Raw genomic sequence first — 72,089 nt, forward strand, 5'->3', positions numbered from 1 at the left:
TACCAGAGTGGTGTGGGGAGGGAGGGTTTACTCTCCCAGGGTGGTGTGTGGAAGGAGGGTTTACTCTATACCAGAGTGGTGTGGGGAAGGAGGGTTTACTCTATACCAGAGTGCTGTGGGGAAGGAGGGGTTACTCTATACCAGAGTGGTGTGGGGAAGGAGGGATTACTCTTTTCCAGAGTAGTGTGAGGAAGGAGGGGTTACTCTATACCAGAGTGGTGTGGGGAAGGAGGGTTTACTCTATACTAGAGTAGTGTGGGTAAGGAGGGATTACTCTTTTCCAGAGTGGTGTGGGGAAGGAGGGTTTACTCTATACCAGAGTGGTGTGGGGAAGGAGGGTTTACTCTATACCAGAGTGCTGTGGGGAAGGAGGGATTACTCTTTTCCAGAGTGGTGTGGGGAAGGAGGGTTTACTCTATACCAGAGTGGTGTGGGGAAGGAGGGTTTACTCTATACCAGAGTGATGTGGGGAAGGAGGGTTTACTCTGTACCAGGGTGGTGTGGGGAAGGAGGGTTTACTCTATACCAGAGTGGTGTGGGGAAGGAGGGTTTACTCTATACCAGAGTGGTGCGGGGAAGGAGGGTTTACTCCATACCAGAGTGGTGTGGGGAAGGAGGGTTTATTCTTTTCGAGAGTGGTGTGTGGAAGGAGGGTTTACTCTATACCACAGTGGTGTGGGGAAGGAGGGTTTACTCTATACCAGAGTGGTGTGGGGAAGGAGGGTTTACTATATACCAGAGTGGTGTGGGGAAGGAGAGATTACTCTTTTCCAGAGTGGTGTGGGGAAGGAGGGATTACTCTTTTCCAGAGTGGTGTGGAGAAGGAGGGTTTACTCTATACCAGGGTGCTGTGGGGAAGGAGGGTTCACTCTTGACCAGAGTGGTGTGGGGAAGGAAGGTTTACTCTATACCAGAGTGGTGTGGGGAAGGAGGGTTTACTCTATACCAGAGTGGTGTGGGGAAGGAGGGTTTACTCAACACCAGGGTGGTGTGGGGAAGGAGGGTTTACTCTGTACCAGAGTGGTGTGGGGAAGGAGGGTTTACTATCTACCAGAGTGGTGTGGGGAAGGAGGGGTTAATATATACCAGAGTGGTGTGGGGAAGGAGGGTTTACTCTATACCAGAGTGGTGAGGGGAAGGAGTGTTTACTCTTTACCAGAGTGGTGTGTGGAAAGAGGGATTACTCTATACCAGAGTGGTGTGGGGAAGGAGGGCTTCCGATTTTCCAGAGTGGTGTGGGGAAGGAGGGTTTACTCTATACCAGGTTGGTGTGGGGTAGGAGGGTTTACTCTATTCCAGAGTGGTGTCAGAAGGAGGTTTTACTCGATACCAGAGTGGTGTGGGGAAGGAGGGTTTACTCTACACCAGGGTGGTGTGGAGAAGGAGGGTTTACTCTCTACCAGCGTGGTGTTGGGAAGGAGGGTTTACTCTATACCAGAGTGCTGTGGGGAAAGAGGGTTTACTCTGTACCAGAGTGGTGTGGGGAAAGAGGGTTTACTCTGTACCAGAGTGGTGTGGGGAAAGAGTGATTACTCTATACCAGAGTGGTGAGGTGAAGGAGGGTTTATTCTATACCAGAGTGGTGTGTGGAAGGAGGGTTTACTCTATACCAGAGTGGTGTGGGGAAGGAGGGTTTACTCTTTTCCAGGGTGGTGTGGAGAAGGAGGATTTACTCTATACCAGAGTGGTGTGGGGAAGGAGGGTTTACTCTTTTCCAGGGTGGTGTGGAGAAGGAGGATTTACTCTATACCAGAGTGGTGTGGGGAAGGAGGGTTTACTCTATACCAGAGTGGTGTGGGGAAGGAGGGTTTACTCCATACCAGAGTGGTGTGGGGAAGGAGGGTTTACTCTATGCCAGAGTGGTGTGGGGAAGGAGGGTTTACTCCATACCAGAGTGGTCTGGGGAAGGAGGGTTTACTCTGTAACAGAGTGTTGTGGGGAAGGAGGGTTTACTCTATACCAGAGTGGTGTGGGGAAGGAGGGTTTACTCCATACCAGAGTGGTGTGGGGAAGGAGGGTTTACTCCATACCAGAGTGGTGTGGGGAAGGAGGGTTTACTCTGTACCAGAGTGGTGTGGGGAAGGAGGGTTTAATCTACACCAGGGTGGTGTGGGGAAGGAGGGTTTACTCTTTACCAGAGTGGTGTGGGGAAGGAGGGTTTAATCTACACCAGGGTGGTGTGGGGAAGGAAGGTTTACTCTTTTCCAGAGTATTGTGGGGAAGGAGGCTTTCCTCTATATCAGAGTGGTGTGGGGAAGGAGGGTTTACTCTTTTCCAGAGTATTGTGGGGAAGGAGGCTTTCCTCTATATCAGAGTGGTGTGGGGAAGGAGGGTTTACTCTATACCAGAGTGGTGTGGGGAAGGAGGGTTTACTCTATACCAGAGTGGTGAGGGGAAGGAGGTTTTTCTCTGTACCAGAGTGGTGTGGGGAAGGAGGGTTTACTCTTTTCCAGAGTATTGTGGGGAAGGAGGGTTTACTCTATACCAGAGTGGTGTGGGGAAGGAGGGTTTACTCTATACCAGAGTGGTGTGGGGAAGGAGGGTCTCCTCTATACCAGAGTGGTGTGGGGAAGGAGGGTTTACTCTATACCAGAGTGGTGTGGGGAAGGAGGGTTTACTCTACACCAGGGTGGTGTGGGGAAGGAGGGTTTAATCTACACCAGGGTGGTGTCGGGAAGGAGGGTTTACTCTATACCAGAGTGGTGAGGGGAAGGAGGGTTTATTCTATACCAGAGTGGTGTGTGGAAGGAGGGTTTACTCTATACCAGAGTGGTGTGGGGAAGGAGGGTTTACTCTATACCAGAGTGGTGTGGGGAAGGAGGGTTTACTCTTTACCAGAGTGGTGTGGGGAAGGAGGGTTTACTCTATACCAGAGTGGTGTGGGGAAAGAGGGTTTACTCTATACCAGAGTGGTGTGGGGAAGGAGGGTTTACTCTATACCAGAGTGGTGTGGGGAAGGAGGGTTTACTCTATACCAGAGTGGTGTGGGAAAGGAGGGTTTACTCTATTCCAGAGTGGTGTGGGGAAGGAGGGTTTACTCTATACCAGAGTGGTGTGGGGAAGGAGGGTTTACTCTGTACCAGAGTGGTGTGGGGAAGGAGGGTTTACTCTATACCAGAGTGGTGTGGGGAAGGAGGGGTTACTCTATACCAGAGTGGTGTGGGGAAGGAGGGTTTACGATATACCAGAGTGGTGTGGGGAAGGAGGGATTACTCTATACCAGAGTGGTGTGGGGGAGGAGGGTTTACTCTATACCAGAGTGGTGTGGGGAAGGAGGGTTGACGATATACCAGAGTGGTGTGGGGAAGGAGGGATTACTCTACACCAGAGTGGTGTGGGGGAGGAGGGTTTACTCTATACCAGAGTGGTGTGGGGAAGGAGGGTTTCCTCTGTACCAGGTTGGTGTGGGGTCGGAGGGTTTACTCTATTCCAGAGTGGTGTCAGAAGGAGGTTTTACTCGATACCAGAGTGGTGTGGGGAAGGAGGATTTACTCTGTACCAGGGTGGTGTGGAGAAGGAGGGTTTACTCTCTACCAGCGTGGTGTGGGGAAGGAGGGTTTACTCTATACCAGAGTGGTGTGGGGAAGGAGGGTTTACTCTATACCAGAGTGGTGTGGGGAAGGAGGATTTACTCTGTACCAGAGTGGTTTTGGGAAGGAGGGTTTACTCTTTCCCAGAGTGCTGTGGGGAAGGAGGATTTACTCTATCCCAGAGTGGTGTCGGGAGGGAGGGTTTACTATTTCCCAGAGTGGTGTGGGGAAGGAGGGTTTACTATTTACCAGAGTGGTGTGGGGAAGGAGGATTTACTCTGTACCAGAGTGGTGTGGGGAAGGAGGGTTTACTCTATACCAGAGTAGTGTGGGGAAGGAGGGTTTACTCTATACCAGAGTAGTGTGGGGAAGGAGGGTTCACTCTATACCAGAGTGGTGTGGGGAAGGAGGTTTTACTCTTTTCCAGGGTGGTGTGGAGAAGGAGGGTTTACTCTATACCAGAGTAGTGTGGGGAAGGAGGGTTCACTCTATACCAGAGTGGTGTGGGGAAGGAGGGTTTACTCTATTCCAGAGTGGTGTGGGGAAGGAGGGTTCACTCTATACCAGAGTGGTGTGGGGAAGGAGGGTTTACTCTTTTCCAGGGTGGTGTGGAGAAGGAGGGTTTACTCTATACCAGAGTAGTGTGGGGAAGGAGGGTTTACTCTATACCAGAGTGGTGTGGGGAAGGAGGGGTTACTCTATACCAGAGTGGTGTGGGGAAGGAGGGATTACTCTTTTCCAGAGTCGTGTGAGGAAGGAGGGGTTACTCTATACCAGAGTGGTGAGGGGAAGGAGGGTTTACTCTATACCAGAGTGGTGTGGGGAAGGAGGGTTTACTCTATACTAGAGTAGTGTGGGTAAGGAGGGATTACTCTTTTCCAGAGTGGTGTGGGGAAGGAGGGTTTACTCTATACCAGAGTGGTGTGGGGAAGGAGGGTTTACTCTATACCAGAGTGCTGTGGGGAAGGAGGGATTACTCTTTTCCAGAGTAGTGTGAGGAAGGAGGGGTTACTCTATACCAGAGTGGTGTGGGGAAGGAGGGTTTACTCTATACTAGAGTAGTGTGGGGAAGGAGGGTTTACTCTATACCAGAGTGGTGTGGGGAAGGAGGGTTTACTCTACACCAGGGTGGTGTGGGGAAGGAGGGTTTACTCTATACCAGAGTGGTGAGGGGAAGGAGGCTTTATTCTATACCAGAGTGGTGTGTGGAAGGAGGGTTTACTCTTTTCCAGAGTATTGTGGGGAAGGAGGGTTTACGATATACCAGAGTGGTGTGGGGAAGGAGGGTTTACTCTTTTCCAGAGTATTGTGGGGAAGGAGGGTTTACGATATACCAGAGTGGTGTGGGGAAGGAGGGTTTACTCTTTACCAGAGTGGTGTGGGGAAGGAGGGTTTACTCTATACCAGAGTGGTGTGGGGAAAGAGGGTTTACTCTATACCAGAGTGGTGTGGGGAAGGAGAGTTTACTCTATACCAGAGTGGTGTGGGGAAGGAGGGTTTACTCTATACCAGAGTGGTGTGGGGAAGGAGGGTTTACTCTATACCAGAGTGGTGTGGGGAAGGAGGGTTTACTCTATACCAGAGTGGTGTGGGGAAGGAGGGTTTACTCTGTACCAGAGTGGTGTGGGGAAGGAGGGTTTACTCTATACCAGAGTGGTGTGGGGAAGGAGGGTTTACGATATACCAGAGTGGTGTGGGGAAGGAGGGATTACTCTATACCAGAGTGGTGTGGGGGAGGAGGGTTTACTCTGTACCAGAGTGGTGTGGGGAAGGAGGGTTGACGATATACCAGAGTGGTGTGGGGAAGGAGGGATTACTCTACACCAGAGTGGTGTGGGGGAGGAGGGTTTACTCTATACCAGAGTGGTGTGGGGAAGGAGGGCTTCCGATTTTCCAGAGTGGTGTGGGGAAGGAGGGTTTACTCTGTACCAGGTTGGTGTGGGGTAGGAGGGTTTACTCTATTCCAGAGTGGTGTCAGAAGGAGGTTTTACTCGATACCAGAGTGGTATGGGGAAGGAGGGTTTACTCTCTACCAGCGTGGTGTGGGGAAGGAGGGTTTACTCTATACCAGAGTGGTGTGGGGAAGGAGGATTTACTCTATACCAGAGTGGTGTGGGGAAGGAGGATTTACTCTGTACCAGAGTGGTTTTGGGAAGGAGGGTTTCCTCTTTCCCAGAGTGCTGTGGGGAAGGAGGATTTACTCTATACCAGAGTGGTGTCGGGAGGGAGGGTTTATTATTTCCCAGAGTGGTGTGTGGAAGGAGGGTTTACTATTTACCAGAGTGGTGTGGGGAAGGAGGATTTACTCTATACCAGAGTGGTGTCGGGAGGGAGGGTTTACTATTTCCCAGAGTGGTGTGTGGAAGGAGGGTTTACTATTTACCAGAGTGGTGTGGGGAAGGAGGATTTACTCTGTACCAGAGTGGTGTGGGGAGGGAGGGTTTACTCTCCCAGGGTGGTGTGGGGAAGGAGGGTTTACTATTTACCAGAGTGGTGTGGGGAAGGAGGGATTACTCTTTTCCAGGGTGGTGTGGAGAAGGAGGGTTTACTCTATACCAGAGTAGTGTGGGGAAGGAGGGTTCACTCTATACCAGAGTGGTGTGGGGAAGGAGGGTTTACTCTTTTCCAGGGTGGTGTGGAGAAGGAGGGTTTACTCTATACCAGAGTAGTGTGGGGAAGGAGGGTTTACTCTATACCAGAGTGGTGTGGGGAAGGAGGGGTTACTCTATACCAGAGTGGTGTGGGGAAGGAGGGATTACTCTTTTCCAGAGTAGTGTGAGGAAGGAGGGGTTACTCTATACCAGAGTGGTGTGGGGAAGGAGGGTTTACTCTATACTAGAGTAGTGTGGGTAAGGAGGGATTACTCTTTTCCAGAGTGGTGTGGGGAAGGAGGGTTTACTCTATACCAGAGTGGTGTGGGGAAGGAGGGTTTACTCTATACCAGAGTGCTGTGGGGAAGGAGGGATTACTCTTTTCCAGAGTAGTGTGAGGAAGGAGGGGTTACTCTATACCAGAGTGGTGTGGGGAAGGAGGGTTTACTCTATACTAGAGTAGTGTGGGTAAGGAGGGATTACTCTTTTCCAGAGTGGTGTGGGGAAGGAGGGTTTACTCTATACCAGAGTGGTATGGGGAAGGAGGGTTTACTGTATATCAGCGTGCTGTGGGGAAGGAGGGATTGCTCTATACCAGAGTGGTGTGAGGAAGGAGGGATTGCTCTGTACCAGAGTGGTGTGGGGAAGGAGGGATTACTCATTTCCAGGGTGGTGTGCGGAAGGAGGGTTTACTCTGTCCCAGGGTGGTGTGGGGAAGGAGGGTTTACTCTTTACCAGAGTGGTGAAGGAAAGGAGGGTTTACTCTATACAAGACTGGTGAGGGGAAGGAGGTTTTACTCTGTACCAGTTTGGTGTGCGGAAGTAGGGTTTACTATATACCAGAGTGGTGTGGGGAAGGAGGGTTTACTATATACCAGAGTGGTGTGGGGAAGGAGGTTTTACTATGTATCAGGCTGATATATTGCCTAACAAACCCTGTGTACATTCTAGTGAATAACACACCCTGTATATATAATAGAGAATAACACACCCTGTATATATAATAGAGAATAACACACCCTGTATATTTTATAAGGAATAACACACCCTGTGTACATTTTGGTGAATAACATACCCTGTATGTATTATCGGGAATAATACACCCAGTATATATTGTAGAGAATAACACACCCTGTATATTATAGAGAATAACGCAACCTATATATATTATAGTGACTAACACACCCTGTATACATTGTAGAGAATAACACACCCTGTATGTTATAGAGAATAGCACACCCTGTATATTATCGAGAATAACGCAACCTGTATATTATTGAGAATAACACACCCTGTATATATATCATAGGGAGTAACACACCCTGTATATATTATAGTGACTAACACACCCGGTATACATTATAGTGAATAACACACCCTGTGTCTATTATAGTGAACATCACCCTGCATATATTATTGAGAATAACACACCCTGTATATATATCATAGGGAGTAACACACCCTGTATATATTATGGTGACTAACACACCCTGTATACATTATGGTGAATAACACACCCTGTGTCTATTATAGTGAACATCACCCTGCATATATTATAGTGAATAACACACCCTGTATATATTGTGGGGAATAACACACCCTGTATATATTATAGGGACTCACACAGCCTGTATATATTATAGGGAATAACACATCCTGTGTATATTGTCGAGAATAACATACCGTGTATATATTATAGGGAATAACACATCCTGTATATATTATAGAGAATAACACATCATGCATACATTGTGGGGAATAGCACACCCTGTATATATTATAGGGATTAACATATCCTGTATATATTATAGAGAATAACACACCCTGTATGTATTATAGGGAATAACATAACCTGTATATATTATAGGGAATAACACACCCTGTATATATTATAGGGAGTAACACACCCTGTATATATTATAGGGAATAACACACCCTGTATACATTATAGGGAATAACACACCCTGTATATATTATAGGGAGTAACACACCCTGTATATATTATAGGGACTAACACACCCTGTATACATTATAGGGAATAACACACCCTGTACATATTATAGGGAGTAACACACCCTGTATATATTATAGGGAATAACACACCCTGTATATATTATAGGGAGTAACACACCCTGTATATACTATAGGGAATAACACATCCTGCATATATTATAGGGAAAACATATCCTGTATACAATATAGAGAATAACACACCCTGTATATATTATAGGGAATAACACACCCTGTATATAATATAGAGAATAACACACCCTGTATATATTATAGGGAATAACACATCCTGCATACATTATAGGGAAAACATATCCTGTATATGTTATTGGGCATAACACATCCTGTATATATTATAGGGAATTACACACCATGTGATTATTATAGGGAATAACACACCCTGTATATACGATAGGGAATAACACATCCTGTATATACTACAGGGAATAACACATCCTGTATATATTATAGAGAGTAACACACGTTGTATCTATTACGTTCGATGTATTGACTTCGATCGAGTGCAGCGATGTGAGGGAGGGGCTGTGTGTGTCGTGAGGGAGGTGCTGTCTCTGTCTGTGAGGGAGTGGCTGTCTTTGTCTGTCTGTGAGGGAGGGGCTGTGCGAGTCTGTGAGGGAGAGGCTGTCTCTGTGTCTGTGTGGGAGGGGCTGTTTCTGTCTTTGTCTCTGTCCCTGTGGGAGGGGCTCTCTCTCTCTCTGTCACTGTGGGAGGGGCTCTCTCTGTCCCTGTGGGAGGGGCTCTCTCTGTCCCTGTGGGAGGGGCTCTCTCTGTCCCTGTGGGAGGGGCTCTCTCTGTCTCTGTCCCTGTGGGAGGGGCTCTCTCTGTCTCTGTCCCTGTGGGAGGGGCTCTCTCTCTCTCTCTGTCCCTGTGGGAGGGGCTCTCTCTCTCTCTCTGTCCCTGTGGGAGGGGCTCTCTCTCTCTCTCTGTCCCTGTGGGAGGGACTCTCTCTCTCTCTCTGTCCCTGTGGGAGGGGCTCTCTCTCTCTCTCTGTCCCTGTGGGAGGGGCTCTCTCTCTCTCTGTCCCTGTGGGAGGGGCTCTCTCTCTCTCTGTCCCTGTGGGAGGGGCTCTCTCTCTCTCTGTCCCTGTGGGAGGGGCTCTCTCTCTCTCTGTCCCTGTGGGAGGGGCTCTCTCTCTCTCTGTCCCTGTGGGAGGGGCTCTCTCTCTCTCTGTCCCTGTGGGAGGGGCTCTCTCTCTCTCTGTCCCTGTGGGAGGGGCTCTCTCTCTCTCTCTCTGTCCCTGTGGGAGGGGCTCTCTCTCTCTCTGTCCCTGTGGGAGGGACTCTCTCTCTCTCTCTGTCCCTGTGGGAGGGGCTCTCTCTCTCTGTCCCTGTGGGAGGGGCTCTCTCTGTCTCTGTCCCTGTGGGAGGGGCTCTCTCTCTCTCTGTCCCTGTGGGAGGGGCTCTCTCTCTCTCTGTCCCTGTGGGAGGGGCTCTCTCTCTCTCTGTCCCTGTGGGAGGGGCTCTCTCTCTCTCTGTCCCTGTGGGAGGGGCTCTCACTCTCTCTGTCCCTGTGGGAGGGGCTCTCTCTCTCTCTGTCCCTGTGGGAGGGGCTCTCACTCTCTCTGTCCCTGTGGGAGGGGCTCTCTCTCTCTCTGTCCCTGTTAGAGGGGCTCTCTCTCTCTCTGTCCCTGTGGGAGGGGCTCTCCCTCTCTGTCCCTGTGGGAGGGGCTCTCTCTCTCTCTGTCCCTGTGGGAGGGGCTCTCTCTCTCTCTCTGTCCCTGTGGGAGGGGCTCTCTCTCTCTCTGTCCCTGTGGGAGGGGCTCTCTCTCTCTCTCTGTCCCTGTGGGAGGGGCTCTCTCTCTCTCTCTGTCCCTGTGGGAGGGGCTCTCTCTCTCTCTGTCCCTGTGGGAGGGGCTCTCTCTCTCTCTCTGTCCCTGTGGAAGGGGCTCTCTCTCTCTCTCTGTCCCTGTGGGAGGGGCTCTCTCTCTCTCTCTGTCCCTGTGGGAGGGGCTCTCTCTCTCTCTCTGTCCCTGTGGGAGGGGCTCTCTCTCTCTCTGTCCCTGTGGGAGGGGCTCTCTCTCTCTCTGTCCCTGTTAGAGGGGCTCTCTCTCTCTGTCCCTGTGGGAGGGGCTCTCTCTCTCTCTGTCCCTGTTAGAGGGGCTCTCTCTCTCTCTGTCTCTGTCCCTGTGGGAGGGGCTCTCTCTGTCTCTGTCCCTGTGGGAGGGGCTCTCTCTGTCTCTGTCCCTGTTAGAGCGGCTCTCTCTCTCTCTGTCTCTGTCCCTGTGGGAGGGGCTCTCTCTCTCTCTGTCTCTGTCCCTGAGGGAGGGGCTCTCTCTCTCTCTGTCCCTGTGGGAGGGGCTCTCTCTCTCTCTGTCCCTGTGGGAGGGGCTCTCTCTCTCTCTGTCCCTGTGGGAGGGGCTCTCTCTGTCTCTGTCCCTGTGGGAGGGGCTCTCTCTCTCTCTCTGTCCCTGTGGGAGGGGCTCTCTCTCTCTCTGTCCCTGTGGGAGGGGCTCTCTCTCTCTCTCTGTCCCTGTGGGAGGGGCTCTCTCTCTCTCTCTGTCCCTGTGGGAGGGGCTCTCTCTCTCTGTCCCTGTGGGAGGGGCTCTCTCTCTCTCTCTGTCCCTGTGGGAGGGGCTCTCTCTCTCTCTCTGTCCCTGTGGGAGGGGCTCTCTCTCTCTCTCTCTGTCCCTGTGGGAGGGGCTCTCTCTCTCTCTCTGTCCCTGTGGGAGGGGCTCTCTCTCTCTCTGTGTCCCTGTGGGAGGGGCTCTCTCTCTCTCTCTCTGTCCCTGTGGGAGGGGCTCTCTCTCTCTCTGTCCCTGTGGGAGGGGCTCTCTCTCTCTCTGTCCCTGTGGGAGGGGCTCTCTCTCTCTCACTCTGTCCCTGTGGGAGGGGCTCTCTCTCTCTCTCTGTCCCTGTGGGAGGGGCTCTCTCTCTCTCTCTGTCCCTGTGGGAGGGGCTCTCTCTCTCTCTCTGTCCCTGTTGGAGGGGCTCTCTCTCTCTCTGTCCCTGTGGGAGGGGCTCTCTCTCTCTCTCTCTGTCCCTGTGGGAGGGGCTCTCTCTCTCTGTCCCTGTGGGAGGGGCTCTCTCTCTCTCTCTGTCCCTGTGGGAGGGGCTCTCTCTCTCTCTCTGTCCCTGTGGGAGGGGCTCTCTCTGTCTCTGTCCCTGTGGGAGGGGCTCTCTCTCTCTCTCTGTCCCTGTGGGAGGGGCTCTCTCTCTCTCTCTCTGTCCCTGTGGGAGGGGCTCTCTCTCTCTCTGTCCCTGTGGGAGGGGCTCTCTCTGTCTCTGTCCCTGTGGGAGGGGCTCTCTCTGTCTCTGTCCCTGTGGGAGGGGCTCTCTCTCTCTCTGTGTCCCTGTGGGAGGGGCTCTCTCTCTCTCTGTCCCTGTGGGAGGGGCTCTCTCTCTCTCTGTGTCCCTGTGGGAGGGGCTCTCTCTCTCTGTGTCCCTGTGGGAGGGGCTCTCTCTCTCTCTGTGTCCCTGTGGGAGGGGCTCTCTCTCTCTCTGTCCCTGTGGGAGGGGCTCTCTCTCTCTCTGTCCCTGTGGGAGGGGCTCTCTCTCTCTCTGTCCCTGTGGGAGGGGCTCTCTCTCTCTCTGTCCCTGTGGGAGGGGCTCTCTCTCTCTCTGTCCCTGTGGGAGGGGCTCTCTCTCTCTCTGTCCCTGTGGGAGGGGCTCTCTCTCTCTCTGTCCCTGTGGGAGGGGCTCTCTCTCTCTCTCTGTCCCTGTGGGAGGGGCTCTCTCTCTCTCTCTGTCCCTGTGGGAGGGGCTCTCTCTCTCTGTCCCTGTGGGAGGGGCTCTCTCTCTCTGTCCCTGTGGGAGGGGCTCTCTCTCTCTGTCCCTGTGGGAGGGGCTCTCTCTCTCTCTCTGTCCCTGTGGGAGGGGCTCTCTCTCTCTCTCTCTGTCCCTGTGGGAGGGGCTCTCTCTCTCTCTCTGTCCCTGTGGGAGGGGCTCTCTCTCTCTCTGTGTCCCTGTGGGAGGGGCTCTCTCTCTCTCTCTCTGTCCCTGTGGGAGGGGCTCTCTCTCTCTCTGTCCCTGTGGGAGGGGCTCTCTCTCTCTCTCTCTGTCCCTGTGGGAGGGGCTCTCTCTCTCTCTCTGTCCCTGTGGGAGGGGCTCTCTCTCTCTCTCTGTCCCTGTGGGAGGGGCTCTCTCTCTCTCTCTGTCCCTGTGGGAGGGGCTCTCTCTCTCTCTGTCCCTGTGGGAGGGGCTCTCTCTCTCTCTCTCTGTCCCTGTGGGAGGGGCTCTCTCTCTCTGTCCCTGTGGGAGGGGCTCTCTCTCTCTCTCTGTCCCTGTGGGAGGGGCTCTCTCTCTCTCTCTCTGTCCCTGTGGGAGGGGCTCTCTCTGTCTCTGTCCCTGTGGGAGGGGCTCTCTCTCTCTCTCTGTCCCTGTGGGAGGGGCTCTCTCTCTCTCTCTCTGTCCCTGTGGGAGGGGCTCTCTCTCTCTCTGTCCCTGTGGGAGGGGCTCTCTCTGTCTCTGTCCCTGTGGGAGGGGCTCTCTCTGTCTCTGTCCCTGTGGGAGGGGCTCTCTCTCTCTCTGTGTCCCTGTGGGAGGGGCTCTCTCTCTCTCTGTCCCTGTGGGAGGGGCTCTCTCTCTCTCTGTGTCCCTGTGGGAGGGGCTCTCTCTCTCTCTGTCCCTGTGGGAGGGGCTCTCTCTCTCTCTGTGTCCCTGTGGGAGGGGCTCTCTCTCTCTCTGTCCCTGTGGGAGGGGCTCTCTCTCTCTCTGTCCCTGTGGGAGGGGCTCTCTCTCTCTCTGTCCCTGTGGGAGGGGCTCTCTCTCTCTCTGTCCCTGTGGGAGGGGCTCTCTCTCTCTCTGTCCCTGTGGGAGGGGCTCTCTCTCTCTCTGTCCCTGTGGGAGGGGCTCTCTCTCTCTCTGTCCCTGTGGGAGGGGCTCTCTCTCTGTCTCTGTCCCTGTGGGAGGGGCTCTCTCTCTCTCTGTCCCTGTGGGAGGGGCTCTCTCTCTCTCTCTGTCCCTGTGGGAGGGGCTCTCTCTCTCTCTGTCCCTGTGGGAGGGGCTCTCTCTGTCTCTGTCCCTGTGGGAGGGGCTCTCTCTCTCTCTGTCCCTGTGGGAGGGGCTCTCTCTCTCTCTGTGTCCCTGTGGGAGGGGCTCTCTCTCTCTCTGTCCCTGTGGGAGGGGCTCTCTCTCTCTCTGTGTCCCTGTGGGAGGGGCTCTCTCTCTCTCTGTCCCTGTGGGAGGGGCTCTCTCTCTCTCTGTGTCCCTGTGGGAGGGGCTCTCTCTCTCTCTGTCCCTGTGGGAGGGGCTCTCTCTCTCTCTGTCCCTGTGGGAGGGGCTCTCTCTCTCTCTGTCCCTGTGGGAGGGGCTCTCTCTCTCTCTGTCCCTGTGGGAGGGGCTCTCTCTCTCTCTGTCCCTGTGGGAGGGGCTCTCTCTCTCTCTCTCTGTCCCTGTGGGAGGGGCTCTCTCTCTCTCTGTCCCTGTGGGAGGGGCTCTCTCTGTCTCTGTCCCTGTGGGAGGGGCTCTCTCTCTCTCTCTCTGTCCCTGTGGGAGGGGCTCTCTCTCTCTCTGTCCCTATGGGAGGGGCTCTCTCTCTCTCTCTCTGTCCCTGTGGGAGGGGCTCTCTCTCTCTCTGTCCCTGTGGGAGGGGCTCTCTCTCTCTCTGTCCCTGTGGGAGGGGCTCTCTCTCTCTCTGTCCCTGTGGGAGGGGCTCTCTCTCTCTCTCTCTGTCCCTGTGGGAGGGGCTCTCTCTGTCTCTGTCCCTGTGGGAGGGGCTCTCTCTCTCTCTCTCTGTCCCTGTGGGAGGGGCTCTCTCTCTCTCTGTCCCTGTGGGAGGGGCTCTCTCTCTCTCTCTCTGTCCCTGTGGGAGGGGCTCTCTCTCTCTCTGTCCCTGTGGGAGGGGCTCTCTCTCTCTCTGTCCCTGTGGGAGGGGCTCTCTCTCTCTCTCTGTCCCTGTGGGAGGGGCTCTCTCTCTCTCTGTCCCTGTGGGAGGGGCTCTCTCTCTCTCTCTCTGTCCCTGTGGGAGGGGCTCTCTCTGTCTCTGTCCCTGTGGGAGGGGCTCTCTCTCTCTGTCTCTGTCCCTGTGGGAGGGGCTCTCTCTCTCTCTCTCTGTCCCTGTGGGAGGGGCTCTCTCTCTCTCTCTCTGTCCCTGTGGGAGGGGCTCTCTCTCTCTCTGTCCCTGTGGGAGGGGCTCTCTCTCTCTCTCTCTGTCCCTGTGGGAGGGGCTCTCTCTCTCTCTGTCCCTGTGGGAGGGGCTCTCTCTCTCTCTGTCCCTGTGGGAGGGGCTCTCTCTCTCTGTGTCCCTGTGGGAGGGGCTCTCTCTCTGTCTCTGTCCCTGTGGGAGGGGCTCTCTCTCTCTCTGTCCCTGTGGGAGGGGCTCTCTCTCTCTCTCTGTCCCTGTGGGAGGGGCTCTCTCTCTCTCTCTGTCCCTGTGGGAGGGGCTCTCTCTCTCTCTCTCTGTCCCTGTGGGAGGGGCTCTCTCTCTCTCTGTCCCTGTGGGAGGGGCTCTCTCTCTCTCTGTCCCTGTGGGAGGGGCTCTCTCTCTCTCTGTGTCCCTGTGGGAGGGGCTCTCTCTCTCTCTCTCTGTCCCTGTGGGAGGGGCTCTCTCTCTCTCTGTCCCTGTGGGAGGGGCTCTCTCTCTCTCTGTCCCTGTGGGAGGGGCTCTCTCTCTCTCTGTCCCTGTGGGAGGGGCTCTCTCTCTCTCTCTCTGTCCCTGTGGGAGGGGCTCTCTCTCTCTCTCTCTATCCCCACAGCCCGGATCAGTTCTCTTGTTCCTGTTGCAGATTCTCCGCGATCCGCGGCTCAGACTTCGCCCCGCGTTCAGCAGGACCGGCCCCCGACTCTCTGTGAGAAGTCAGTAAACACTTTCATTTTAATCTTTATCTTTCCGCCTCAGTTTATCTGGTTGCATTTTTAAAATCTATTTCTTTAAAAGTTCTCCCTGTCCCGAGACAGAGACGAGCCCGAGTTTCACCCATTCGCGTGTGATGCTCTGTCCAGTGTCCGTCCCGAAACTACTCTCACTCACAACTCCGTCACTCTCAGCCCGGACCCGGTCACTCTCACTCACAACTCGGTCACTCTCAGCCCGGACCCGGTCACTCTCACTCACAACTCCGTCACTCTCAGCCCGGACCCGGTCACTCTCACTCACAACTCCGTCACTCTCAGCCCGGACCCGGTCACTCTCACTCACAACTCGGTCGCTCTCAGCCCGGACCCGGTCACTCTCACTCACAACTCGGTCGCTCTCAGCCCGGACCCGGTCACTCTCACTCACAACTCGGTCACTCTCAGCCCGGACCCGGTCACTCTCACTCACAACTCGGTCTCTCTCAGCCCGGACCCGGTCACTCTCACTCACAACTCGGTCACTCTCAGCCCGGACCCGGTCACTCTCACTCACAGCTCCGTCGCTCTCAGCCCGGACCCGGTCACTCTCACTCACAACTCGGTCGCTCTCAGCCCGGACCCGGTCACTCTCACTCACAGCTCCGTCACTCTCAGCCCGGACCCGGTCACTCTCACTCACAACTCGGTCACTCTCAGCCCGGACCCGGTCACTCTCACTCACAACTCGGTCACTCTCAGCCTGGACCCGGTCACTCTCACTCACAACTCGGTCACTCTCACTCACAACTCGGTCGCTCTCAGTCACAACTCGGTCACTCTCACTCACAACTCGGTCGCTCTCAGCCCGGACCCGGTCACTCTCACTCACAACTCGGTCGCTCTCAGCCCGGACCCGGTCACTCTCACTCACAACTCGGTCACTTTCAGCCCGGACCCGGTCACTCTCAGCCCGGACCCGGTCACTCTCAGCCCGGACCCGGTCACTCTCACTCACAACTCAGTCACTCTCACTCACAACTCGGTCACTCTCACTCACAACTCGGTCACTCTCAGCCCGGACCCGGTCACTCTCACTCACAACTCGGTCGCTCTCAGCCCGGACCCGGTCACTCTCACTCACAACTCGGTCGCTCTCAGCCCGGACCCGGTCACTCTCACTCACAACTCGGTCGCTCTCAGCCCGGACCCGGTCACTCTCACTCACAACTCGGTCGCTCTCAGCCCGGACCCGGTCACTCTCACTCACAACTCGGTCACTCTCAGCCCGGACTCGGTCACTCTCAGCCCGGACCCGGTCACTCTCACTCACAACTCGGTCGCTCTCAGCCCGGACCCGGTCACTCTCACTCACAACTCGGTCGCTCTCAGCCCGGACCCGGTCACTCTCACTCACAACTCGGTCGCTCTCAGCCCGGACCCGGTCACTCTCACTCACAACTCGGTCGCTCTCAGCCCGGACCCGGTCACTCTCACTCACAACTCGGTCGCTCTCAGCCCGGACCCGGTCACTCTCACTCACAACTCGGTCGCTCTCAGCCCGGACCCGGTCACTCTCACTCACAACTCGGTCGCTCTCAGCCCGGACCCGGTCACTCTCACTCACAACTCGGTCGCTCTCAGCCCGGACCCGGTCACTCTCACTCACAACTCGGTCGCTCTCAGCCCGGACCCGGTCACTCTCACTCACAACTCGGTCACTCTCAGCCCGGACCCGGTCACTCTCACTCACAGCTCCGTCACTCTCAGCCCGGACCCGGTCACTCTCACTCACAACTCGGTCGCTCTCAGCCCGGACCCGGTCACTCTCACTCACAGCTCCGTCACTCTCAGCCCGGACCCGGTCACTCTCACTCACAACTCGGTCACTCTCAGCCCGGACCCGGTCACTCTCACTCACAACTCGGTCACTCTCAGCCCGGACCCGGTCACTCTCACTCACAACTCGGTCACTCTCACTCACAACTCGGTCGCTCTCAGTCACAACTCGGTCACTCTCACTCACAACTCGGTCGCTCTCAGCCCGGACCCGGTCACTCTCACTCACAACTCGGTCGCTCTCAGCCCGGACCCGGTCACTCTCACTCACAACTCGGTCACTTTCAGCCCGGACCCGGTCACTCTCAGCCCGGACCCGGTCACTCTCAGCCCGGACCCGGTCACTCTCACTCACAACTCAGTCACTCTCACTCACAACTCGGTCACTCTCAGCCCGGACCCGGTCACTCTCACTCACAACTCGGTCGCTCTCAGCCCGGACCCGGTCACTCTCACTCACAACTCGGTCGCTCTCAGCCCGGACCCGGTCACTCTCACTCACAACTCGGTCGCTCTCAGCCCGGACCCGGTCACTCTCACTCACAACTCGGTCGCTCTCAGCCCGGACCCGGTCACTCTCACTCACAACTCGGTCGCTCTCAGCCCGGACCCGGTCACTCTCACTCACAACTCGGTCGCTCTCAGCCCGGACCCGGTCACTCTCACTCACAACTCGGTCGCTCTCAGCCCGGACCCGGTCACTCTCACTCACAACTCGGTCACTCTCAGCCCAGACTCGGTCACTCTCAGCCCGGACTCGGTCACTCTCAGCCCGGACTCGATCGCCCTCAGCCCGGACTCGATCGCCCTCAGCCCGCTCTCGGTGACCCTCAATCACTGTTGTAATGTAGTGAATTTGGCAGGGAGTTGTTGGATCATGGAATGCTTTTCCCCAGGGAGCGGTTGATGCAAAGACCATTGCATCGTTCCAGGGGAAATTGGATAAATATTCGAAGCAGAGGAAGATACAGGGCTATTGGGAGAGAGAGCAGGGCATTGGGATTGTTCTTGCAAAGAACTGGCACAGGCACGATGGGCTGAATGACCTCCTCCTACACTGTAAGATTCAATAATTCGATAATTACCAGCCTGTGCCTGGGCAGCACCAGATTAAATGGAATTTTGCTTTTGAAAATGTGATTTCCCATTTTTTTTAAATGAGTGGGAGATTTGTTTTGTGTGGTTTTAAGAGGGTTTGATTCCAGATGTGAATGGGATTATTGCTCCCTCTCTGCCCCCAGCAAAGTATTTCTAGGTCTGGGATCGCACGGCTAAGATATAGAGTAACGTTCCCTGTGCACTGATTGCGGTGGGGAGCTCCCTCTGCTGAATCTGTATGATGTTCCCATCTCCTACACCAGCCCTCTCCATCATCACAGACAAGCACAGCTGAGGAAGGCCATTCAGCCCATCTAACTCATTCCTTTCAAACCATCCAACAATCCCTTGTCCCATAAGAACATAAGAAATAAGAAATACGGCCCCTCCAGCCTGCTCCGCCATTTAATCAGATCATGGCTGACCTTCGACCTCCACTCCACTTACCCGTCTGCGCCCCCTACCAGTCTGCAGCCCCCTTGCCCGTCTACGCCCCTTGCCCATCTGCGCCCCCTCGCCCGTCTGCAGCCCCCTCATCCGTCTACGCCCCTTACCAGTCTGCACCCCCTCGCCCGTCTGCGCTCACTCGCCCGTCTGCAGCCCCCTCGCCCGTCTGCAGCCCCCTCGCCCGTCTGCAGCCCCCTCGCCCGTCTACGCCCACTCGCCCGTCTGCAGTCCCCTCGCCCGTCTGCGCCCACTCGCCCGTCTGCAGCCCCCTCACCCGTCTGCAGCCCCCTCACCCGTCTGCAGCCCCCTCACCCATCTGCAGCCCCCTCACCCATCTGCAGCCCCCTCACCCATCTGCAGCCCCCTCACCCGTCTGCAGCCCCCTCACCCGTCTGCAGCCCCCTCACCCGTCTGCAGCCCCCTCGCCCGTCTGCAGCCCCCTCGCCCGTCTGCAGCCCCCTCGCCCGTCTGCAGCCCCCTCGCCCGTCTACACCCCCTCGCCCGTCTGCAGCCCCCTCGCCCGTCTGCAGCCCCCTCGCCCGTCTGCAGCCCCCTCGCCCGTCTGCAGCCCCCTCGCCCGTCTGCAGCCCCCTCGCCCGTCTGCAGCCCCCTCGCCCGTCTGCAGCCCCCTCGCCCGTCTGCAGCCCCCTCGCCCGTCTGCAGCCCCCTCGCCCGTCTACACCCCCTCGCCTTTTCAAGCTCCCTTGCACTTTGACCTCCAGTTCCTTGCCCAATCTGTTAAAGCCCCAATATAAATAGTAACTGTTGTTGTTGTTGAACTGGATTCACGTGAAGCAGAGAAAAGAGGCTGAAGAGGAGAATCTGGTGGGAGTGTTCACAGATTCACGGACTCACAGTATATCTGCTGGCTGGTGAATTGATAATTAAGGATTAGTACTAGAAGCATAAAGGAAGAGAATCATTAGGTGCAGAAGATGATTAGAATATGGAGGGGGGAGGGAGGTGCTGTGTAAAGTGCAGGAACTGATATTAGAACATAGGATGACTCAAGGGAGAAGGAAGGGCCATTTAACCCATGGGCACTGGTCCCTCTAATACCTCGACTGTCCCGAATGATTTTGCCTCCACTCTTCCCAACTGGCAGATTATGAAGAACATTTCTTCCTGATCCCTGCTTTTGAAAGAACGTTTCATTCATTGAAAGCTGTGATTTATTTTTCAATGCCTTGGGGCCCGCCTTCCCTGGGCTGTTTCACATGAAGTGAGGTCTCCCCGTCACATCTCCTTCGTCTACCGGGAGACGATTGGCTGATACGTGGAGCACTCACTGTTCTGAATCCCTCTCACAACTGCCCTCAAAACACACAGAGCTGTGGGATTGCAGGAGGTGAATGACTGACTGGAATCTCAAAACTCAAGACCCCTCCCTGCTCCTCCCACAATGAACTGGAGTGCTGCACACCTTTCACAAGGGGAGAGCAGGAAACGCAGTGTCAGCAGATTGTGTGTCCCAAGCACAATAGGAGCACTGTGCAGGGCAATCGGGCCCTGAGAGACGGAGAACATCCCAAAATACTGACTCAGCTCCTGGAGGGAAAGGAGCACAGTGGAAGAGGAAGAATGTCACAGAAACCAATGACGTGAGTCAAGGAACAGAGAGACTTCAGCAGCTGTAAGTCAGGCGGGGAGCAGACAGCAGAATAAATAACCACAGGCACGGGAAGTACGCAGGAGGAGGACAACACAGGGCTCAGGTATATCAGGAAGAGCTATCGAACAAGCAGCATTATATCGTTACAGTCTGAGTGAGGAATACAAGTCCCCACAGAGAAACAACAGTGGATTTAACAACATCTGATTGATTGACAATCACTGACCGACTGATATCACACTCCCTGTTACACTGGGATTGTTACTGATATCACACTCCCTGTTACAGTGGGATTGTTACTGATATCACACTCGCTGTTACAGTGCGATTGTTACTGATATCACACGCCCTGTTACAGTGGGATTGTCACTGATATCACACTCCCTGTTACAGTGGGATTGTCACTGAAATCACATTCCCTGTTACAGTGGGATTGTTACTGATATCACACGCCCTGTTACAGTGGGATTGTCACTGATATCACACGCCCTGTTACAGTGGGATTGTTACTGATATCACACGCCCTGTTACAGTGGGATTGTCACTGATATCACACTCCCTGTTACAGTGGGATTGTCACTGAAATCACATTCCCTGTTACAGTGGGATTGTCACTGATATCACACTCCCTGTTACAGTGGGATTGTCACTGATATCACACTCCCTGTTACAGTGGGATTGTCACTGATATCACACGCCCTGTTACAGTGGGATTGTTACTGATATCACACGCCCTGTTACAGTGGGATTGTTACTGATATCACACTCCCTGTTACAGTGGGATTGTCACTGAAATCACATTCCCTGTTACAGTGGGATTGTCACTGATATCACACTTCCTGTTACACTGGGATTGTCACTGATATCACACTCCCTGTTACACTGGGATTGTTACTGATATCACACTCCCTGTTACAGTGGGATTGTCACTCATATCACACTCCCTGTTACAGTGGGATTGTTACTGATATCACACTCCCTGTTACAGTGGGATTGTCACTGATATCACACTCCCTGTTACAGTGGGATTGTTACTGATATCACACTCCCTGTTACAGTGGGATTGTCACTGATATCACACTCCCTGTTACAGTGGGATTATTATTGATATCACACTCCCTGTTACACTGGGATTGTCACTGATATCACACTCCCTGTTACAGTGGGATTGTCACTGATATCACATTCGCTGTTACAGTGGGATTGTCACTGATATCACACTTCCTGTTACACTGGGATTGTCACTGATATCACACTCCCTGTTACACTGGGATTGTCACTGATATCACACTCCCTGTTACAGTGGGATTGTCACTGATATCACACTCCCTGTTACAGTGGGATTGTCACTGATATCACACTCCCTGTTACAGTGGGATTGTTACTGATATCACACTCCCTGTTACAGTGAGATTGTCACTGATATCACACTCCCTGTTACAGTGAGATTGTCACTGATATCACACGCCCTGTTACAGTGGGATTGTTACTGATATCACACTCCCTGTTACAGTGGGATTGTCACTGATATCACACTCCCTGTTACACTGGGATTGTTACTGATATCACACTCCCTGTTACAGTGAGATTGTCACTGATATCACACTCCCTGTTACAGTGGGATTGTTACTGATATCACACTCCCTGTTACAGTGAGATTGTCACTGATATCACACTCCCTGTTACAGTGGGATTGTTACTGATATCACACTCCCTGTTACAGTGAGATTGTCACTGATATCACACTCCCTGTTACAGTGGGATTGTCACTGATATCACACTCCCTGTTACAGTGAGATTGTCACTGATATCACACGCCCTGTTACAGTGGGATTGTCACTGATATCACACTCCCTGTTACAGTGAGATTGTCACTGATATCACACTCCCTGTTACAGTGGGATTGTTACTGATATCACACTCCCTGTTACAGTGGGATTGTTACTGATATCACACTCAACGTTATAGTGGGATTGTCACTGATATCACACTCCCTGTTACAGTGGGATTGTCACTGATATCACACTCCCTGTTACAGTGGGATTGTCACTGATATCACACTCCCTGTTACAGTGGGATTATCACGGATATCACACTCCCCGTTACAGTGGGATTGTCACTGATATCACACTCCCCGTTACAGTGGGATTGTTACCGATATCACACTCCCTGTTACAGTGGGATTGTCACTGATATCACACTCCATGTTACAGTGGGATTGTCACTGATATCACACTCCCTGTTACACTGGGATTGTCACCGATATCACACTCCCTGTTACAGTGGGATTGTCACTGATATCACACTCCCTGTTATAGTGGGATTGTCACTGATATCACACTCCCTGTTATAGTGGGATTGTTACCGATATCACACTCCCTGTTACAGTGGGATTGTCACTGATATCACACTCCCTGTTACAGTGGGATTGTCACTGATATCACGTTCCCTGTTACAGTGGGGTTGTCACTGATATCACACTCCTTGTTACAGTGGGATTGTCACTGATATCACACTCCCTGTTACAGTGGGATTGTCACTGATATCACACTCCCTGTTACAGTGGGATTGTCACTGATATCACACTCCCTGTTACAGTGGGATTGTCACTGATATCACACTCCCTGTTGCAGTGGGATTGTTGCTGATATCTCACTCCCTGTTACAGTGGGATTGTTGCTGATTATTACTGTGGGAGGAATCAATCACAATAGTCCAAAGTGCTTCGAGGAAATTCAGGTTAATTTGTAACCAGAGACCATCCTGCAACTATAACTTGTAATCCGGGCTCGGAAAATCACGATGTGGAATCTGTATGGGTGGAGCTAAGAAACACCAAGGGGCAGAAAACGTTGCTGGGGGTTGTCTATAGGCCCCCAAACAGTAGTGGAGATGTAAGGGAGGGCATTAAACAGGAGATTAGAGACGCATGCAAGAAGGGTACAACTATAATCATGGGTGACTTTAATTTACATATAGATTGGTCAAACCAAATTAGCAATAATACTGTGGGGGAGGAATTCCTGGAGTGTGTACGTGATGGTTTTCTAGACCAATACGTTGAGGAACCAACTAGAGAACACGCGATCCGAGACTGGGTATAGTGCAATGAGAAAGGATTAATTAACAATCTTGTTGTGTGGGGTCCCTTAGGGAAGAGCGACCATAACATGATAGAATTCCTCATTAAGGTGGAGAGTGAAGTAATTGAATCCGAAACTAGGGTCCTGAATCTAAATAAAGGAAATTACGAAAGTATGAGGTGCGAGTTGGCTATGATAGATTGGGGAACTTTACTAAAGGGGATGACGGTGGATAGGCAATGGCTAATATTTAAAGAACGTGTGCAGGAATCACAACAATTATTCATTCCTGTCTGGCACAAAAATGAAACAGGAAAGGTGGCTCAACCGTGGCTTACAAAATAAATTAGGGATAGTATTAGATCCAAAGTGGAGACTTATGAAATTGCCAGAAAAAGCGGCAAGCCTGAGGATTGGGAGCAGTTTAGAATTCAGCAAAGGAGGTCAAAGAGATTGATTAAGAGGGGAAAAATAGAGTATGAGAGTAAACTAGCAGGGAACATAAAAACTGATAGTAAAAGCTTCTATAAATATGTCAAGAGAAAAAGATTAGTTCAGACAAATGTGGGTCCCTTAAAGTCAGAAATGGGGGAAATTATAATGGGGAACAAAGAAATGGCAGAACAATTAAACACATACTTTGGTTTTGTCTTCACAAAGGAGGACACAAATAACCTCCCAGAAATGTTAGGGAACCAAGGGTCTAGTGAGAGGGAGGAACTGAAGGAAACCAGTATTAGTAAAAAATAGTGCCAGGGAAATTAATGGGGCTTAAGGCTGAGAAATCCCCAGGGCCTGATAATCTACATCCCAGAGTACTAAAGGAAGTGGCCCTGGAAATAGTGGATGCATTGGTGATCATCTTCCAAAATTCTATCGAATCTGGAACAGTTCGTACAGATTGGAGGGTGGCAAATGTAACCCCACTATTTAAAAAAGGAGGGAGAGAAAAAACACGGAAATACAGACCAGTTAGCCTAACATTAGTAGTGGGGAAAATGCTAGAGTCTATTATAAAAGATGTGATAACAGAACACTTGGAGGGCATTAACGGGATTGGACAAAGTCAGCGTCAGCGTGGGTTTATGAAAGGGAAATCATGCTTAACAAATCTACTGGAGTTTTTTGAGGATGTAACTAGTAGAGTAGATAGGGGAGAACCAGTGGATGTGGTGTACTTGGATTTTCAGAAGGCTTTTGATAAGGTCCCACACAAGAGGTTAGTGTGCAAAATTAAAGTACAGGGGATTGGGGGGAATATACTGGCATGGATTGAGAATTGGTTGACAGACAGGAAACGGAGAGTAGGAATAAACGGGTCTTTTTCCGGGTGGCAGGCAGTGACTAGTGGGGTACTGCAGGGATCAGTGCTTGGGCCCCAGCTATTCACAATATATATCAATGATTTGGATGAGGGAACTGAATGTAACATTTCCAAGTTTGCAGACGACACAAAGCTGGGGTGGAATGTGAGCTGTGAGGAGGATGCAAAGAGGCTCCAATGTGATTTAGACAAGTTAGTTGAGTAGGCAAGAACATGGCAGATGCAGTATAACATGGATAAATGTGAGGTTATCCACTTTGGTTGTAAAAACAGAAAGACAGATGATTATCTGAATGGTGATAGATGGGGAAAAGGGGAGGTGCAACGAGACCTGGATGTCCTTGTACACCAGTCGCTGAAAGCGAGCATTCAGGTGCAGCAAGCAGTTAGGAAGGCGAATGGTATGTTGGCCTTCATTGCAAGGGGATTTGAGTACAGGAGCAGGGATGTCTTACTACAGTTATACAGGGCCTTGGTGAGACCACATTGGGAGTATTGTGTGCAGTTTTGGTCTCCTTATCTGAGGAAGGATGTCCTTGCCATGGAGGGAGTGCAACGAAGGTTTACCAGACTGATTCCTGGGATGGCAAGACTGACGTATGAGGAGAGATTGGGTCGACTAGGCCTATATTCACTAGAGTTTAGAAGAATGAGAGGTGATCTCTTCAAAACATATAAAATTCTAACAGGACTAGACAGACTAGATGCAGGGAGGATGTTCCCGATGGCTGGGGAGTCCAGAACCAGGGGTCACAGTCTCAGGATACAGGGTATGTCATTTAGAACCGAGATGAGGAGAAATTTGTTCACTCAGAGGGTGGTGAACCTGTGGAATTCTCTACCACAGAAGGCAGTGGAGGCCAAGTCATTAAATATATTCAAGAAGGAGATAGATATATTTCTTAATGCTAAAGGGATCAAGGGATATGGGGAAAAAGCGGGAACAGGGTGCTGAGTTAGACGATCAGCAATGATCATTTTGAATGGCGGAGCAGGCCCGAAGGGCCGAATGGCCTACTCTTGCTGCTATTATCTATGTTTAAAGCTGCACCTTTTCTTTTATAATTAAATCTCATTTTGTCAATGATTTTAAATAAATGCAAAGGTTGTTGCTCGGTGAATTGAAAGCAGATATCAGTGTCCTTGGAAGGGGTTATCTTTTTTACTGCAGGAACAAAACGACGGGGCCGGATATCAGATGCAGGCAGCGTTCTCAACACACGTCAATGTTGCTTTCACGGAAATTCTTTAAAGAGGAACATTCATACCGTGAGACAGCATTTCCCTTCGTTCATTTGAATTTTTAGTTGGTCCAGTATTTCCAGATCGTTGTGATCAACTTTTTGTGGAGTTCTCCCTCAGTTTCTAATTGTTTCTTAAGTTTTATAATTTCCTGTCCCTGCCATAACACAACCTCAGCTTTCGAATTCATTATTCTCCACATTCTTTTTGTTGTTATGATCTGAACCAACTCTCCGAGCTGTTGGAGGTTTCCGATCGATGAGACACCACATATACTTCCTTTATCTGTTCCATTTATCAGTCATGTTTTTTAGCCAATTAAACACAAAGTAAAACGGGGTGTGCTGTCAGAGCTACCAGCTTTCACATTTTAGTACAACCAAGATTAATCCCAAAATGCTCAAAATCAATGCCCTGTACTGGATAACAAGATATCGTTCTTCGATTTACAGTTACACAAATTAACTCCTTACACATTAATTCACACTCACCGATACTCAACACAACTTCAAACAGATTAATTCACACTCACCAATACTCAACACAACTTCAAACAGATTGGGCTCCATTTTAGCACCCGCTATCGGGTGCGTTCCTGGCGGGGGGGCTCCAAAAATCGGGGAATCCTGGAGCGGGTTCGGAGCCCGGCTCCAACCCGCCCACTTCCAGATTCCCCACAGATGCACCGACGTGCGCGCGCAGCCCCCACATGTGGGACTCCCGCAGGCAATTAAAGCCAGCGGGGTGCCACTTAAAAGTATTTACTGAGGTATTTCAGGTCATTAACTGACCTGATTAAGTGAATATGTCTGGAGGGGTCGGATTTTATAGACAATTGGGACTGTTTCCCATACTGGGGGAAACACTCCCAGTTCAAATGGAGGTGTTGCAGCCACCAGCCTGTGGCAGCTGCAAAGGTCCATTTGACAGGTTGGGAGGAGGGGGGAGGGGGGAGGGGGGAGACCCTCACTCATTGCAGGAGGCCACTCTGTCACTTGGGACAAAGTTTGGCCTCCACCACCCTCCTCCTGACAAGAAAATTCACCAACTTGCACACTTACCCCGGGGTCCAGAGACATGTACCTACCTTGCGGACCCCCTCAGATGTACATCTTCCAGATGGGGGCCGCCGTAGCTGCAGTCATGACCTCCTCGGAGGGCGAACAGCCTCGCCGTCCACCTCTGACACGTGGAGCTCCACAACACAGTGCTGTGACACATCCACCTGCACAGCAGGAGGGAGGGCAACCGCAGAGAGAGATGCGTCACAGAGGGCACTACCCTCGCCACAGGGTCTACAGACCGAGGCTCAGCTTCCTGGACCTCTCTGAGCAGCAGTGCACACGGAGGCTCAGAGTCACTCGACATGTAGTCGTGGACATCTGCAGCCTCCTTCATGCCAAGCTGCTCCTGGCTGGCCCGAGCACCATCTTCTTACCTGTCACTGTCAAAGTCACCACTGCCCTCAACAACTTCTCCTCCGCATCCTTCCAGGGTGCCACCGGGGACATCGCCGACGTCTCCACAAAAGAGCCCTGCAAATACACCTACACCACTCTGCAAGGAGGCAATGGGTGGCATCAGGTGTGGGTCTTCATTGTGATCCTCATGAAAGGGCATTATTGCACAAACCAGACAAGATTCGCAAAGACGTGGCAGTCGTGGTGCCAATATAATATGTAATGTGAGTTGGTCAGAAATTCAATATAAGTAAAAACCATGACAAACCCTCAAACACCCTTGTGCATCCCCTTCATGCTCACGAGACGTTTGCCTCACGCTGCCTACTGCACATATGTGATGCATGGCCTGTGGCTGCAGCACAGGTAGTGGCAGGTTGAGTGAGGCTGACCGTGAAAGAGATGCACGAGAGGGTGAGTATGAGAGAGAGCCATGAGATTGTATGAGGATTGGGTTGAGTGGTAGTGGTGGGATGAGTACTGGCGAGGTGAGTAAGTGCAGGTACGATGAGGATGAGGTTTGAGTGGGTGTGAGGGGTGATGTGACAGAGTAGTGTTGGCAGTGCAGAAGGAGATGTGGGGTGGGGGCGGTGATGTGCCAGACGGAGTGTAGGGAAATTAGTAAGTATACTCACTTTGGCTGACCTACTTAGGTCATTGTAGCGCCTCCTGCACTGTATGCAGTGGGCGATATGTTGGTGGTGCAGGTGACCTCCTCTGCCCCCTCGAGCCAGGCCTTCCTGGTGGCAGAGGCAGGCCGCTTCCTCCCGGCCGCCGGGGGGAAGATCTCTGTCCTCCCCCTCCTCCTCACCCATCCAATGATACCTGGAGTGAGGCATCATTAAACTGGGAGCAGCCTTCCCCCTGGGCTGCTCCATGCTGTCATTTTTCCTATTTGTTGCAGCATCTGTCAGTGGAGGACTGCCCCTTTAAATAGAGCTCCTCCAGCTGACAGATCTTACTGCGCATGCGCAGTCAGCCCGACGCGCAGATCAGCAGTGGGGAACCCGGAAGACCAGGTAAATGGATCCAATTGGGCTGCGATCGTGCACGGGGCAGACTGATTTCACCGGGCGCGTTACCCACGCACCCAATGGACCCCCCGCCGCGAACCCGCAGCCCTGGCAATATCGAGCATTAATTCACACTCACCAATACTCAACACAACTTCAAACAGATTGGGCTCCATTTTAGCACCCGCTATCGGGTGCGTTCCTGGCGGGGGGGCTCCGAAAATCGGGGAATCCCAGAGCGGGTTCGGAGCCCGGCTCCAACCCGCCCACTTCCAGGTTCCCCACAGATGCACCGATGTGCGCGCGCAGCCCCCGCATGTGGGACTCCCGCAGGCAATTAAAGCCGGCGGGGTGCCACTTAAAAGTATTTACTGAGGTATTTCAGGTCATTAACTGACCTGATTAAGTGAATATGTCTGGAGGGGTCGGATTTTATAGACAATTGGGACTGTTTCCCATACTGGGGGAAACACTCCCAGTTCAAATGGAGGTGTTGCAGCCACCAGCCTGTGGCAGTTGCAAAGGTCCATTTGACAGGTTGGGGGGGGAGGGGGGAGGGGGGAGACCCTCACTCATTGCAGGAGGCCACTCTGTCACTTGGGACAAAGTTTGGCCTCCACCACCCTCCTCCTGACAATCAAAGTCACCAACTTGCACACTTACCCTGGGGTCCAGAGACATGTACCTACCTTGAGGACCCCCTCAGATGTACATCTTCCGGATGGGGGCCGCCGTAGCTGCAGTCATGACCTCCTCGGAGGGCGAACAGCATCACCAGCCTTGCCGTCCACCTCTGACACGTGGAGCTCCACAACACAGTGCTGTGACACATCCACCTGCACAGCAGGAGGGAGGGCAACCGCAGAGAGAGACGCGTTGCAGAGGGCACTACCCTCGCCACAGGGTCTACAGACCGAGGCTCAGCTCCCCGGACACCTCTGAGGAGCAGTGCACACGGAGGCTCAGAGTCACCCGACAAGTAGTCGTGGACATCTGCAGCCTCCTTCATGCCGAGCTGCTCCCGGCTGGCCCGAGCACCATCTTCTTACCTGTCATTGTCAAAGTCACCACTGCCCTCAACAACTTCTCCTCCGCATCCTTCCAGGGTGCCACCGGGGACATCACCGACGTCTCTCAGTCGTCTGCACAAAAGAGCCCTGCAAATACACCTACACCCACTCTGCAGTGACACAATGGGTGGCATCAGTTGTGGGTCTTCATTGTGATCCTCAGGAACGGGCATTATTGCACAAACCAGACAAGATTCGCAAAGACGTGGCAGTAGTGGTGCCAATATAATATGTGATGTGAGTTGGTCAGAAATTCAATATCAGTAAAAACCATGACAAACCCTCAAACACCCTTGTGCATCCCCTTCATGCTCACGACACGTTTGCCTTACGCTGCCTACTGCACATATGTGATGCATGCCCTGTGGCTGCAGCACAGGTAGTGGCAGGTTGAGTGAGGCTGATCGTGAAAGAGATGCACGAGAGGGCGAGTATGAGATAGAGCCATGAGATTGTATGAGGATTGGGTTTAGTGGTAGTGGCGGGATGAGTACTGGCGAGGTGAGTAAGTGCAGGTAAGATGAGGATGAGCTTTGAGTGGGTGTGAGGAGTGATGTGACAGAGTAGTGTTGGCAGTGCAGAAGGAGATGTGGGGTGGGGGCGGTGATGTGTCAGACGGAGTGTAGGGGAATGAGTAAGTGTACTCACTTTGGCTGACCTACTTAGGTCATTGTAGCGCCTCCTGCATTGTATGCAGTGGGCGATATGTTGGTGGTGCAGGTGACCCCCTCTGCCCCCTCGAGCCAGGCCTTCCTGGTGACAGAGGCAGGCCGCTTCCTCCCGCCCGCCGGGGGGAAGATCTCTGTCCTCCCCCTCCTCCTCACCCCATCCAATGATACCTGGAGTGAGGCATCATTAAACCTGGGAGCAGCCTTCCCCCTGGGCTGCTCCATGCTGTCATTTTTCCTATTTCTTGCAGCATCTGTCAGTGGAGGACTGCCCCTTTAAATAGAGCTCCTCCAGCTGACAGACCTTACTGCGCATGCGCAGCCCGCCCGACGAGCAGATCAGCAGTGGGGAACCCGGAAGACCAGGTAAGTGGATCCAATTAGGCTGCGATCGTGCGCGGGGCAGACTGATTTCACCGGGCGCGTTACCCACGCACCCAATAGACCCCCCGCCGCGAACCCGCAGCCCTGGCAATATCGAGCATTAATTCACACTCACCAATACTCAACACAACTTCAAACAGATTGGGCTCCATTTTAGCACCCGCTATCGGGTGCGTTCCTGGTGGGGGGCTCCGAAAATCGGGGAATCCCGGAGCGGGTTCGGAGCCCGGCTCCAACCCGCCCACTTCCAGGTTCCCCACAGATGCACCGACGTGCGCGCGCAGCCCCCGCATGTGGGAATCCCGCAGGCAATTAAAGCCAGCGGGGTGCCACTTAAAAGTATTTACTGAGGTATTTCAGGTCATTAACAGACCTGATTAAGTGAATATGTCTGGAGGGGTCGGATTTTATAGACAATTGGGACTGTTTCCCATACTGGGGGAAACACTCCCAGTTCAAATGGAGGTGTTGCAGCCACCAGCCTGTGGCAGCTGCAAAGGTCCATTTGACAGGTTGGGGGGGGAGGGGGGAGGGGGGAGACCCTCACTCATTGCAGGAGGCCACTCTGTCACTTGGGACAAAGTTTGGCCTCCACCACCCTCCTCCTGACAAGAAAATTCACCAACTTGCACACTTACCCCGGGGTCCAGAGACATGTATCTACCTTGCGGACCCCCTCAGATGTACATCTTCCAGATGGGGGCCGCCGTAGCTGCAGTCATGACCTCCTCGGAGGGCGAACAGCATCACCAGCCTTGCCGTCCACCTCTGACACGTGGAGCTCCACAACACAGTGCTGTGACACATCCACCTGCACAGCAGGAGGGAGGGCAACCGCAGAGAGAGATGCGTCACAGAAGGCACTACCCTCGCCACAGGGTCTACAGACCGAGGCTCAGCTTCCTGGACCTCTCTGAGGAGCAGTGCACACGGAGGCTCAGAGTCACTCGACATGTAGTCGTGGACATCTGCAGCCTCCTTCATGCCGAGCTGCTCCCGGCTGGCCCGAGCACCATCTTCTTACCTGTCGTTGTCAAAGTCACCACTGCCCTCAACAACTTCTCCTCCGCATCCTTCCAGGGTGCCACCGGGGACATCGCCAACGTCTCTCAGTCGTCTGCACAAAAGAGCCCTGCAAATACACCTACACCCACTCTGCAGTGACACAATGGGTGGCATCAGTTGTGGGTCTTCATTGTGATCCTCAGGAAAGGGCATTATTGCACAAACCAGACAAGATTCGCAAAGACGTGGCAGTAGTGGTGCCAATATAATATGTAATGTGAGTTGGTCAGAAATTCAATATAAGTAAAAACCATGACAAACCCTCAAACACCCTTGTGCATCCCCTTCATGCTCACAACACGTTTGCCTCACGCTTCCGACTGCACATATGTGATGCATGGCCTGTGGCTGCAGCACAGGTAGTGGCAGGTTGAGTGAGGCTGACTGTGAAAGAGATGCACGAGAGGGTGAGTATGAGATAGAGCCATGAGATTGTATGAGGATTGGGTTTAGTGGTAGTGGCGGGATGAGTACTGGCGAGGTGAGTAAGTGCAGGTAAGATGAGGATGAGGTTTGAGTGGGTGTGAGGGGTGATGTGACAGAGTAGTGTTGGCAGTGCAGAAGGAGATGTGGGGTGGGGGCGGTGATGTGGCAGACGGAGTGTAGGGGAATGAGTAAGTGTACTCACTTTGGCTGACCTACTGAGGTCATTGCAGCGCCTCCTGCACTGTATGCAGGTGGGCGATATGTTGGTGGTGCTGGTGACCTCCTCTGCCACTTCGAGCCAGGCCTTCTTGGTGGCAGAGGCAGGCCGCTTCCTCCCGCCCGCTGTGGGGGAAGATCTCTGTCCTCCCCCTCCTCCTCACCCCATCTAATGATACCTGGAGTGAGGCATCATTAAACTGGGAGCAGCCTTCCCCCTGGGCTGCTCCATGTTGTAATTTTTCCTATTTGTTGCAGCATCAGTCAGTGGAGGACTGCCCCTTTAAATAGAGCTCCTCCAGCTGACAGATCTTACTGCGCATGCGCAGTCCGCCCGACACGCAGATCAGCAGTGGGGAACCCGGAAGACCAGGTAAGTGGATCCAATTAGGCTGCGATCGCGCGCGGGGCAGACTGATTTCACCGGGCGCGTTACCCACGCGCCCAATAGACCCCCCGCCGCGAACCCGCAGCCCTGGCAATATCGAGCATTAATTCACACTCACCGATACTCAACACAACTTAAACTTCAAATCACTCGACATTTACTTCAAATCATTAAACATTTGATAAATTGAAAATGCCAATTTTTCTGTGAGATCCCATGTCTGGAATTTGACGCGCTCACATTTTGTAAGAACCAGAATTTAATTGGTCAGTTAACCCCAATAACTCCAATTCAGCAATATCAGAATTAAACACAAGATAAACCAGAAACATTACACAAAAGAGGAAAACACATAACAAGCAGTGAGCAAGGAGTGTCGTCCACAACACCAACCGAAAGCATCACAATGAGGACAGGCTTTTTAAAGCGACAGTACACTGAAAACAAAAGAACACATTCTGGATCTTATTATCTCTCCCTTTTTAAATCATTAATCCCTCATCTCTGCACTCCATTTTCAATCTCCAATTTTTCCTACTTAACTTAATTCTAAACTGATTTAAAATCTCGTGGGAAAGCCCTTTTATCAGGCTTGTTTTTACTCCGATGTGTAAAAGCTTTCTCCTTCTCCTCCGTTGCTGGAAGGAAGCGCTATAGTAAATCGTACGAAGTTCTCTGGCCAGAGCCTGCACAATGTCTGGCTGTATCGGCTGTGATTCTACCACGGTGGCCTCCTGCCCTCCCTTGGCTCCCATTGTCCTTCTGCTTGTTATCACATTTAGGAGCATCGGCTCTTTTCCCTTAAACCCCTGATCGGCATTGGGGTAGAGATAGGGGGTCTTTGGTCCCTGCCAATCAAGAGTGCCTTCTGTCATCCCCTGTCCCCTGGTCGGCATTGGGGTAGAGATAGGGGGTCTTTGGCCCCTCCCAGGTAAGAACGCCTTCTGTCATCCCCTATCCCCTGGTTATGGCGGACACAATGGCTTCCTGCCCTCCAGCTCGGCTATCCTGAGGTGACGTGTGGAATGATTGGCCTCTCTTTCTGGCTTAGCTATTCTCACAAAACCCCTCGTGCATCTTCTAATTCCTGGGTCAAAACCCCAATTACTCCCTCCATCTCTTGGATCCTCTCCTTCATCTCCTGTGAGCCGACTGCTAGCGCAGCAGACACACACCCCTGGCTCTGCTGCTGTTGTTAGGTCAGGCGTCCTGATTTGTTGCAGCTCTAGGTCTTGTTTTATCTGAACATTTTCCTTTCCTAGCTCGAGGCCTTGTGTTTTGACCTGGTGCAGTTCCTTTTCCAGATCAGATCTTAACTGCTCAGTCCACTTTTCACAGAAGAGGATGGCCTGGTTTGGTCGGTGACAGTCCCTCTTCAGCTTGACGGTACCCTCATCCTTTCATCCACCTGTTTCTGGAAGAAAGCCATCACAGCACCGCTATCACTCATAACTATCTTAATTCTTTCAGTATCATTTAACTTCTGCCATTCTGCCTGTAGGATCGACTCCACGTGACCAGCCATCCCCTTAAACACCAGTACCTCTGGCGAAAGCACTCCCTTTTGGTTCTCCCTCCTCAGTCCTACTCCAGCTGGAGTGACCTCTTGGAACCCTTGACCTCAGTCCTACTCTGCCTGGCGTGACCTTTAGGAACCCTTGACCTCAGTCCTACTCTGCCTGGCGTGACCTTTAGGAACCCTTGACCTCAGTCCTACTCTGCCTGGCGTGACCTTTAGGAACCCTTGACCTCAGTCCTACTCTGCCTGGCGTGACCTTTAGGAACCCTTGACCTCAGTCCTACTCCGCCTGGAGTGACCTTTAGGAACCCTTGACCTCAGTCCTACTCTGCCTGGCGTGACCTTTAGGAACCCTTGACCTCAGTCCTACTCCGCCTGGAGTGACCTTTAGGAACCCTTGTCCTCAGTCCTACTCTGCCTGGAGTGACCTTTAGGAACCCTTGACCTCAGTCCTACTCTGCCTGGAGTGACCTTTAGGAACCCTTGACCTCAGTCCTACTCTGCCTGGAGTGACCTTTAGGAACCCTTGACCTCAGTCCTACTCTGCCTGGAGTGACCTTTAGGAACCCTTGTCCTCAGTCCTACTCCGCCTGGATCTGTTGATCCGGATCATTTGTTGAATTGCTGTTTGGCTGGCTTCCAATGCTACCAATCCCACTCCTGCTAAATCTCTCCAACCTGATATCAGTGCGAGGTGCTCTTTTTATACCACTTTTGGGGGTGGGCTCAGGGCCAGCTATTGACGAGGGTCCTTGCCCTATTGGGGTCTCCCAAAAAAGGCGAGGTGTCCAATGGTACCTTGAGTTCTTTGTCTCGAAGAGAAAAAGGGGTCAGCCTCCCGTTATCTCCCACCTTTCAGGGGACTTCAAAAGCAACTTCGATCCCACCTCGACCAATCATGACTTTACACAGTGCCTTGAGGCTGTTCTTGCCTCACCTTATCAGGTCTTGCCTGTGTGTCAAGGCTGGGAATCCCTGGTTCCCCCGGCCTTCCCTGATTCCCTCAGATTCCAGACCAGGACCTCCCTTCACTCCTTCAAATTCCAAGCCAGGTTAATTGGGCCTGCCTTGGAAGGCTCCATTATTTATGGTACCCAGTATCTGAGAAGAGTCCCAGCATCTAGCGAATCAAGAATCTTTCAGCCTATAGCATGAGCAAGCCAGAGGGTGGAATGCGGAGGCTGGCGGCCTTTGTTGTAAGTTGCTGTAATCCGAGAGCCCCCTGTCCTGATATCAGTCCTGCTCGATTCATACATCCAGCACCAGGGTATTAAATTACATACAATCATATCAAAGTAAAAGATACATGTACAGACGCCATTATAGCTATCTCACTTGCTCACTATACTGTGAGCAAAGGTACAATCTTACAGTAGTTATTTCTGATCTGTATATTCACCACTCTCTGTGTGAGGGAGCACAGAGTAGCAGCTATCGATGGAGTCTGGTTTCGACAGAGTCTGTAATTGGGAATTTGGTGAATGACGGGATTTGGTGCAGTGAGGGGTGAGATGCATTTGATTAGACAGCAGAGAGGAGCGCACCGAGAGCGGGTCACTGCAACAACAAAACCAAATTGCAGTGTGACGCCACAGGTAAGGCAGGTAGGTGGTTGGTGGTGAGTATCTCTTCTGTTTTCTTCTTTCTTAGGACTATGTGCTAAGTAACTTACAGCATAAAACTAAATTTTAAAAAAAACTAAACTTAATTTAATAAATTAAACAAGGCCAGTATTTGGTTCAACCGAAAAATAATTTGATTGGCATTGTAGTAATCAATTAAATAAACAAAATAGTTATGACAGGGCAAGAGATGTGTTGCAGCTGCAATATGTGGGACTACTGGACAGTTTTGTCCAGGGCGACGACATCTGCAGTAAGTGTCTGCAGCTCGAGGAACTTTGGCTCCGAGTTGAGGGGCTGGAGACATTGCGAGGCATCAGGGAGGGAGAAAGTTACCTGGACACTTTGATCCAGGAGGCAGTCACGCCCCTTAGACTAAATACTGTAGAATTGGCATGTGGTCAGGGACAGGAGGGTGTGACTGCGAGTGAGGCAGGTACGGGGATCCAGGAGGTAGCACTGCAGGAGCCTCAGCCTCTGCACTTGTCCAATGGATACGAGGTTCTTGCAGCCCTTGTGGACGAGTGCAGGGACTGCAGGGAGGATGAGCAAACTGGCCATGGCACTGTGGTTCAGGGGCCATTCAAGTGGAGGGAGTAAAAAGGAATGTGGTTGTAGTAGGCGACAGTATGGTTAGAGGGATAGACACTGTTCTCTGCAGCCAAGAACGAGAGTCCCGAAGGCTGTATTGCCTACCCGGTGCCAGGGTTAAGGACATCTCCTCAGGGCAGGAGAGAAACTTGAAGTGGGAGGGGGAGGATCCAGTTGTCGTGGTCCACGTAGGTACCAGCGACATAGGTAGGACTAAGAAAGAGGTTCTGCTGAGGGAGTTTAAGCAGCTAGGGACTAAATTAAAAAGCAGAACCACAAAAGTGATAATCTCCGGATTATTACCTGAGCCACGAGCAAATTGGCACAGGGTAAATCAGATTAGAGAGATGAATACGTGGCTCAAAGATTGGTGTGGGAGAAGTGGGTTTCAATTCATGTGGCACTGGAGCCAGTACTGGGGAAAGAGGGAGCTGTTCCGCTGGGACGGGCTTCACCTGAACCATGCTGGGACCAGTGTTCTGGCAAACCGAATAACCAGGGTGGTAGAGAAGGCTTTAAACTAAATAGAGGGGGGGAGGGCTCAGGTGGGGTGAGGTTTAGATTGATAAAGAGAAAAGACAAGGAAGTAGTACAGGAAAATGATGGGGGTAATGATAAACAGAGTGCGTCAGGAAGGGACAGAGCGTACAAACATAAGAGTGCACTAGCAAATGGGTCCGGGGTAGGAAAGAATGGTAAAAAGACAAAATTAAAGGTTCTTTATCTGAATGCGCGCAGCATTCGTAATAAGATAGATGAATTGACGGCACAAATAGAAACAAATGGGTATGATCTCATGGCCATTACAGAGACATGGTTGCAAGGTGACCAAGGTTGGGAGCTAAATATTCAGGGTTATTTAACATTTCAGAAGGATAGGAAAAAAGGTAAAGGTGGTGGGGTAGCTGTGTTAATAAAGGATGAAATTGGTATAATAGTGAGAAATGATCTTGGCTCAGAAGATCAAGATGTCGAATCAATTTGGATGGAGGTGAGAAATAGCAAGGGAAAGAAATCACTGGTGGGGGTAGTATATAGGCCCCCTAACAGCAGCTACACTGTAGGGCAAAATATAAATCAGGAAATAAAGGGGGGCTTGTAAAAAAGGTAATGCAATAATCATGGGCGATTTTAACTTTCACATGGATTGGACAAATCAAATTGGCAAAAATAGCCTTGAGGAGGAGTTCATAGAGTGTATTAGGGACTGTTTCTTAGACCAATATGTTGGGGAACCAACCAGGGAACAGGCCATTTTGGATCTGGTAATGGGTAACGAAACAGGATTAATTAATGATCTCAAAGTAAAGGATCCCTTGGGAAGCAGTGATCATAACATGATAGAATTTCACATCCAGTTTGAGAGCGAGGATCTTGGGTCTGAAACTACTGTGTTAAACTTAAATAAGGGCAATTATAAAGGAATGAGGGCGGAATTGGCCAAAGTGGACTGGGTAAACAGATTAGATGGTATGATGGTGGATAAGCAGTGGCAAACATTTAAAAAGATATTTTATGACTCGCAACAAAAATATATCCCTGTGAGGAGGAAAGACTCCACAAAAAGGGTGAACCAACCATGGCTAACTAAGGAAGTCAAGGATGGTATCAGGTTAAAAGAAAAAGCATACAACATGGCAAAAATTACTGGTAAGCCTGAAGATTGGGAAAACTTTAAAAACCAGCAAAGGATGACTAAAAGAATAATAAAGGGGGAGAAAATAAATTATGAGAGTAAACTAGCAAGGAATATAAAAACTGACAGTAAAAGCTTCTACAAGTATATAAAAAGGAAGAGGGTAGCTAAAGTAAACATTGGTCCCTGAGAGGATGAGACTGGGGAAATAATAATGGAAAACAAGGAAATGGCAGAGGAATTGAACAGATATTTTGTATCTGTCTTCACAGTAGAAGACACTAATAATATACCAATTGATATTGATATATATTGTAAATAATAGTAGAAAATCAAGGGGCAAAGGGGAGGGAGGAACTAAAAACAATCACTATCACTAGAGAAAAAGTACGAGGTAAACTAATTGGTCTAAAGGCTGACAAGCCCCCTGGACCTGATGGCTTGCATCCCAGGGTTGTAAAGGAAGTGGCTACAGAGATAGTGGATGCATTGGTTGTAATCTTCCAGAATTCACTAGATTCTGGAAAGGTCCCAGTGGATTGGAAAACCATAAACGTAACACCCCTATTCAAGAAGGGAGTGAGACAGAAAGCAGGTAATTATCGACCAGTTAGCCGAACATCTGTCATTGGGAAAATGCTAGAATCCATTATTAAGGAAGTAGTAGCAGGACATTTGGAGACTGATAATACAATCAAGGAGAGTCAATGTGGTTTTATGAAGGGGAAATCATGTCTGACAAATTTATTAGAGTTCTTTGAGGAAGTAACGAACAGGGTGGATAAAGGGGAACCAATGGATGCAGTATATTTGGATTTCCAAAAGGCATTCAGTAAGGTGCCACATAAAAGATTATTGCACAAGATAAGAGCTCATGGTGTTGGGGGGAATATACTGGCAGGGATAGAGGATTGGCTAACTAACAGAGAACAAAGAGTCGGGATAAAAGGGTAATTTTCAAAATGGCAATCTGTAACAAGTGGGGTGTCGCAGGGATCAGTGCTGGGGCCTCAACTATTTACAATATATATCAATGACTTGGATGAAGGAACAGGGTGTCTTGTGGCCAAATTTGCTGATGATACAAAGATAGGTGGAAAAGCAAGTTTCGATAAGGACACAAAGTGTCTGCAAAGGGATATTGACAGGTTAAGCGAATGGGCAAAAATTTGGCAGATGGAATATAATGTGGGAAAATGTGAAGTCATCCACTTTGGGAGGAAAAATAAAAAAGCAAAATATTATTTGAATGGAGAAATACTACAAAATGCTGCGCTACAGCAGGATCTGGCCGTCCTCGTACATGACACACAAAAAGTCAACATACAGGTGCAGCAGGTAATCTGGAAGGCAAATGGAATATTGGCCTTTATTTCTAGGGGGATGGAGTATAAAAGCAGGGAAGTCATGCTACAACTGTACAGGGTGCTGGTGAGACCACACCTGGAGTACTGTGTACAGTTCTGGTGCCCTTATTTAAGGAAGGACATACTTGCATTGGAGGCAGTTCAGAGAAGGTTCACTAGGTTGATTCTGGGTATGGAAGGGTTGTCTTATGAGGAAAGATTGAACAGGTTGGGTCTATACTCATTGGAGTTTAGAAGAATGAGAGGAGATCTTATTGAAACATACAAGATTCTGAGGGGACTCGATAGGATAGATGCTGAGAGGATGTTACCCCTCATGGGGGAATCTAAAACTAGGGGGCATAGTCTCAGAATAAGGGGTCGCCCGTTTAAGACGGAAATGAGAAGGAATTCTTTCTCTCAGAGGGTCATGAATTTTTGGAATTCTTTACCCCAAAAAGCTGTGGAGGCTGAGTCATTGAATACATTCAAGGCTGAGTTGGACACATTTTTGATCAGCAAGGGAGTCAAAGGATATGGGGAAAGGGCAGGAAAGTGGAGTTGAGGTAAAAATCAGATCAGCCATGATCTCATTAAATGGCAGAGCACACTCGAGGAGCCGAATGGCCTACTCCTGCTCCTATCTCTTATGGTCTCTGTGTGAGGTAGTTATTTCTGATCTGTATATTCATCTTGCCCCTTCTAAGCTTCATCCCATCCTCCTCATTACTGTTCTCATGGCCAGGGTATAACAGGGTACACTGGAGTAGTGGTGATGTTACTGGACCAGAAGTGTGTGTGGAATGTGAGTTCACATCTCACCATGGCAGTTTGAGAATTTCAATTCACTTTTTAAAAAAGAATCTGGAATAAAAAGCTAGGAAGTTAGGAAACACTTTTGCACACAAAGGGTGGTGGAAGTTTGGAACTGTCCTCCGCAAGGGCAGTTGATGCTAGCTCAATTGTTAATTTTAAATCTGAGATTGATCGATTTTTGTTAACCAAAGGTATTAAGGGATATGGGGCTATGGCGGGTATATGGAGTTAGGTCACAGATCGGCCATGATCTCATTGAATGGCGGAACAGGCTCGAGGGGCTAAATGGCCTACTCCTGTTCCTCTGTTCCTATAAAAGCTTTTATCAGTAAAAGTGACCATGAAGCTGTCGGATTGTCGTAAAAATCCAACTGGTTCACTGATGTCCTTCAGGGAGGAAACCAGCCGTATAGATTTGACCTGTATGTGGCTGCAGTCCCTACACCAATGTGATTGATTCTTAACTGCTCTCTGAAGTGGCCTAGCAAACCACTCAAGGGCAACGCTGGGTGGACAATAAATTCTGGCCTTGCCAGTGATGCTCACGTCCTGAGAGTGAATTTTTTTTAAAATGAAGAATCTTGAATCCTTCACTTAGATCGTCTCTCGATCTTTTCTATTGTAAACAGAATGAACTTTTGTATTCTCTCCTTGTAGCTCTGGTGACTGATGCTAGGTTTCAGATGTATAGCCCTTTGCTGCACCTTTTCCAGTGCCATGATGTCTTTCTTGTAATGTGGTGACAGGAACTGCACTGGACTGTCAGCCCTAATTTTGTGCTCAAGTCTCTGGAGTGGGCTTTGAACCCATAACCTTCTGACTCAGAGACAAGATTGGTACCCACTGAGGCCAGGTGTATGATTTAGGTTCCATGATTCACTAAACAGTGCTGTGGCAGGATGGCATGAAACAGGAGGCCAGCACTTCAATAGGTTGAAAAGGAGAGTCACCCAGCCATTCTCTGAACCTTCTTTAATGACTGGAAATGTTGGGGGAAGACATGAGACCATGCCCTGCCACCTAGTTTCCCATGTGAGGATTTGACACAGTACAGTGAATGTAGAGGAGAAGGAGATTGGATTATGTTCAAGTCTCCCCTAGTGGCTGACTGGGTACAAGCTCGGCGTGGTACTGAGCCACATATATCTCCAGTTCCATTCTAGTCTTTGCTGAGCTAGCTGACCTCCGCTGAGGCATTGACCCAGAACTACAAGTAGCCTCAGTTCCCATGGACTAGGGAGAGGAATATCAGCCAGTGTTCCCACTGGACTAGTGTGTTTGCTATAAAGTAGAGGGTCAGTGAGTGTCACGGGGTACGGTTGTTCTAGAGCAGGGTGTCACTGAGCACTGCTGGGCGTTGTTCTAGAGCAGGGTGTCACTGAGCACTGGTGGCGGTATGTTCTAGAGCAGGGTGTCACTGAGCACTGGTAGAGGTAGTTCTAGAGCAGGGTGTCACAGAGCACTGGTAGTGGCATGTTCTAGAGCAGGGTGTCACTGAGCACTGGTAGGGGTAGTTCTAGAGCAGGGTGTCACTGAGCACTGGTAGGGGTAGTTCTAGAGCAGGGTGTCACTGAGCACTGGTAGTGGCATGTTCTAGAGCAGGGTGTCACTGAGCACTGGTAGGGGTAGTTCTAGAGCAGGGTGTCACTGAGCACTGGTAGTGGTATGTTCTAGAGTAGGATGCCACTGAGTGCCGGTGGTGGTATGTTCTAGAGTAGGATGTCACTGAGCACTGGTAGTGGTGTGTTCTAGAGCGAGATGTCACAGAGCACTGCTGGTGGTATGTTCTGGAGTAGGACGTCACTGAGCACTGGTAGTGGTATGTTCTAGAGTGGGATGTCACTGAGCACTGGTGGTGGTATGTTCTAGAGTGGGATGTCACTGAGTATTGGTGGTGGTATGTTCTAGATTAGGATGTCACTGAGCACTGGTAGTGGCGTGTTCTAGAGTGGGATGTCACTGAGCGCCGGTGGTGGTATGTTCTAGAGTGGGATGTCACTGAGCGCCGGTGGTGGTATGTTCTGGAGTGGCAGTGTCATTGGGCACTGGGCAGTTTATTCTAGAGTGGAGGTGCCACTGATGGGATTACTTAGTGACTGGTGGGCCCTTGTTTTTCGAGCAAGGCTTCACTGAATTATTAATTGACGTTTTGTTGTAAGCTCAAAATGTCTGAGTCATAAGTGTGATGTGTTGTAATTCACGTGTGAGTGAGTCATTAATGTGAAATGTGTTCTAGCTCACGTACGACTGAGTTGCTAGTGTGACTTTTTTTTTTACCAGATCATCATGTCAGCAAAGTCATTCATGTCCTAGATGAGGATGTGCAAAGTTACTGATGCATACATCACTGGGTCATTATGTGGGGTTTGTCCTCGGTCCAGCCTGTAAGAAGAACCGTTCATTACTTCACCAAAGACCAATGCATAATCCATCTCTTTTTAACAGGGTGTCATGATGCTGCATCTGTCTCTATGCCTCCTCGGAGCAGCCTTGGCTGCAGCTCAGCAATCTTCCTCCAACATGTGCTTCAGGTATCAGAACTACTTGGACTGTCAGAGTCGCACATTTACTGAGATCCCTCAAGTGCCAAAAGGCATAATCCACCTCAACTTAAATAGGAACTGCATCGGGCTTATTGAAGAGAAGTCATTTCCTCGACTAGGTCAGCTACGAGTCCTCTCCATTGGATTACAGGTGGAGCCACCATTGCGTGTTGGACCAGGAGCATTTAGGAATTTGCCCAATCTGACATCTCTAGACCTGGGCGGAAACAAAGAGCTAGAGCTGGACTTGGAGGCATTTTCTGGCCTAAGAAACCTGCAGGTCCTGTCTCTGGACTACAATGGTCTTCGTGACTCCGTTCTACAACAAGGGTATTTTAAAGACTTAATCTCACTGCGAACCCTCGTTCTTGAAGGAAACAAGATAGAACATATCAGGCCAGATCCAACATTTTATAACCTATGGACACTGGAGAATGTTCATTTTAAGGCAAATCAGATTGGCCAGATTTGTGAGGGGGATCTGTACAATGTTCGACAGAGGCTTTTCAAAACATTTGACATCTCCTCAAACACATACTTGTATGGAGATGAAACCTTTGACTGGGAGCAATGTGGCAATCCTTTCCAGGGTGTAATGCTTCACACCTTGGACATTTCATCAACTGGGCTTACCATCCAACAACTGGAGAAGATGTTTTCAGCTGTACGGGGAACAGTTGTTATACATGTGAAGATGCAGTTCCTGCCCATTGGTAGATCGTTTGGTTTTAACAATATACAGGATCCAAGCAATCAGACATTTTCTGGTCTCAGTGACAGTTCTGTGTTAATTCTGGACGTGTCCCACACATTCATTTTCTCCCTTAAACCCCGTGTATTTTCACACCTGAGCTCCTTGCTGATTCTAACATTATCTATGAACAAGATCAATCAGATTGAAAAGAATGCATTCTTCGGCCTTGACTCCCTTCAGCAGTTAAATCTTTCTTACAATCTTTTGGGCACGATCTACTCGTCAACCTTTGAAGGTCTGAGGGACGTTTCGTTCATTGACCTGCAACACAACCATATCGGGGTCATTCAGAACAACGCATTTCATGGATTGAACCAACTGAGGACATTGAACCTTCGAGACAATTCCCTCTCCGTGATTTCTGGGCTTCACCCCCTCCCACGACTGGCATATTTTTTAGTGGGTCACAACCGCCTGGCGACGGTTTATGGCCTCAAGCCCGTTTCCAACGGAACGTTTTTCGATTTCTCAAGCAATGCGTTTACCAACCTCAAGGTTTTCTATGAGATCATGCAGCTTCCTGCTGTGGAGCATCTTTTGTTAAGGGACAACCGTGTGTCGACATGCAGTGCTGCTCCTACTGATGCCATTTCCAAAGACAACCAGTTAATACACCTTGACCTCTCGAGCAACTTCCTCCAGTTGATGTGGTCATCTAAACGGTGCAGGGAGGTGTTCCACAATCTGACTAAGCTGACAGTCCTTCTTCTTGATCATAACTATCTCATGGAGCTGCCACAAGATGTTTTTAAAGGTTTGGATTCTCTAAAGAGACTCAACTTATCTTCTAACTCCCTGTCCCAGCTCAGCCCAGGCCTGTTTCCCAGCACCCTCGAGATTCTCGACCTGTCTAAAAACCGCCTTGTGTCACCCAGCCCGCAGGTCTTCAGCTTTGTGAGTCATCTGGACTTGAGGCAAAACCAATACATCTGTGACTGTAGTCTCAGGGGCTTCATCGAATGGCTAAATGACACTGAGGTGGACTTGGTGGAACCATTAGCAGAGATATACTGTGCGTTTCCAGAAAAGTTGCAAGGGACACCTCTTCTGCTTCTGAACACTGATGGGTGTGATGAAGATGATAATGTGCAGCCAATACAATTAGCTCTCTTTGTCTTCTTCACTACATTCTTACTGATTATGATCACTTCTGTCCTTCTCTATAATCACTACAGAGGCTTGTTCTTCATCTGGTACAGAAGAACGACAAACCGGATCCTGAATGATCAGAAAGCTGATCTGGAAGGAAAGGACTACAAGTTTGATGCATACATGTGCTTCAGCAGTAAGGACATAGATTGGGTGAAGATCTCACTTCTGCAGTACCTGGACTCGCAGCTCGATGAGAAGAACAGGTTTCAGCTGTGCTTCGAAGACAGGGACTTCATTCCTGGAGAGGATCACATTACAAACATACACGATGCCATCTGGTGCAGCAAGAAGACCGTCTGCATCGTGACCAGGCAGTTCCTGAAGGATGGTTGGTGCATCGAAGCCTTCAATATTGCCCAGAGTAGACTCTTTCACGAGCTGAGTGATGTGATGGTCATGTTGGTTGTCGGGAAGCTCCCGGACTACCAACTAATGAAGTACAAGCCCATTAGAGCGTACATCAGGAACAGGCAATACATGCGTTGGCCAGAGGACCCCCAGGACCACACATGGATCTTGGATAAGTTGGCATACCAAATCCTGCAAGATCCCAAAGGGAAAAATCCGAGGCTGGGGAAGGTGAAGACTTCCCCCCGCTGGCTGAATTTCTTCAACAGGGAGAAGGCAAATGATGACTTTAGGTTGCAACAGATAGCAACAGTCACAAAATAATAACTCGGCGATCGCTGTCTGCAGGAGATACGACATCTGGCTGTAGGCCAACTGCAAGCCCTGGACACTCTCTCCTTCCAAATGGTATTTTGATCCTTTGGGCACCAAAGCATATTGCCAGTAGGTGGCCTACAGCCCCAACGCCAGCAGCAAGCCCAGTCCAGTTGTTACATCTCTTCCTCAAAGATTGTCTCATGCTCCGATTCTATGAACATCCCACAGGTCACTTTCTGGAGTGTGCAGCTTTTCCCATTAACTCCCACCATGTGGAACACCAGTCCAAATGCTACTTGGAATTGACAGGGGCCTCCCACTCCCTCAAACAGCAACACTTAATGTGGTGTCAGAAGAGCTGGGCTGGACTTGAATTAACTCCATTACAGCCAAACACATACAGTGCCTATTGGGGCGAGAGAGTAATTTCAGTATTACACTTCCTCAGTGGAGAATTTGAAACTCTGTGGAGAATGTATTACATAAAATTACCACATGGAAACAGGCCATGTGGCCCAACCAGTCCATGTTGGTGTTTATCTTCCACACAAGCACTCTGTTCCCATCTCTCTTTATTCCCCTTTCCTTCAACCACCTATCGAAACTATACTTCAATGTTGACATGGTCCCTGCTTCATTCGCTAACTCTGGTAGAGCATTCCACAGCCTCATAACCCTCTGTGTAAAAATGTTTATTCTGTTTTCTGTCCTAAATCTTTTGCATTTAATAGTATATCTATGTCCCCTCATTCAAGCCCCCTCCCCCAAATCACTGGGAACAATCTACTCTGTCCCATCCCTTCATAATTTAAACTCTTCTATCAAATCACCCAGTAATCTCCTCTGTTCTAATGAAAACAGTCCCATTTTTTCAAGTATTTCTCTGTATTTATATTTCCTCACACCAGGCAGCATCCCAGTGAACCTGTGCTGTAACCTCTCTATTGCCTCAACATTCTTGCTGTAGTGCAGAGCCCAAATCTCCACACAGTACTCCAACTGTGGTCTTACTAAGGTTTTGTATAGGTTGACCATTACATCTCGACTTTATACCTCTTGCTATAATGAACCAGGATAATTGCCTCCATTCCAACCATGGGCCCTGATTCAGCAGATGGTTATATTATGGTGGTGTGTTGGAGCCAAGCTCAAGAAAAGCTGGGGAGTTTCCCCTTCCTCCATCTCCCCTTCTCTGTCCCACACATCCGCTCCATCTCAGGGAGAAGCAACCGACTTCCAAGCCTTCAACACCGCTGCTCAGGAGGTGACCGAGGGGCAGCCCCAAGGGATGCTGCTAAGGGCGTCCCTGTTTCCCTGCCCCCTGTTCCTTCAACCTGCTGGAGTGGAATTCAGGTCAGCACTTGTAGTGGGAAAGGAGTTTGCTGTAGAACAGCAAGTCAGGCACCTGGTGCATGGATGCTGGTTAACATCATATCTACAGCATAGAAACAGGCCATTCGGCCCAACAGGTCCATGCCGATGTTTATACCCCACACGAGCCTCCTCCCACCCTACTTCATCTAACCCTATCACCATATCCTTCTACTCCTTTCTCCCTCATGTACTTATCTAACTTCCCCTTAAATGCATCTATGCTATTCGTCTCAAATACTCCTTGTGTAGCGAGTGCCACATTCTAACCACTGTCCGGGTAAAGAAGCTTCTCCTGGTTACCTCAGTGCTGTTTAACACCCCAATCCAACAGGACAGTTGAACGGTGTGCTGCCTGCAGGGTGGAACAGCCACTTGATGCTCCGGATGAGCTGCCCAGATGAAGAGAAGTTTAAAGTCCAGATTGTAAGACTGTGAAACATTCTGTATTCTGTATTGTGTTATGATTGAGACTCTGCTCCACTCTGCTCTTTGCTAAAGGTCAGTGTGAATATGTTGCAGTCAGAGGAGGGACTATGTTGGAATTTACCAATGTGATGATGATGGTTAAAACCAGTGACTCGTTGCAGATGACACCCCCAATTACCGTAACCCACAAGTGTCATTTCTACCCAAGTATGGTGATTTTTGTTTTAAATTTTAGATTTTGTTTAAATCGGAATTTTAGTTTTTATATTCTGCTCCGATTAAATGTGGTTAAATTCTGCCGAATAAAATGGTAAAAATGTAAACATCAGCATCAAGATTAACCGTGAGACCACATCGTACCAGCGGGAGGGAGTCAGTCATCGTACCAGCGGGAGGGAGTCAGTCATCGTACCGGGGGGGCGCACTGTACCAGCAGGAGGGAGTCAGTCATCGTACCAGCAGGAGGGAGTCAGTCATCGTACCAGCGGGAGGGAGTCAGTCATCGTACCAGCGGGAGGGAGTCAGTCATCGTACCAGCGGGAGGGAGTCAGTCATCGTACCAGCGGGAGGGAGTCAGTCATCGTACCAGCGGGAGGGAGTCAGTCATCGTACCGGGGGGGCGCACTGTACCAGCAGGAGGGAGTCAGTCATCGTACCAGCGGGAGGGAGTCAGTCATCGTACCAGCAGGAGGGAGTCAGTCATCGTACCAGCAGGAGGGAGTCAGTCATCGTACCAGCGGGAGGGAGTCAGTCATCGTACCAGCGGGAGGGAGTCAGTCATCGTACCAGCGGGAGGGAGTCAGTCATCGTACCAGCGGGAGGGAGTCAGTCATCGTACCAGCGGGAGGGAGTCAGTCATCGTACCAGCGGGAGGGAGTCAGTCATCGTACCAGCGGGAGGGAGTCAGTCATCGTACCAGCGGGAGGGAGTCAGTCATCGTACCGGGGGGGCGCACTGTACCAGCAGGAGGGAGTCAGTCATCGTACCAGCAGGAGGGAGTCAGTCATCGTACCAGCAGGAGGGAGTCAGTCATCGTACCAGCAGGAGGGAGTCAGTCATTGTACCAGCAGGAGGGAGTCAGTCATTGTACCAGCAGGAGGGAGTCAGTCATCGTACCAGCAGGAGGGAGTCAGTCATTGTACCAGCGGGAGGGAGTCAGTCATCGTACCAGCAGGAGGGAGTCAGTCATCGTACCAGCAGGAGGGAGTCAGTCATCGTACCAGCAGGAGGGAGTCAGTCATCGTACCGGGGGGGCACGTTGTACCAGCAGGAGGGAGTCAGTCATCGTACCGTTAAGAGGGGGGGGGGGGGGGGGGGGCAGCGTCGCACCGGCCGGCCGGGGGGGGGGGGGGGGGGTGAGGGGGGTGTTGCATCACAACAGCAGGAGTCGTCGTACTGGTGTGGGGCGCGGGCAGGGGGCAGTGTCATACCAACGGGACAGCAGTGCCGTATGTGCCATAGTTGAACTGAGCGTCCTGATCACCCTCCATCAACCGCACCATCTCCTGGGAGAGACCCAGAGAAAAAGCCCTGGGCCAATTCGGGGAGGGGTGGGGGGATAAATCGATCTGTGAATGTCCGACTCTGAAGGAGATCAAAGCAAATTCTAGGACACCAGTGGCCATGAGACACACTGGGCAATGCCCCGACTACTTTTGTGAAGCTGTGACATTGGCCATGGATAGGAACTCGCCAACCAACAGCAAATCCACACGAGCCAGCAACTTACATCAAAGGTCGGTGACCCTCCCCAAAAAGAAAAACTTGCTGATGACTGACTTCATCCCCTGTTTATGTAACTTATACGCATGTCCCCTGGTCCTCCTTAACCAATCTAACTCAAATCATCCATCCACACAGACAGAATCTAATCCCTTTATTATTTCAAAGATCTCAGTAGAAAGAAAGAACTATCTTGCATTCATGTATCACCTGTCATGATCTCAAGACGTTCCAAAGCCCTTTACAGCCAATGAAGTACTTTTACAAGTGTAGTCACTATTGTAATGTAGGAAATTCGGCAGCCAATTTGGGCACAGCAAGGTCCCACAAACAGCAATGTACGGTAAGGGTACGGTAGCATAGTGGTTGTGTTACTGGACTAGTAATCCAGAGGCCTGGACTTATAATCCGGAGTCATGAGTTCAAATCCCACCAGCTGGAGAATTTAAATTCAATTTATTAAATAATATCTGAAATAAAAAACTAGTATCAGTAATGGTGGCCATGAAACTACTGGCCTTTATGTGACTCCAGACCCACAGCAATGTGGTTGATTCTTAATTGCCCTCTGAAATGGTCTAGCAAGCCACTCAGTTGTATGAAAAGTCATAATGAGAATAAAACCCGACGGACTACCTGGCATCGGAAGACTAGGCACCGGACACGACAAAGGCAAACCAAGCCCAGTCGACCCTGCAAAGTCCTTCTCACTAACATCTGGGGACTTGTGCCAAAATTGGGAGAGCTGTCCCACAGACTAGTCAAGCAACAGCCTGACATAGCCATACTCACAGAACTATACCTTTCAGCCAGCGCCCCAGACTCTTCCATCACCATCCCTGGGTATGTCCTGTCCCACCGGCAGGACAGACCCACCAGAGGTGGCGTTACAGTGATATACAGTCAGGAGGGAGTGGTCCTGGGAGTCTTCAACATTGACTCTGGACCCCATGAAATCTCATGGTATCAGGTCAAACAAGGAGACCTCCCTCAGCTGATGAATCAGTTCTCCTCCATGTTGAGCACCACTTGGAGGAAGCACTGAGGGTGGCAAGGGCACAAAATGTACTCTGGGTGGGGGACTTCAATATCCATCACCAAGAATGGCTCGGTAGTACCACTACTGACCGAGCTGGTCGAGTCCTGAAGGACATAGCTGCCAGACTGGGCCTGCGGCAGATGGTGAACGAACCAACACCAGCGAAAAACCTACTTGACCTTGTCCTCACCAATCTACCTGTTACAGATGCATCTGTCCATGACAGTATTGGTAGGAGTGACCACCGCACAGTCCTCGTGGAGACGAAGTCCCGTCTTCGCACTGAGGACACCATCCAACGTGTTGTGTGGCACGACCACCGTGCTAAATGGGATAGATTCAGAACATATCTAGCAGCTCAAAACTGGGCATCCATGAGGCGCTGTGGGCCATCAGCAGAAGCAGAATTGTATTCCAGCACAATCTGTAACCTCATGGCCCGGCATATTCCTCACTCCACCATTACCAACAAGCCAGGGGATCAACCCTGGTTCAACGAGGAGTGTAGAAGAGCATGCCAGGAGCAGTACCAGGCATACCTAAAAATGAGGTGCCAACCTGGTGAAGCTACAACTCAGGACTACATGCATGCTAAACAGCGGAAGCAACATGCTATAGACAGAGCTAAGCGATTCCACAACCAACGGATCAGATCAAAGCTCTGCAGTCCTGCCACATCCAGTCGTGAATGGTGGTGGACAATTAAACAACTAACGGGAGGAGGAGGCTCTGTAAACATCCCCATCCTCAATGAAGGCGGAGTCCAGCACGTGAGTGCAAAAGACAAGGCTGAAGCGTTTGCAACCATCTTCAGCCAGAAGTGCCGAGTGGATGATCCATCTCAGCCTCCTCCCGATATCCCCACCATCACAGAAGCCAGTCTTCAGCTAATTCGATTCACTCCACGTGATATCAAGAAATGGCTGAGTGCACTGGATACAGCAAAGGCTATGGGCCCCGACAACATCCCGGCTGTAGTGCTGAAGACTTGTGCTCCAGAACGAGCTGCGCCTCTAGCCAAACTGTTTCAGTACAGCTACAACACTGGTATCTACCCGACAAAGTGGAAAATTGCCCAGGTATGTCCTGTCCACAAAAAGCAGGACAAATCCAATCCGGCCAATTCCCGCCCCATCAGTCTACACTCAATCGTCAGCAAACTGATGGAAGGTATCGTCGACAGTGCTATCAAGCGGCACTTATTCACCAATAATCTGCTCACCGATGCTCAGTTTGGGTTCCGCCAGGACCACTCGGCTCCAGACCTCATTACAGCCTTGGACCAAACATGGACAAAAGAGCTGAATTCCAGAGGTGAGGTGAGAGTAACTGCACTGGACATCAAGGCAGCATTTGACCGAGTGTGGCACCAAGGAGCCCTAATAAAATTGAAGTCAATGGGAATCGGGGAAAACTCTCCAGTGGCTGGAGTCATACCTAGCACAAAGGAAGATGGTAGTGGTTGTTGGAGGCCAATCATCTCAGCCCCAGGACATTGCTGCAGGAGTTCCTCAGGGCAGTGTCCTAAGCCCAACCATCTTCAGCTGCTTCATCAATGACCTTCCCTCCATCATAAGGTCAGAAATGGGGATGTTCGCTGATGATTGTACAGTGTTCAGTTCCATTTGCAACCCCTCAGATAACGAAGCAGTCCATGCCCGCATGCAGCAAGATCTGGACAACATCCAGGATTGGGCTGATAAGTGGCAAGTAACATTTGAGCCAGACAAGTGCCAGGCAATGACCATCTCCAACAAGAGAGAGTCTAACCACCTCCCCTTGACATTCAATGGCATTACCATCACCAAATCCCCCACCATCAACATTCTGGAGGTCACCATTGACCAGAAACTTAACTGGACCAGCCATATAAATACTGTGGCTACAAGAGCAGGTCAGAGGCTGGGTATTCTGCAGCGAGTGACTCACCTCCTGACTCCCCAAAGCCTTTCCATCATCTACAAGGCACAAGTCAGAAGTGTGATGGAATACTCTCCACTTGCCTGGATGAGTACAGCTCCAACAACACTCAAGAAGCTCGACACCATCCAGGACAAAGCAGCCCACTTGATTGGCACCCCATCCACCACCCTAAACATTCACTCCCTTCACCGTGGCTACAGTGTGTACCATCCACAAGATGCACTTGCCAAGGCTTCTTCGACAGCACCTCCCAAACCCGCGACCTCTACCACCTAGAAGGGCAGCAGGCACATGGGAACAACATCACCTGCACGTTCCCCTCCAAGTCACACACCATCCCGACTTGGAAATATATCGCGTTCCTTCATCGTCGCTGGGTCAAAATCCTGGAACTCCCTTCCCGTGGGAGAACCTTCACCACACGGACTGCAGCAGTTCAAGAAGGCGGCTCATCACCACCTTCTCAAGGGCAATTGGGGATGGGCAATAAATGCTGGCCTCGCCAGCGACGCCCACATCCCATGAACAAATAAATAAAATGTGATAATGACCAGATAATCTGTTTTAGTGATGTTGGTTGGGGGATAAATATTGGCCAGGACACCGGGGAGAACTCCCCTGCCCTTCTTCAAAATAGTGGCATGGGATCTTATGTCCACCTGAGAGGGCAGAAGGGGCCTTGTTTTAACTTCTCATCCGAAAGATGGCACCTCTGATAGTGCAGCACTTCCTTTGTCTCTGGAATGGGGCAGTCTGTCAAAGGTGTCAGCCATGGCTCAGTTGGTAGTACTCACTCCTCTGAGTCAGAAAGTCTTGGCTTCAAGTTCCAGAGACTTGAGCACATAATCTACACCGACACTTCAGTACAGGACTGAGGGAGTGCTGCAATGTCGGATGTGCCGTCTTTCGGAAGAGACGTTAAATCAAGGCCCTCTCAGCCCTCAGATTATCTGGTCATTTATTTCATTGCTGTTTGCAAATTGTCCTAACAATACATAGAATCATAGAAAGTTACGGCACAGAAGGAGGCCATTCAGCCCATCGTGTCCGTGCCGGCCGAAAGAGCTATCCAGCTTAATCCCATTTTCCAACACTTGGTCCGTAGCCCTGTAGGTTACGGCACTTCAGGTGCACATCCAGGTACTTTTTAAATGAGTTGAGGGTTTCTGCCTCTACCACCCTTTCAGACAGTGAGTTCCAGACCCCCACCACCCTCTGGGTGAAAACATTTCTCCTCAGCTCCCCTCTAATCCAAATACTTTGAATCTATGCTCCCTGGTCACTGACCCCTCTGCTAAGGGAAATAGGTCTTCCTTATCCACTCTATCTTGTCCCATCATAATTTTATACACCGCAATTAAATCTCCCGTCAGCCTCCTTTGTTCCAAAGAAAACAAACTCAACCTATCCAAGGATATAACTGGTAGAACAGTTACAGGAGAACCAATGGATGTGGTGTATTTGGATTTTCAGAAGGCCTTTGATAAAGTCCCACATAAGAGGTTAGTGGGCAAAATTAAAGCACATGGGATTGGGGGTAATATACTGGCATGGATTGAAAATTGGTTAACAGACAGGAAACAGCGAGTAGGAATAAATTGGTCTTTTTCGGGGTGGCAGGCAGTGACTAGTGGGGTACCGCAGGATCAGTGCTTGGGCCCCAGCTATTCACAATATATATCAATGATTTGGATGAGGGAACCAAATGTAATATTTCCAAGTTTGCTGATGACACAAAACTAGGTGGGATCATGAGTTGTGAGGAGGATGCGAAGAGGCTTCAAGGCGATTTAGACAAGTTGAGAGACTGGGCAAATACATGGCAGATGCAGTATAACGTGGATAAATGTGAAGTTATCCACTTCAGAAGGAAAATCGGAAAGGCAGAGTATTATTTAAATGGTGATAGATTGGGAAATGTTGATGTACAAAGGGCCCTGGGTGTCCTTGTACACCAGTCACTGAAAGCAAACATGCAGGGTCAGCAAGCAATTAGGAAGACAAATGGTATGTTGGCCTTCATTGCAAGAGGATTTGAGTACAGGAGCAAGGATGTCTTACTGCAGTTATACAGGGCCTTGGTGAGACCACACCTGGGGTATTGTGTGCAGTTTTTGTCTCCTTACCTAAGGATATACTTGCCATAGAGGGAGTGCAGCAAAGGTTCACCAGACTGACTCCTGGGATGGCAGGACTGTCGTATGAGGAAAGATTGGGTTGACTAGGCCTGCATTCACTAGAGTTAAAACGTATAAAATTCTGACAGGGCTAGACAGATTGGATGCAGGGAAGATGTTTCTCCCGGCTGAGGGGTCTGGAACGAGGGGTCACAGTCTCAGGATACAGGGTAGGACATTTAGGATTGAGAAGAGGAGAAATTTCTTCACTCAGAGTGTGGTGAACCTGTGGAATTCTCTACCACAGAAGGCTGTGGAGGCCAAGTCACTGAATATATTTAAGGAGGAGAGAGATAGATTTCTAGGCACAAAAGGCATCAAGTGGTATGGGGAGAGGGCAGGAATATGGTTTTGAGATAATGGATCAGCCATTATCATATTGAATGGTGAAGCAGGCTCGAAGGGCCGAATGGCCTACTCCTGCTTCTATTTTCTATGTTTCCAATCTTTTCTCATAACTAAAATTCTCCGGCCCTGGCAACATCCTCTGTATCCTCTCCAGTGCAATCACATCTTTCCTGTAATGTGGTGACCAGAACTGTACTCAGTACTCAAGATGTGGCCTAACCAATGTTTTATACAGTTCTAGCATAACCTCCCTGCTCTTATATTCTATGCCTTGGCTAATAAAGGAAAGTATCCCGTATGCCTTTTTAACCACCTTATCTACTTGTCCTGCTACTTTCAGGGATCTGTGGACATGCACTCCAAGGTCCCTCTGTTCCTCTACACCTCTCAGTATCCTCCCATTTATTGTGCATTCTCTTGCCTTGTTTGCCCTCCCCAAATGCATTTCCTCACACTTCTTTGGATTGAATTCCATTTGCCACTTTTCTGCCCACCTGACCAGTCCATTGATATCTTCCTGTAGTCTACAGCTTTCCTCCTCACTGTCAACCACATGGCCAATTTTTGAATCATCTGCAAACTTCTTGATCAAGCCCCCTACATTCAAGTCCAAATCATTAATATATACCACAAAAATCAAGGGACCTAGCACTGAGCCTTGTGGAACCCCACTGGAAACAGCCTTCCAGTCGCAAAAACACCCATCAACCTTTACCCTTTGCTTCCTGCCACTGAGCCAATTTTGGACCCAACTTGCCACTTTCCCTTGGATCCCATGAGCTTTTACTTTTTTAACCAGTTTGCCATGTGGGACCTTGTCAAAAGCCTTGCTAAAATCCATATACACTACATCAAATGCATTACTCTAATCTACCCTCCTTGTTACCGCCTCAAAAAATTCAATCAAGTTAGTCAGACACGACTTTCCCTTAACAATCCTTGATTAATCCATGCCTTTCTAAATGACTGTTTAAACGGTCTCTCAATTGATTTCAATAATTTGCCCACCACCGAGGTTAGACTGACTGCTGTTTAATTACTCGGTCTATCCTTTTCTCCCTTTTTAAACAACGGTACAATGTTAGCAGTCCTCCAATCCTCCGGCCTGTAGCCAGGGAGGATTGGAAAATGATGGTCAGAGCCTCTGCTATTTCCTCCATTGCTTCTCTTCACAGCTGGGGTTACATTTTATCCGGGCCTGGCGATTTATCTACTTTCAAAGATGCTAATCCCCTTAATACTTCCTCTCTCACTATGTTTATCCATCCAATATTTCACACTCCTCCTCCTTAACTATAATCTCTGCATTGTTCCCCTCTTTTGTGAAGACAGACGCAAAGTATTCATTAAGAACCATACCCGTATCTTCCACCTCCTCCACACATAGGTTACCTTTTTGGTCTCTAATGGGCCCTACTCTTTCCTTAGTTATCCTCTTGCTCGTTATGTATTTATAAAAACATTTTTGGGTTTTCCTTGATTTTACTTGCCAGTATTTTTTCATGCCCTCCCTTTGCTTTCCTAATTTCCTTTTTAATTTCGACCCTGCACTTTCTATACTTCTCTCGGCTTTCTGCAATATTGAGCTCTCGGTGTCTGACATAAGCTTCCCTTTTCTGCCTTATTTTACCCTGTATGCTCCTGGTCATCCAGGGGCTCTAGATTTGGCAGCCCCACCCTTTCCCTTTGTGGGAACATGTTTACTCTGAACCCCTTGAATCTTCCCCGTGAACGCCTCCCACTGCTCTGACACTGATTTACCTTCAAGTAGCTGTTTCCAATCCACTTTTGCTAAATCACTTCTCAGCTTAATAAAATTGGCCTGTCCACAATTTAGAACTTTTATGCTTGTTCTATCTTTGTCCTTTTCTATAACTATGCTAAAACTAACTGAATTATGATCACTACCACCAAAATGCTCTCCCACTGATACTCCTTCCACCTGCCCAGCTTCATTCCCTAAAACTAAATCCAGAACTGCCCCCTCTCTGGTTGGGCTTGCTACATACTGGCTAAAAACATCCCAATAACCTAACTGCTTTTGCTATAGCCTGACTGTGATCCCCCTCACCCCACTACCTATCTCAGCAACTTCATACCACCGTAACCCCCCGAGACGTACCTACCCGTTGCGTCCCCCTACAGCCGTACCTCCCCCCTTCCCCTCCTACACCCACCTCCAGACATACCTCCCATCCTCACCAGCCAGACCTTCCCCTGCCCCCTGCACCTCCTTCCCCCTCTGGAGGTATCTCCCCTCCTGGAGCCCTTACAGTTTCTCTCGTTTCCTTCAAAATCCTGCTGTGAACTTTAGGCTCTGCTTTCATTCCCGCTTTCCAGTCCCTGCTCGGTGTCTCACTCAACCCTCATGTAAAGCACTGGGAGCTGACCTTCTATGTCACCACCTTATATAGATGCAAGTAACACCACAACGCTGCAGGTTCCTGCGTGCGGGGAATTCACAGTATCACACCTCACTGATAAATCCCGCCACCGTTACACATACAAAACAAGACCTGCGAATCATCCTGCAACAGTTTAAAGGTCCAGTGTTGCCGCAGCATAACCACCAGAGGGAGTCAACATACTGCAGTCACTTCCAGCTCCTGCTCCACATCTCCACTGATGACCATAATTATCATGGAATCGTACAGCACGTAAGGAGGCCATTCGGCCCATCGTGCCTGTGCCGGCTCTTTGGTAGAGCTATCCAATTAGTCCCACTCCCCCATTCTTTCCCCTTCAAGTATTTATCCAATTCCCTTTTGAAAGTTCTTGAATCTGCTTCCATCGCCCTTTCAGGCCGTGCATTCCAGATCATAACAACTGGCTGTGTAAAAAGATTTCTCATCTCCCCGCTGTTTTTTTTTGTCAATTACCTTAAATCCGTGTCCTCTGGTTACCGACCCTTCTGCCACTAGAAACAGTTTCTCCTTATTTACTCTATCAAAACCGTTCATGATTTTGAACACCTCTATTAAATCTCCCCTTAACCTTCTCTGCTCTAAGGAGAACAAACCCAGCTTCTCCAGTCTCTCCACATAACTTAAGTCCCTCATCACTGGTACCATTGAATGCTGGTCTTGCCAGCGACGCCCACATCCCATGAACGAATACTAAAAAAAAATTCTAGTAAATCTCCTCTGCACCCTCTCCAAGGCCTTGACAGACTTCCTAAAGTGTGGTGCCCAGAATTGAACACAATACTCCAGCTGAGGCCTAACCTGTGTTTTATAAAGGTTTAGCATAACTTCCTTGCTTTTGTACTCTATGCCTCTATTTATAAACCCAGGATCCCATATGCCTTTTTAACGGCCTTGTCAACTTGTCCTGCCACCTTCAAAGATTTGTGTACATGAGACTCAAAAGGTCTATCCTTGGCCACCTCCTCTTCCTCATCGACAAGCTACCGCTTAAAGACATGGGGTCAGGTCCCACATGTACTCTGATGATACCCAGCTCTACCTCGTCACCTCTCTGAACCCGTTCTCTATCTCTGTGTCGTCAAACTGCTTGTCCAACATGCAGTCCTGTATGAGCTGCAATTTCCTCCAGTTAAACATTGGGAAGACTGAAGCCATTGTCTTCGGCCCCCTCCACAAACTCTGTTCCCTAACGACCGATTCCATCCCCTACCCTGGCCCCTGTCTCAGGATGAACCGTTCGCTAACCGTGACGTCCTATTTGACCTTGAGATGAGCTTCCGACCACATATCCTCTCCCTCACCAAGACCACCTACTTCCACCTCCATAACATCGCCTGTCTCCGCCCCTGCCTCAGTCCATCTGCTGCTGAAATCCTTGTCCATTCTATTGTTAACTCCAGACTCAACTATTCCAATGCTCTCCTGACCTGCCTCCCATCTTCCACCCTCCATAAGGTTCTGCTCCTGCATCAGCTTATCTACTGCTGAAGCCCTCATCTATGCCAGAGCATCAAAAGCAATGACTTTTCTTCCTGCCCCACCTCCCACCGTTAACTTCCAAAGATCCCCCACGATCTATCCTTGATTCCCTCCTCTTCCTCATCTACAAACTAGCCTTCGGTGACATCATCCACAGCAATGAGGTCAGGATCCACATGTGCGCTGACCACCCAACTCTATCTTTTCACTATCTCTGCTGACCTCGCCATAGCCTCTGTGCTGTCAGACTGCTTGGGTGATATCTAGTCTTGAACGAGCTGCAATTTCTTCCAGTTAAACATTGAGAAGACCGAAGTCATCACCTTCACCCTCGTCACTGATTCCATCACCTTTTCAGGCCACTTTCTTGGGCTGAACTCGTCTGTTCACAACTTCGGCATCCTATTCAATCCCGGGCTAAGCTTCTGACCCCATATACTCTTCCATAACAAAGACCATCTACTTCCATCTCCATAACATCGCCTGCCTCCACCCATCTGCCATTGAAACCCTCATCCATGTATTTGTCATCTACAGGCTCGACTGTTCTGATGTTATCCTGTTCTGTCTCCCATCCTCCACCCACCTTAATGTTTTGCTCATCCAAAACTCTACTGCCCGTATCCTAACTCACACCAAGTCCCGTTCACCCATCACCCCCGTGATCACTGACCTACATTGGCTCACAGCCCCCCAACAGGTCCAATTTAAAGTTCTCATCCTTGTGCTTAAATCCCTCCATGGCCTCGCCCCTCTCTATCTCTGTAACCTCCTCCAGTCCCACAACCCTCCCAGATCTCTGCGTTTCTTCAACTATGGCCACTTGTCCATCGCCCACTTCTTTCACCCCACCATTGGCGACCGTGCCTTCAGCCTCACTAAACTTCTCAACCTTCCTACCTTCTTTAAGACCCTCCTTCAAACCTACCTCTGACAAAGCTTTGAGTCACCCCTCTCAATATCTCATACTTTGATTATGTTTCCGAGAAGCGCCTTGAGACACTGTTGTCCTATTGTCCTTGGGCCACTAATGTTGTATATTAGTCACTAGCCAGATGTGGCTAATTGGGAATCCAGATGTGGATAACTGCAGTTCTGATTCGTAAATAGTGAGGAGCGGACACCATTGTTGGACATGTGATCTCAACACTCATTCACACAGCATACGCATGCGTACTTTAACCTTTTTGTGTGTTTGTTGGTAAAATGGTGAGATGATAAGCAGAGTAGAACATAAGAACATAAGAAATAGGAGCAGGAGTAGGTCAATCGGCCCCTCGAGCCTGCTCCGCCATTCAATAAGATCATGGCTGATCTGATCCTAACCTCAAATCTAAATTCATGTCCAATTTCCTGCCCGCTCCCCGTAACCCCTAATTCCCTTTACTTCTAAGAAACTGTCTATTTCTGTTTTAAATTTATTTAATGATGTAGCTTCCACAGCTTCCTGGGGCAGCAAATTCCACAGACCTACTACCCTCCAAGTGAAGAAGTTTCTCCTCATCTCAGATTTGAAAGAGCAGCCCCTTATTCCAAGATTATGCCCCCTAGTTCTAGTTTCACCCATCCTTGAGAACATCCTTACCGCATCCACCCGATCAAGCCCCTTCACAATCTTATATGTTTCAATAAGATCGCCTCTCATTCTTCTGAACTCCAATGAGTAGAGTCCCAATCTACTCAACCTCTCCTCATATGTCCGCCCCCTCATCCCCGGGATTAACCGAGTGAACCTTCTTTGTACTGCCTCGAGAGCAAGTATGTCTTTTCTTAAGTATGGACACCAAAACTGTATGTAGTATTCCAGGTGCGGTCTCACCAATACCTTATATAACTGCAGCAATACCTCCCTGTTTTTATATTCTATCCCCCTAGCAATAAAAGCCAACATTCCGTTGGCCTTCTTGATCACCTTCACCTGCATACTAACATTTTGATTTTCTTGCACTAGGACCCCCAGATCCCTTTGTACTGCAGTACTTTGCAGTTTCACGCCATTAAGATAATAACTTGCTCTCTGATTTTTCCTGCCAAAGTGCATAACCTCACATTTTCCAATATTGTATTGCATCTGCCAAATCTCCGCCCACTCACCCAGCCTGTCTATATCCCCCTGTAGGTTTTTTATGTCCTCCTCACTCTCCACTTTCTCTCCCATCTTTGTATCATCTGCAAACTTTGATATGTTACACTCGGTCCCCTCCTCCAAATCGTTAATATAGATTGTAAAGAGTTGGGGACCCAGCACCGACCCCTGCGGAACACCACTGGCTACTGGTTGCCAGTCCGAGAATGAACCGTTTATCCCAACTCTCTGCTTCCTGTTAGATAACTAATCCTCCACCCATGCCAGAATATTACCCCAATCCAATGATTCTTTATCTTGAGCAATAATCTTTTATGTGGCACCTTGTCGAATGCCTTCCGGAAGTCTAAATACACTACGTCCACTGGTTCCCCTTTATCCACCCTGTACGTTATGTCCTCAAAGAACTCAAGCAAATTTGTCAGACATGACTTCCCCTTTGTAAAGCCATGCTGACTTTGTCCTATTAAATTATGTTTATCCAAATGTTCCGCTACTGTCTCCTTAATAATAGACTCCAAAATTTTACCCACCACAGATGTTAGGCTAACTGGTCTATAATTTCCAGCCTTCTGCCTACTACCCTTTTTAAATAAGGGTGTTACATTAGCAGTTTTCCAATCTGCCGGGACCTTTGCCGAGTCCAGAGAATTTTGGAAAATTATTACCAAAGCATCCACAATCCCTACTGCCACTTCCCTCAAGACCCTAGGATGTAAGCCATCAGGTCCAGGGGATTTATCCGCCTTGAGTCCCATTATTTTACTGAGTACCAATTCATTAGTGATTTTAATCGTATTTAGCTCCTCCCCCCCGAGAGTCCCCTGTTTGTCCAGTGTTGGGATATTCTTAGTGTCCTCTACCGTAAAGACTGAAACAAAATATTTGTTCAGCATTTTTGCCATCTCCATGTTTCCCACCATTAATTTCCAGGTCTCATCCTCTAAAGGACCTACGTTTGCCTTAGCCACCCGTAGCTAAGTGCTTTACTCCCTTGGTTACTGAATGGTGATAGATATTTCCTAAGTAAATACACAGGTGAAGTACATTTATCTGTATTGTATGTGAGGTATTTTCTACTAAAATTAGTGCTGTGACCAAAACGCCATAGTCACATCTGTGGCTAGTCAGCAATCTCTACTGAACAGTTTTGCTATGTTAAAGGTGCTGTATAAATACAGGTTGTTGTTGAGAATGAGAAGACACACCCAGAAACATAAACATGACATACTGGGACAGATAATGTCACTTACTGTGAGCAATGCCATGGGAGATCTGCGAGTACATATAACGATCTGAGTGGTCACACATCAGGCATCACACCTCATTACAGATGCATAATAATCTTTTTTTTTAAAAAAGCCAGTCACTTTCTGTTGGGCTTCTTGATATTGGGAAGGAGCCAAGAATTCACAACCAGCTCTCAATCTACAAACAATTACCCTCCAATTGACCTCAGGATGCACCTATTTCTTGCACATCCCTTGATTTTTATCACTCCACTATTGGCGGCCGTGCCTTTAGCTGCCAAGACCCGAAACTCTGGAAGTCCCTCCCTAAACCTCTCTACCTCGCTCTCCTCCTTTAAGTCGCTCCTTAAAACGTACCTCTTTGACCAAGATTTTGGTAAAGCACTAGGAACGTTTTACTACGTTAAAGTCGCTATATAAATGTAAATGTATTTTTTTTTTTATTCGTTCACGGGATGTGGGCGTCGCTGGCGAGGCCGGCATTTATTGCCCATCCCTAATTGCCCTTGAGAAGGTGGTGGTGAGCCGCCTTCTTGAACCGCTGCAGTCCGTGTGGTGACGGTTCTCCCACAGTGCTGTTAGGAAGGGAGTTTCAGGATTTTGACCCAGCGACAATGAAGGAACGGCGATATATTTCCAAGTCGGGATGGTGTGTGACTTGGAGGGGAACGTGCAGGTGGTGTTGTTCCCATGCGCCTGCTGCCCTTGTCCTTCTAGGTGGTAGAGGTCGCGGGTTTGGGAGGTGCTGTCGAAGAAGCCTTGGCGAGTTGCTGCAGTGCATCCTGTGGATGGTACACACTGCAGCCACAGTGCGCCGGTGGTTAAGGAAGTGAATGTTCAGGGTGGTGGATGGGGTGCCAATCAAGCGGGCTGCTTTGTCCTGGATGGTGTTGAGCTTCTTGAGTGTTGTTGGAGCTGCACTCATCCAGGCAAGTGGAGAGTATTCCATCACACTCCTGACTTGTGCCTTGTAGATGGTGGAAAGGCTTTGGGGAGTCAGGAGGTGAGTCACTCGCCGCAGAATACCCAGCCTCTGACCTGCTCTCGTAGCCGCAGTATTTATATGGCTGGTCCAGTTAAGTTTCTGGTCAATGGTGACCCCAAGGATGTTGATGGTGGGGGATTCGGCGATGGTAATGCCGTTGAATGTCAAGGGGAGGTGGTTAGACTCTCTCTTGTTGGAGATGGTCATTGCCTGGCACTTATCTGGCGCGAATGTTACTTGCCACTTATGAGCCCAAGCCTGGATGTTGTCCAGGTCTTGCTGCATGCAGGCTCGGACTGCTTCATTATCTGAGGGGTTGCGAATGGAACTGAACACTGTGCAGTCATCAGCGAACATCCCCATTTCTGACCTTATGATGGAGGGAAGGTCATTGATGAAGCAGCTGAAGATGGTTGGGCCTCGGACACTGCTCTGAGGAACTCCTGCAGCAATGCCCTGGGGCTGAGATGATTGGCCTCCAACAACCACTTCCATCTTCCTTTGTGCTAGGTATGACTCCAGCCACTGGAGAGTTTTCCCCCTGATTCCCATTGACTTCAATTTTACTAGGGCTCCTTGGTGCCACACTCGGTCAAATGCTGCCTTGATGTCAAGGGCAGTCACTCTCACCTCACCTCTGGAATTCAGCTCTTTTGTCCATGTTTGGACCAAGGCTGTAATGAGGTCTGGAGCCGAGTGGTCCTGGCGGAACCCAAACTGAGCATCGGTGAGCAGGTTATTGGTGAGTAAGTGCTGCTTGATAGCACTGTCGACGACACCTTCCATCACTTTGCTGATGATTGAGAGTAGACTGATGGGGCGGTAATTGGCCGGATTGGATTTGTCCTGCTTTTTGTGGACAGGACATACCTGGGCAATTTTCCACATTGTCGGGTGGATGCCAGTGTTGTAGCTGTACTGGAACAGCTTGGCTAGAGGCGCAGCTAGTTCTGGAGCACAAGTCTTCAGCACTACAGCTGGGATGTTGTCGGGGCCCATAGCCTTTGCTGTATCCAGTGCACTCAGCCGTTTCTTGATATCACGTGGAGTGAATCGAATTGGCTGAAGACTGGCTTCCGTGATGGTGGGGATATCGGGAGGAGGCTGAGATGGATTATCCACTCGGCACTTCTGGCTGAAGATGGTTGCAAATGCTTCAGCCTTGTCTTTTGCACTCACGTGCTGGACTCCGCCATCATTGAGAATGGGGATGTTTGCAGAGCCTCCTCCTCCCGTTAGTTGTTTAATTGTCCACCACCATTCACGACTGGATGTGGCAGGACTGCAGAGCTTTGATCTGATCTGTTGGTTGTGGAATCGCTTAGCTCTGTCTATAGCATGTTGCTTCCGCTGTTTAGCATGCATGTAGTCCTGAGTTGTAGCTTCACCAGGTTGGCACCTCATTATTAGGTACGCCTGGTGCTGTTCCTGTCATGCTCTTCTACACTCCTCATTGAACCAGGGTTGATCCCCTGGCTTGTTGGTAATGGTGGAGTGAGGAATATGCCGGGCCATGAGGTTACAGATCGTGCTGGAGTACAATTCTGCTGCTGCTGATGGCCCAGTTTTGAGCTGCTAGATCTGTTCTGAATCTATCCCATTTAGCACGGTGGTAGTGCCACACAACACGTTGGATGGTGTCCTCAGTGCGAAGACGGGATTTCATCTCCACGAGGACTGTGCGGTGGTCACTCCTACCAATACTGTCATGGACAGATGCATTTGCGACAGGTAGATTGGTGAGGACGAGGTCAAGTAAGTTTTTCCCTCGTGTTGGTTCGCTCACCACCTGCCGCAGGCCCAGTCTAGCAGCTATGTCCTTCAGGACTCGGCCAGCTCGGTCAGTAGTGGTGCTGCCGAGCCACTCTTGGTGATGGACATTGAAGTCCCCCACCCAGAGTACATTCTGTGCCCTTGCTACCCTCAGTGCTTCCTCCAAGTGGTGCTCAACATGGAGGAGGACTGATTCATCAGCTGAGGGAGGACGGTAGGTGGTAATCAGCAGGAGGTTTCCTTGACCATGTTTGACCTGATGCCATGAGATTTCATGGGGTCCAGAGTCAATGTTGAGGACTCCCAGGACCACTCCCTCCTGACTGTATATCACTGTACCGCCACCTCTGGTGGGTCTGTCCTGCCGGTGGGACAGGACATACCCAGGGATGGTGATGGAAGAGTCTGGGACGTTGGCTGAAAGATATGATTCTGTGAGTATGGCTATGTCAGGCTGTTGCTTGACTAGTCTGTGGGACAGCTCTCCCAACTTTGGCACAAGTCCCCAGATGTTAGTAAGGAGGACCTTGCAGGGTCGACTGGGCTTGGTGTTTTGCCGTTGTCGTGTCCGGTGCCTAGTGGTCCGATGCCGGGTGGTCCGTCCGGTTTTATTCTTATTATGACTTTTTGTAGCGAGATTTTACAACTGAGTGGCTTGCTGGGCCATTTCAGAGGGCAATTAAGAATCAACCACATTGCTGTGGGTCTGGAGTCACATATAGGCCAGACCGGGTAAGGGCGGCAGGCTTCCTTCCCTAAAGGACATTAGTGAACCAGATGGGTTTTTACGACAATCCGGTAGTTTCATGGCCATCATTAGTGATACTAGTATTTTAATTCCAGATTTTTATTTAATTAATTGAATTTAATTAATTAATTGAATTTAAATTCACCAGCTGCCGTGGCGGGATTTGAACTCATGACTCTGGATTTTAGTCCAGGCCTCTGGATTACTAGCCCAGTAACATAACCACTATGCTACCGTACCCCACAGTTTAGACTCTCAACCGTAGAGGGATAGGCCGGATTGCACACACAGCTCCACCTTCTACAGCAGATTGATACGATGGGCCGGAAATTGCTCGTAAAATAACTTTGAGCCTAACAGCGCTCAGCGTTATTAATGGGTAAATCGAAAAGCGAGTTCTAGCGACCGCACATGCGCAGTCAAATGTGGAAATCCGGACCTTGCTCTTCCTAATTTACTGGTGATGTGAAAGCTTCACGTTAAAAGGACCTTGCCAACTGCAATCAAAGGACCAGCGCCAACTTGCTCTTCTGCTCAGCTGGAAACTAACTAATCTCACCACAACAAAGATATGCTGAGTTTTGTTTTTAGGTCTAAACTAACTTTTAATGACATGGTCAGTATTAATGACTGCCAAACAACCTCTCTGGCACTGAAAATTAACTTTTAAAAATGCAGAGTCTCATTAATCCTGATTATAATAGTTTTTGGACATTTAAAAAAAAAATTTAAATTTAAAAATTAAAATTTTATTTTACTTTTTTTTGCTGTCTCTTTTATCTAAGTCTTTTATTCTTACCCTCTCTTTATTTCGCTTTCTCTCTTATTTTATTGTACATTTACTGACCTTATTGGGCACTTCCTGGTTGTTATTTTGCGCTGTTTATCAATGAGTTTCACCTCCTGGTTATCGCAGCTTCAAGCTGATTGATTGAGGGCACATAGAGATCCTTTCCCCACTCACTGCCCGGGAAAGAATGCGGCTGTTTTTTGAACTTGGATTTCAATGAATTTGCCGCCAAAAAGAACGTGGTAACTTAGTGAGTGAATTTAAATCTAACAAGTGGCGAGCATTGTTGGTTCATTGTTTGGAGCAAAGTGTGAGCTATTGTGTTACACAGTATAGCACTCCTGTCCTGACAGAACAGCACATCATCTCCACCCCCTCTCCCCTATTGTGTAACACAGTATAGCACTCCTGTCCTTACAGAACAGCACATCATCTCCACCCCCTCTCCCCTATTGTGTAACACAGTATAGCACTCCTGTCCTTACAGAACAGCACATCATCTCCACCCCCTCTCCCCTATTGTGTAACACAGTATAGCACTCCTGTCCTTACAGAACAGCACATCATCTCCACCCCTTCCCCCCTATTGTGTTACACAGTATAGCACTCCTGTCCTTACAGATCAGCACATCATCTCCACCCCTTCCCCCCTATTGTGTAACACAGTATAGCACTCCTGTCCTTACAGAACAGCACATCATCTCCACCCCCTCTCCCCTATTGTGTAACACAGTATAGCACTCCTGTCCTTACAGAACAGCACATCATCTCCACCCCCTCTCCCCTATTGTGTAACACAGTATAGCACTCCTGTCCTTACAGAACAGCACATCATCTCCACCCCCTCTCCCCTATTGTGTAACACAGTATAGCACTCCTGTCCTTACAGAACAGCACATCATCTCCACCCCCTCTCCCCTATTGTGTTACACAGTATAGCACTCCTGTCCCTGCAGAACAGCACATCATCTCCACCCCCTCTCCCCTATTGTGTAACACAATATAGCACTCCTGTCCTTACAGAACAGCACATCATCTCCACCCCCTCTCCCCTATTGTGTAACACAATATAGCACTCCTGTCCCTACAGAACAGCACATCATCTCCACCCCCTCTCCCCTATTGTGTAACACAGTATAGCACTCCTGTCCCTGCAGAACAGCACATCATCTCCACCCCCTCTCCCCTATTGTGTAACACAATATAGCACTCCTGTCCTTACAGAACAGCACATCATCTCCACCCCCTCTCCCCTATTGTGTAACACAATATAGCACTCCTGTCCCTGCAGAACAGCACATCATCTCCACCCCCTCTCCCCTATTGTGTAACACAATATAGCACTCCTGTCCCTACAGAACAGCACATCATCTCCACCCCCTCTCCCCTATTGTGTAACACAATATAGCACTCCTGTCCCTGCAGAACAGCACATCATCTCCACCCCCTCCCCCCCGCTCTGTGATAGAAAAATAAAAAGGTGGCTACATTTACATTAGATTTTCGAGCAGGTTCGGCTCCTCAATCTTCCTGCTCCTGCCACTGTCTCCCCGAGATGGCAGGTGAGGAGAATTCATGTGAGGCAGTGATGCAACATCTGCTGCAACCCCGCCCACTGAAATGGATTTTACTTCACTTCGTTAATAAATGCAGCTCACAATGATCTCACTTTTGCTGCCCTGGAGTTTATGTTCAAAATGCCCCCTTTTCTCTCTTGCCACATTAAGTTTTCCTTTACTGTTACACTGTTGAGTGTGAGTTAGTGTGTTGGCAGGTTGTGGAGGCCCCGTTTTTCTGTCAATAATGAATGCAGCACCTCAGACATTGGCTAAGCTGAGATCAGCATGAATGGAGAATCATGCTCTGTGGTCCGTGTATGACACTGGGCAATGCCATAACCCACCTGGCTCTCTAGGTGTGTCCAATTAACTACAGCAGCAGTTTGGGCTGGAACTGGAAAAATAATGGAGAAGCCTTATTTTTCCTGTTTTGTTGACTAGATTTTATTGAGAGAATATGTTGAATACAGAAAGGCTCCATAGGTCCGTATCTTCACTCTAATATTTAGTTCATAATATTCAACACGAGTGGACCAAACAGCTTTGAGGCTGTGAATGGGAGAGAGCCAGTCAGCATATTCTGAAACTTACTGGTGGAATTTGGCAGTCAAAGTGTTAAAGCCATCAGCCGGAGCACAACTGCACTGACCCAGCCCTCGAGAGGGACAGGGTGTGGGACTGTGTCCCTGCTGCACTAACCCAGCCCTCCAGAGAGGGGGTGTGGGACTGTGTCCCTGCTGCACTAACCCAACCCTCCAGAGAGGGGGTGTGGGACTGTGTCCCTGCTGCACTAACCCAGCCCTCCAGAGAGGGGTTGTGGGACTGTGTCCCTGCTGCACTAACCCAGCCCTTCAGAGGGACAGGGTGTGGGACTGTGTCCCTGCTGCACTGACCAAGCCCTCCATCGGGTCGGGGTGTGGGACTGTGTCCCTGCTGCATTAACCCAACCCTCCAGAGAGAGGGGGTGTGGGACTGTGTCCCTGCTGCATTAACCCAACCCTCCAGAGAGGGGGTGTGGGACTGTGTCCCTGCTGCACTGACCCAGCCCTCCAGAGAGAGGGGGTGTGGGACTGTGTCCCCGCTGCACTGACCCAACCCTCCAGAGAGGGGGTGTGGGACTGTGTCCCTGCTGCACTGACCCAACCCTCCAGAGAGGGGGTGTGGGACTGTGTCCCTGCTGCACTGACCCAGCCCTCCAGAGAGAGGGGGTGTGGGACTGTGTCCCTGCTGCACTGACCCAGCCCTCCAGAGAGAGGGGGTGTGGGACTGTGTCCCTGCTGCACTGACCAAGCCCTCCATCGGGACGGGGTGTGGGACTGTGTCCCTGCTGCACTGACCAAGCCCTCCATCGGGACAGGGTGTGGGACTGTGTCCCCGCTGCACTAACCCAGCCCTCCAGAGAGAGGGGGTGTGGGACTGTGTCCCTGCTGCACTGACCAAGCCCTCCATCGGGACGGGGTGGGGGACTGTGTCCCTGCTGCACTGACCCAGCCCTCCAGAGAGGGGGTGTGGGACTGTGTCCCTGCTGCACTGACCCAGCCCTCCAGAGAGAGGGGGTGTGGGTCTGTGTCCCTGCTGCACTGACCCAGCCCTCCAGAGAGGGGGTGTGGGACTGTGTCCCTGCTGCACTAACCCAGCCCTCCAGAGGGACAGGGTGTGGGACTGTGTCCCTGCTGCACTGACCCAGCCCTCCACAGAGGGGGTGTGGGACTGTGTCCCTGCTGCACTAACCCAGCCCTTCAGAGGGACAGGGTGTGGGACTGTGTCCCTGCTGCACTGACCCAGCCCTCCACAGAGGGGGTGTGGGACTGTGTCCCTGCTGCACTGACCCAGCCCTCCAGAGAGAGGGGGTGTGGGTCTGTGTCCCTGCTGCACTGACCCAGCCCTCCAGAGAGGGGGTGTGGGACTGTGTCCCTGCTGCACTGACCCAGCCCTCCAGAGAGGGGGTGTGGGACTGTGTCCCTGCTGCACTAACCCAACCCTCCAGAGAGGGGGTGTGGGACTGTGTCCCTGCTGCACTAACCCAGCCCTCCAGAGGGACAGGGTGTGGGACTGTGTCCCTGCTGCACTGACCCAGCCCTCCAGAGAGGGGGTGTGGGACTGTGTCCCTGCTGCACTGACCCAGCCCTCCAGAGAGGGGGTGTGGGACTGTGTCCCTGCTGCACTAACCCAGCCCTCCAGAGGGACAGGGTGTGGGACTGTGTCCCTGCTGCACTGACCCAGCCCTCCAGAGAGAGGGGGTGGACTGTGTCCCTGCTGCACTGACCAAGCCCTCCAGAGAGGGGGTGGGACTGTGTCCCTGCTGCACTGACCAAGCCCTCCAGAGAGGGGGTGTGGGACTGTGTCCCTGCTGCACTAACCAAGCCCTCCAGAGAGGGGGTGTGGGACTGCCCATGAATCCCAACTGTGCTCCCACATGTGGGAGCTGGGTGCTGAGGCCAGGCAGACACTTTCCCACAGGACGCTCCTACGGCCTGCTACAGAACAGCATCGGCATGGAGCCTTGAGAACCATGGTTCTCAACATCCAATTTAATTCTGGAGGATGTTGGGGGGAAGGAGGAGGGAAAAGAGAGAAGGAAGGAAAGTCCTAACGCTAAATAGTGGCACGCAAGACTCCCGAGCTGGGACTTCTGTTCACTGCCGGCTCTGCAGAAAACCACAATCCCCCATCCCAATCTCCAACCCAAACCCTACCCTTACAATGTGAAGACTGAGAGTTAAGGTGGGAGCAGCTATTTCATGTGGTGAACGAGGTGGGGGGAGAAAGAAAGAGAGGAGAAGCTGCACAGTACAGAGAGGTTTCAAGGGGGGCCGGGAGAGGGTCAGTAGTAGAAATTAAAAAGGATAATGAAAGTCGGCATTTAAGAGGCGCTTTTCAATTGCGCTATATCAAACTGGTAATCATCTTCATTTGCTTAGCAAACAATAAGTGTAAAGTCCCCAGTAGAATGCGTCTGAATAAATTCATTGCTTCCCTTGGTAATGCATTCTCATCAGATAGGAATATTTAGTTTAATAGCTGTAGTAACTTTTTTTTTAAATAGCATAAAGCATACATTAAGAATGCAAGTATTAAATTATTCTCCCGATACTTAACTCGGCTCAAAAAGAACAAAATAAAAGGGAAACAGACGGAAGATGAATGGGCTCATCGACCGAGGGTTTCAAATTCACCGTCATCACTAATCGCACCCGACACGTGTACAAAATCCTGTGTGTAAAAACGTGACATGGTCACAGTTACGCCTGATGTATGTTGGAGATGATGGTACAGGGAGAGGGAGGAGGGGAGCGGGGGCTGGGTGGAGAGACAGTATTGATTGAATGGATAACAATATATGGAAAAATTTGATGGGACTCAACCCGTTTTTTTTCTGGTTGGGAGTCGAGAGATTAGTGCCAGGATGGAAGACTTGAAATGGGATACAAATCAGCTGGTCAAATCAATAAACTGGACTGTGACCAGAAACACAAACACCAGTGGTTGGACAGGACGGATCAGTATGAACACTGTCATGGTTGCACTTGTACGCAGACCGATTGCCAACACTGACAGATGCACAGTACTCCCGCAACCGACAACATTCGCTAATGGGGCAGGAGGGGCCGGAGCCCCAACTGGTGCCAACAGCAAACGTTGGAGGTGCGGAAAATGGGGCGTCCTCTTCTATTTCCCCTCCAAAGTTGGCGGGGGGGGAGGAGGGGAGGCAATATCACACGGTGCTGATGACAAGCTGAGAGCTGCCCGAAGGGCATCGCTCTACTGGGAGCCCCACCAAAGGGAAGCTGTCCTACAAGAACAGTGTCCATTCCAAAACAACAGGGAAGGAAAGGAAAGCAGGGAGGTGACACAGTGTGCTGGGGCAGCAATGGGAGGTGACACAGTGTGCTGGGGCAGCAATGGGAGGTGACACAGTGTGCTGGGGCAGCAATGGGAGGTGACACAGTGTGCTGGGGCAGCAATGGGAGGTGACACAGTGTGCTGGGGCAGCAATGGGAGGTGACACAGTGTGCTGGGGCAGCAATGGGAGGTGTCACAGTGTGCTGGGGCAGCAATGGGAGGTGACACAGTGTGCTGGGGCAGCAATGGGAGGTGTCACAGTGTGCTGGGGCAGCAATGGGAGGTGTCACAGTGTGCTGGGGCAGCAATGGGAGGTGTCACAGTGTGCTGGGGCAGCAATGGGAGGTGTCACAGTGTGCTGGGGCAGCAATGGGTGGTGTCACAGTGTGCTGGGGCAGCAATGGGTGGTGACACAGTGTGCTGGGGCAGCAATGGGAGGTGTCACAGTGTGCTGGGGCAGCAATGGGAGGTGTCACAGTGTGCTGGGGCAGCAATGGGAGGTGTCACAGTGTGCTGGGGCAGCAATGGGAGGTGACACAGTGTGCTGGGGCAGCAATGGGAGGTGTCACAGTGTGCTGGGGCAGCAATGGGAGGTGACACAGTGTGCTGGGGCAGCAATGGGAGGTGTCACAGTGTGCTGGGGCAGCAATGGGAGGTGACACAGTGTGCTGGGGCAGCAATGGGAGGTGTCACAGTGTGCTGGGGCAGCAATGGGAGGTGTCACAGTGTGCTGGGGCAGCAATGGGAGGTGACACAGTGTGCTGGGGCAGCAATGGGAGGTGTCACAGTGTGCTGGGGCAGCAATGGGAGGTGACACAGTGTGCTGGGGCAGCAATGGGAGGTGTCACATTGTGCTGGGGCAGCAATGGGAGGTGACACAGTGTGCTGGGGCAGCAATGGGTGGTGTCACAGTGTGCTGGGGCAGCAATGGGAGGTGTCACAGTGTGCTGGGGCAGCAATGGGAGGTGTCACAGTGTGCTGGGGCAGCAATGGGTGGTGTCACAGTGTGCTGGGGCAGCAATGGGAGGTGTCACAGTGTGCTGGGGCAGCAATGGGAGGTGTCACAGTGTGCTGGGGCAGCAATGGGAGGTGTCACAGTGTGCTGGGGCAGCAATGGGAGGTGACACAGTGTGCTGGGGCAGCAATGGGAGGTGACACAGTGTGCTGGGGCAGCAATGGGAGGTGACACAGTGTGCTGGGGCAGCAATGGGAGGTGACACAGTGTGCTGGGGCAGCAATGGGAGGTGACACAGTGTGCTGGGGCAGCAATGGGAGGTGTCACAGTGTGCTGGGGCAGCAATG

General features: G+C 50.4%; 1 protein-coding gene across 1 annotated transcript; it reads left to right on the plus strand.

The window, feature by feature from the left end:
- Window positions 1-14,814: 14,814 nt before the first annotated feature.
- On the plus strand, window positions 14,815-46,942 carry LOC137322107 (toll-like receptor 5). The gene is made up of 2 exons (XM_067985194.1): window positions 14,815-14,883; window positions 42,170-46,942. Exon 2 carries the CDS (start codon window positions 42,176-42,178, stop codon window positions 44,843-44,845), a length of 2,670 nt encoding a protein of 889 aa, XP_067841295.1. The 5' UTR covers window positions 14,815-14,883; window positions 42,170-42,175; the 3' UTR covers window positions 44,846-46,942.
- The last annotated feature ends 25,147 nt before the right edge of the window (window positions 46,943-72,089 follow it).

The sequence above is a fragment of the Heptranchias perlo genome, chromosome 5, assembly GCF_035084215.1.
Source record: "Heptranchias perlo isolate sHepPer1 chromosome 5, sHepPer1.hap1, whole genome shotgun sequence".
In the NCBI taxonomy this organism is placed as follows: Eukaryota; Metazoa; Chordata; class Chondrichthyes; order Hexanchiformes; family Hexanchidae; genus Heptranchias; species Heptranchias perlo.

Excerpts from the sequence above, each read along its gene's own strand:
- LOC137322107 (XM_067985194.1), top strand. The coding sequence starts at position 42,176 with ATGATGCTGCATCTGTCTCTATGCCTCCTCGGAGCAGCCTTGGCTGCA.